This window comes from Euphorbia lathyris, chromosome 6 (genome assembly GCF_963576675.1).
Source record: "Euphorbia lathyris chromosome 6, ddEupLath1.1, whole genome shotgun sequence".
In the NCBI taxonomy this organism is placed as follows: Eukaryota; Viridiplantae; Streptophyta; class Magnoliopsida; order Malpighiales; family Euphorbiaceae; genus Euphorbia; species Euphorbia lathyris.
The window spans coordinates 38,053,591-38,125,679 of NC_088915.1; the positions used below are offsets into that span (position 1 = coordinate 38,053,591).

Consider the following 72,089-nt stretch of genomic DNA (forward strand, 5'->3'; position numbering starts at 1 on the left):
CAATCCTAGTACATAGGAAGAGTACAAGCTAATTAGCAAGTAAAAAGGGAGAATCCGCCCTTGGAACTAGCTAACCGGACTCAAAGCCGTCTCCTAGGTCGTGGAGGTGGAACTCTCGATCTTGGTGATGAATGGTGGAACGGAACGTTAATGGAGCGCCGGAACCACGAACAAGCTCTCGAGGGGGAGAGTTTAACTTACAAAATCTGAATCTAAATTACAAGGAAAGAAAAGAGTATAGTGTAGCTCTCTAGTATGTAATTGGTATCAAATGAAGTTCAAGAGCTTCTTATTTATAGACATCAAGCAAGGGCAAGTTTGTAATTTCACAAAGCACAAGTATGGAGCAACATTATTTGGTGCAGAAATCCCATGACACGCCCCGCGTATATTGGTCTACGCCCCACGTAAATGCCCATTCCGTCAGAAATCTCCTGCATGTGGACCAATTCGTTGTCTTGTTGTCTTAAGCACGCCCTGCGTAAAAGATTGTACGCCCCGCGTGTTTGAGTCTCTGGAGTTTTATTGCTTGAATTGGTGCTTTTACGCCGTGCGTAGCTGAAGTACGCCCCGCGTAAAAGAGTCTCTGATCTTTTTATATTGAGGAACTGCCTTTTACGCCCCGCGTATATGGTGGTACGCCCCGCGTAAGGAGAGTTGACTCTGGGAGACAATGCAGTCTCACTTTCAGGATTAGGCCAATTATTGTCGACATGTGTCATACGCCCCGCGTAGAGTGGCATACGACCCGCGTATGCTGAGTCAGTTCCACATGGCTTCTGCGGATAAGGCAATCATTACCGACACCATGTTTCATGCCCCGCGTAGGGGATTATACGCCCCGCGTATGGAGTGGATTTTTGCTCCTTTCTCGTACCTGAAATACAAATCTTGAGAGCCGAGTTAGCTTGACGTTTTTATTTCCTAAACTAATAAAAAACGATGAAAATAAACTGAAAGTACGAGATTTATTTTTATTTCTTTATTTTATCAAAAACACTTTATTTTTGTAATTAAACTTATTTATTTTATCCAAAATCAACCCGTAAATCACGCTAAAAGATAGGGGTAAAATACCCCTATCATGGGTGCGACTATATTACTTGCCCTAGGAATTTTGGGATAAAATAATTCTTGCTGCCATAGTAAGGGCAATTGGGATTCCTTGACGCTTGGATAGAAACACCACTGAGGGGGAGTTGGGACATTATGCTAGAATATTAGTTGACATTGATTTATCTCAGAAATTACAGACTTCTATCAGGGTTGATACTGATAAACTCATGATTTGGGTTAATCTTGAATATGAGAGCCTTCATGATTTGTGCTCAACTTGCAACTCTGTAGGTCACTCGGCGGCACACTGCAGACGGAATGAAAATCAATGAGCAAAAAAACTTTCTAATGATCATCAGAAAGAAAGGGGTCGTTCTAAAGTTCGATCAACTTGGCAGTGGAAAGTTATCCCTGAATCGAGTCTTCCTCTAAGCCATAATGTTGCTGCTTTAGAAAACAGGGACCTGCAGATGGTTTTACACGTTTCAGCAGCTGAAACTCAACCCGCTTCTCCAACCAGTCCCGGTATTAGGAATAATGGTAAGGCTCCAGTGGTTGATGTTACGCCTCCGGAAATTCGAAACTCCTGAGCTGATCAATGCGACTCTGAGGAGTCTGACGGGCTTATGGAACAATAGGTCGGCGAAGCTGACAACATTTCTCGCATAAAGGACCTTTTCCTGGATAATACAGGAAACTCATCTGGTCTATTGACGAATCCGCTTAATTGTGGTTCTCTTCAAGAAAAAACGGAGGATGGTTGGAAATCAGTGTATCGAAGAAGGAAACAAGCTTCATCATCGAAGAGGAATGATACTCGTGTTAAACGCGCGAGCAGACCCCTCTTCGGTATCAATGAATGTCCTATTTTGGAATTGTCGGGGTCTCGGAAATTCGAAGACCCAACGTGTTCTGCATAACTATTATAAAATGTTCTCTCCGGATATTGTTTGTATTGCTGAACCAATGGTTGATTTTTCCTCTATTTCAAATTCGTTTTGTATCTCTTTGGACTTTAGTTTGTTAGCTACTAACTCTAAAGATATTCCTTCTCTATGGATTCTTGTTCGCTCTTCTTTGGCTTGCTCAAAAGTTACTTCTCATGAGCAATGCGTTATGGGAGATTTTTCTTTCTTCGGAGAGATACATCGCCTTTGCTTTATGTATGCTAGTGTTTGGTCTAACCGTCGTCATTTGCTTTGGGCTGACATTTTATCTAGTCAGCATTTTGATGGTTGTCCGCGTAATTTCATGGTTATCGGTGACTTTAATACCATTCTTAGTGCTTATGAGAAAACAGGCATTCCGCTTGCTGCAGGTCCTTGTAGAGACTTCTGAGAATTTATTGAGAATGGGGATTTTAATGAAATCTCTACCACGGGCTTTTGTTATACCTGGACAAATGGTCGTGGTGGTTCTACTAGAGTTGATTCTAGGCTTGACCGAAGCATCGCTTCCCCTGATTTCTTTGATTTCCGGGACCAGATTAGTTGCACGACCTTTGCTCGTCACTGGTCGGATCATCGCCCCTTGCTTCTTAAATGTTCGAAAGGGGTGTCTATAGTCTCTCGGTTTCGTTTCCAAAGCATATGGTTAACTCATGAAGGCCTTAGAGACAGAGTGGTTAGCTCATGGACTGCACCGTGTCCCTCTCTTCCCCGATGCAATTTCTTATCGCTAAGCTTCGTCGATTAAAAGATGATCTTTGGGCCTGGAATCTGACAGATTTTGGTTACTTAAATGTAAACATTCAAAATGCTGAATTGAAGTTGGCTTCAGTTCAAGCAGATATCGAAGCTCATGGCATGAATGATGATTTGCACTTCCAGGAACTCACGGCTCATGCAAACTTGGAAAACCAGTTAATTCGGCAAGAAATTTATCTTCGAGACAAGAGCCGTATTAACTGGCTTTAAGCAGGAGACTGTAACACCGCCTTTTTTCATCGGTATGTTTCGGCTAAAAAATCAAAAATTGGTATTAATTCTCTTATGGTGAATGGGAAAGTCACAAATAATTCTGAAGACATAAGAAATCATATTGTTTCATTTTATTCTGATCTTTTTCACTCCCAAGGGAGACATGATGCTTCAGTTGAGGTTATCAAGGATTATATTCCATCTTTGGTCTCGGGTAATGAAAATTATTCCCTCACGGCTTGCCCCTCTAATGACGAAATTAAGCGCACTGTGTTCATTATGGATCCATCTAGCGTGCCTGGACCTGATGGGTTTGGTGGAATATTCTATAAATCCTTCTAGGATGTGGTTTCCTCTGATGTCTGTGCTGTGGTAAAACAATTTTTCCATACCGGTTTTATAAACCCTGGTCTGAACTCCAATTTACTAGTCCTCATTCCCAAAACTCCAGATGCGAGTGCTATTGATCATTACCGACCCATCATTTTGGGCAATTTTGTTTTCACGATAATTACTAAAATTCTTGCAGACAGACTTGCTTCATTGCCGCTAGAATCGCCTCAAAAAATCAGTTTGGTTTCATTCAAAACCGTAACATACATCATTGTATTACGGCTGCCTCGGAGGGGGTTAACGTCCTAAATAAGCCTTGCTTCGGGGGTAACATGGCTCTTAAAATCGATGTTAAAAAAGCTTTTAACACTATGGATTGGAGATTTATTCTAGGGGTGCTTGAAGCTTTCAGATTTTCTCTTCTTTTTCGTGACTGGATTTTGAATATTTTTTCCTCTGCAAGAATTTCAATCATGGTCAATGGGAAGGCTCGTGGTTATTTCCGTTGCTCTCGAGGGATTAGACAAGGAGATCCCCTATCCCCGATCATCTTCTATTTGGCGGAAGACTTCCTGAGTAGAAAAATTGAGCGGATGGTGGACTCTAGGATTTTAGAGCCTATACATTATGTCCGAAATGTTAATTTTCCTTTTCATTTGCTTTATGCGGATGACATTTTAATGTTCTGCAAAGCCACGAATCGGAACATGAGGGTTATTTCTGATATTTTTAAGTCATATGGGGACATTTCGGGACAATTAGTTAATTGGTCCAAGTCTGAAGTTAGTTTCAGCAACAAAATCGGTGTGCGTAGGAGTGGAATTCTTGTCGACATTCTCGGGGTTAAGGTCGGGTCATTACCTATCAATTTCCTTGGAGTCCCTCTTTTCATTGGTTCCCCAAGGAGTAGGTTTCTTAAGCCGATTGCTGATCGGCTTCTTTCTAAATTTACCACTTGGAAAGGAAAACTGCTCTCGGTGGGATGTCGAATTATGCTCGTCAATTCTGTGATTACCAGTTCATTTTTGCATTGTGTTGTTGTTTATAGATGGCCTGCCGATCTTCTCTCAAAATTAAACAGAGCTATGCACAACTTCATTTGGACGAGTAATCCTAATTCTAGGAAACTTATTACGATCCCTTGGAAAATTTGTTGTAGGGCTAAAATTGAAGGAGGTCTTGGGATAAAAAAATTGCAGCATTCTTAATCAAGCCATGCTTGGTAAAGTTGTGTGGGATCTCATTACAAAATTGGATTTCCCCATTAATATTTTAAAAAAGCATTTCCTTTTACCGTCTTCCACCCCTCGAATTTCACCGATTTGCTCTTCAATTTGGAGTTCTGTTCGACACATTTATTCTTTGGTGAAAGATTGCACTTCTTGGTGGCTCGGTTCACATTTGGCTTTGAGTTTTTGGTATGGGGACTGGATTCGTCCATCAATTGCGCATCATCTTCATCTTCCTGAAAATGATGTGGCTCTGGCTGACGTTGCTATTTCGCATTTTTTCATCAACTCGAATTGGACTCACCTTCCTTTCTCGGATTCTGCTCTACTGGATGACATCAAGGATATTAAAATCGAGTCTTATGAGGAAGATGTTCCTTATTGGACCGGCTGCTCAAGCGGGAAATTCACGGTAAAAGCTTTTTATCTCTCGCTCTCACTGCCTCATGCTATTGTGGATTGGCATAAATTTATTTGGAAGCATTTTCTTCCTCCTTCCCATTCACTGATATGTTGGCGAGCCCTTTTTGATCGCTTGCCCACACAGGATCATCTGCAGGCTCATGGCATCACGATGGTCTCTCGCTGCCCTATTTGCTTAAATGCTTCAGAAACTCTTTTTCATATCATGTTAGATTGTCAATTTGCAATCACCATTTGGAAGGCAATTTCAAACTTGGTTGTCGAGTTCATTATCAACATTCTTTGCTGCAATTGGTCTCCAAAGCAATGGAGCATAATTTCAGACCTTAGACCGATGCCTTATGGACATCAGCGATTGTTTCTGCTATTTGGCTTATTTGTTATACTAGGAATGATGCTATTTTCAATGGGGTGACTCCTAATGTCTCTTTAGTGCTCCGAAAACTCTGGAACTTTATTAGAGAAGTGGATTTAGTTTATATTGGAGCCTCTGGGACCTCTACGATAGATCGTCATATTTTGGATCAGTTATTGTTACCTTGGCGCCCGTCTCTTGCACCATTTGTTATCACGGTTTATTGGAGAGCACCTTCCTTTGACTGGATTAAAGTAAATACTGACGGGTCGACTTCTGGTGCTCCGGGCGCAGCAGGAAGTGGGGGTATTTTTCGAAACTATAGAGGTTTTCCTCTTGGTATGTTCTCTTTTCCGATCTCCTCCTCTTTTGCGTTTCTTGCTGAAATGCGAGCGACCATTTTTGCGGTTAATCAGGCCTGGGATAGAGGTTGGCACAAACTTTGGTTGGAATCCGATTCAACCTTTGTTGTGGAGCCGTTTAAGTCAAAATCTACTGTCGTCCCTCGGGAAATCCGTCATGACTGGTTGGCATGTCTTCACTTCTGTTCGAAGATGCTTGTCACGGTCTCACACATTTACAGGGAAGGTAACCGAGTCGCTGACGCTCTTGCTCGTCATGGTCTCACTGTTGATCATTTAGAATGGTAGGACACTGCCCCTAATTTTTGTGTAATCTTTGTGTCAGATGACATTTTAGGCCTCCCACAGTATATGTTTACTTAATCTCATGTTTTTAGGTTGCTTGTATAACTTTTTATTCTCTTGTTTTCTTTATTTTATGCCCGGTTTGGTTTTGGTTTTTTCTGTTCATGCCAACCTGTTGGCGTGTTCAGAGTTTCCTTCTCCTTTCCGGCCTCCATCTCTTAATAAAAAAACAAATAGGACTTCCAAGATAAATCGTAATCTAAACAAACATCAAAATAAATTGAAAAGTCATCATCTTTAACATCTATAGAATAAAAAGACCATCTAGCTAAAGCAACAATCTTAATTTGTCCTATGCTAAGACTTAAAAGACAATTTAAATCAACCAACTCAACATGAATCTTTATACTCATAATGAATTCCAGCAAATGCCAAAGTAATATTGGAATATCTTTGTGCAAACATAGGCAGCCTCACAGTTTAATGGTTCAATTCACCTTATTATTATTATAAGAAAACTCCGCTTGTCTATCATCGGTAGGATGTATAAAAAGCAGTCAAGCCCAATATATAAAATCAGCAAGAATGACAGACATAATATGGAGAAAACAGTATCATGGCATTTATAAATAACCAACATAATTAAGAGTCTTCTAAAAATAGTGGTGAAGCTTTTAGCCTAGTGGTTGAGAGTTTACCTATGCTTTGGGAGGTCATGGGTTCGAATCACATCCGGATTTGATGGAGATTTTTCTTTCTTCTTTAATGTAAGCGCATCGTGCGCAAATTTTTATAGATGTTAATTACTACTTTAGGATATCAAGAAAAATCTATCCCAAATTGTTTGAAGAATCAGAGAACTGTAAATTAGTTGCATATATCATATAATTTAAAATAAAACATTATAAAAAATCACAAAAATAAAACAGACCAAAAAGGAAAAAATATAAAAATAATTAAAAGATCGAGTTCTCCAATGTCTCGTTGTAAAAAAAAGCATATTATATATCATATATAAATACATTTTCCTTCATAGTGTTCCCACCTGATTGATTTCTGATTTTACTATTTACAATAAAATCTTTGTTGAGGCTTAAGAGCTTTGAGACCCATATAAACATAGATAAGCTTTTGCCTTTCATAGTCCACTTTCCATTCGGATAAAACAATGAACTCACAAAAATATTTACACATTTTCCGTCAATTAAAACCTCAACTCAAAAAATAAAATCAAAATTCATCAAAATAACGCAATCATTCACTAAGAGAAATATCAACATAGTGAAAAGAAGAAAAAGTATGGCCAAGAATAAATGTAAAGAAAAAGGAATTGCCAAAGGGAAGCCGGATGATAGATACAGAAAGGAAGTAAACGGAAAACATATGAGGAAAACTAAAACTTGTTGAAGAATGAAACATACATGAAAGAAAAAAAAAATCAATTGAATACCATTAGAGATATTTTAAAAGGGAATTAGAGAGAATTTAGAGAATTTAGTCAGGTAAAACTCTTAGATATAAATTATAATACAAATAATATATTCTTTTTATAGATAAATATAATCTATAAATTAAATATATCATATATTATATTGTATTTTTTATCAGTAAAAAAAGAAATAACACCTTAATTCCGTTATTATCATTTTATAATATATATATATAAATATGACAAAAACCACGTTAATTTTTTTAGTTTTGACTTTTGACCAAAAAATGAAAACTTAGTGTTATTGTCTCCATCATTAGGATTTTTTTTTTTATCATTAGTAGAGATAATTAAAAGAAAAAAAATATGGTTTAAGGTTTTGACACTTCTAAGATTGTGTGTGTTTTTGGTGATAAAATAGTACATATAGTTTTTAATGTTAGAATTTTTTTAAATATAGTTAGTAACTTTAAGTCGCAATTTTCGGTAAGCATTTCTTCTGATTGAGAGTGTACACTATTATTTTGAAATTTATATACTCGTATGTTTTTTTTTTCTAAATGATTATATGGTAAAAAATTAATTAGACATAAATGACTGTTTATTTAAAGATTGAGAATTTAATTTAGGGCAAAGTACGAAAAAGATGCTTGTGGTTTGCCTTATTTACAAATGGAAGTACGTGGTTTAAAAGTTTGTAAATAGAGGTATGTGGTATATTTTTTTTATAAAATAAAATATTTAAAATTAAACTTTTAAGCAAGAGCATTTTTTTATTTTTTTTCAATTATATCTATATATTAACAAAATACAGATCCCAAAATTAAATTGCAAATGCGTAAAATAAATTTAAATACCAATTTAGTCAAATTTGTAAAAAATATAAAATTCCACCATATTATTTATTATTTTGATTTAGGAAGTTTTTTTCGGGGGTTGTGTTTTGTTGATATGTAAGAATAATTTTTTTAAGATAAAAATGCATTTCGTTTTAATCAGAACTTAACTGTGTAATTGTAATACTTTGTTTTGTAAATAAAACATACTACCGACCTTTATTTGTAAGCTTTTAAACTACATGCATCTGTCTGCAAAATGGGCAAACCACATTTATTTTTTTCGTACTTTTCCCTTTAATTTATATATATATTATACTCCATCCGTTTCATATTACATGTCGTTTTAAAGAGTTGCATATAAATTAAGGGTATTAGAGAAAAGACATTATTGCCCCTTATTTATTGATTCCACTATTTATTTATTCTATAATAAGTACATTATGCTAATTAATTTTTATAAACCCACGTTTTATAGCAGGAAAAAAGATGACTTAACGCGTAGTGATCATATAAAATGATATGTAATATGAAACAAAAAAATAGTCTCTAAAAAGACATGTAATATGAAACGGAGGCAGTACATATTATTGATATACCTAAATAAAATTTTAGGTGAAAGATGTAACTTGTGAAAATTGAAGATTGTTGATATATTTGTTAAATGATTTAACGATATAAAATTTGAATATTTTAGAAAGCAATTGATGGGGTCCATTAACATATTTGACACACTTTGCTTCCATTTTTATCAAAGACACTTTCATCCATTTTAGATAAAAAAAATACTCTTAATTCTATATAACCGAACCTCCAACAACCTCCTTTTCTTTTTCGGTTATTTCAAATTCTTACAACAAAATTCATCAATCCAACCCAAGATCTAAGCATATTCATACATCATTCAAGTTCATGTAAGGATCATTTCTTCATTTTTCATACACATTACTTGAATACGAAGTTGGTTAGTTGAATGTTGTTGCGTTGAACCTGTCATTATCCGATTTCTTCATTTCGTTCGATATGTCGCATTTAGTTATTGTAAATGCGATACGTGTCTGTCGCATATGCGACAACATTGCTTCTGTCGCATCTGCGACAACAAATACTAGTCTATTTAGATGTCGCATCCAAGCGCATTTCTTACCCCATTTGAATTATCCTTGCGACAATATTTTTTGATTATGTATTCATTTCATAAATACAGAAGTATGTCAACCAAAAAGAAGTGTACGTGTTTTTTTTTATCTTGGAATGAATAGAACACAGTGAGAGATGTGATGACATATGTCGTTGGTAAATCGAAGTTGTTGTTTTGTCAACAGAAATTGATTTGCAAAAGTTAAAAGAAAAAGTTTATACTGCCATGCGTGTTGATTCAACCTCGTACGACCTCCAAATGTCCATGCAAGCAACATATAGTTCAAATAAAGTGCGTAGAAGAGTAGTACCTATTGATGACAGATGAAGATGTTATGGAATTCATAGACATGTGAGATTATGATTTTTTTTAATCTTATGTTAAAATTACTATATGCTTTTTTTTTAAAATAAAAATACAAATGAAATTTTATTTTTATGGGCTAACAATATCAAGCTCCTTCTCAACCCTTTCTTTAAACCCTTGGAACATGTTAAATGCTTTATTTTTCATAAAATATACTTATACTACTTTGAGAAGTCATCAATGAAACTTATCATATATTTATGACCACTAATTGATGACTCTTCACGCAACCAAATAAATCAGAATGCACCAACTCGAGCGGCTCTTTTGCTCGATAATTGGAATCTTCATACGACAGTTAGTGTGCTTTCCCGAACTGGCATCAGACACATATAATGTCTTCTCGAACATCAAGTTGTGTAAATCCCTTTAGCATTGACTTCTTCATCATGACCTTCAACTTATGGTAGCTCACGTGTCCTAGACACGAATGCCACATATCGGTTGTCTCGTTCTTTCTAGCTATGTCTACATAGGTTGTTTGTGTTGACATTACGTAGACAGACTCAAGTCCGTCCCTCCATAATCAGTGTGCTAGTTATACTTAAAATTCGATATAACTTCACGTTGTTCGAACCAAATACCATATAGCTTCCTGATGATGTCAGTTGCGACAAGTTCTTCGTAATCCCAGGTACATGAAATACATTCTCTAGTTGCACTTCTTTAAAGTTGTATCGAGGAACAACCACCGTATTTTCAACATGTGTGATTGGTAGTTTGAAATTGTTTGCAGTGGTGACAACTCGTTCCCCTTTATACCTTGTCATGCTCGATAATGTTTTCTTTTCTGCAGTCATATGGTTAGAGCATCTGGAGTCCACTATCCAATCATCATTATAATTGTTAAATTTATTACTTATAGTGCTAAGTGCTAACTCATCTTGCGCATTTGCTTTGGAGGGCATGACTCTATCACATACCATTTGGCACTATAATTGCATATAAAGCTTCGACGTCTCAATCTTCCTCTCTTTTATTTTGAGAGTATGGATGTTACAACGTTTTTTCTGATTTTTTGTATGACAATCTCGAGCATAGTGACATCTTTTGTCAAAATGATCTCATTAATTGTTCTTGTACCGATGTGATTTCTCGTCCACTTGTTTATGGTTGTGGTAAGTTTCCCCTTGTTATCAACTCTCTTTTTGTTGCATTTTGCCATCGTTGTTGTTTCAACCTTTCGCTATTTTTGGATGTGGCGATCATCAACTTCAATACATATATAAAAATCGTTTCTTTTTTCTAACATGTGAAAATCATAAAGTATAATTTTGTTGGAAGAGTAACACATTTTTCAAAGTATCAAAACATAAAGCCACATAGTGTTTTTTTTTTACTTATCCTTATTATTATAATATAGAAAAAGAATGGATGGAGTGGAGTGCAGTGCAGTGTATACTCAATTATGTGAATTTGGAAACATTGAGTATATACCCTATACCCTCCATGTCCACCTCTATAGTACAAATTTGTGAGGCAATATATGGGTTGTAACAAAAACCCTTTAACAGTATAAAAAAAATGTGGAAAATACATATATATATATATATATATATAAAGATGAACATTTCCAAGGGTAAGATGACAAGTTATAATCATATATGATAAGGAGAAAGGATTAAGGTATTAAGTTAAGAGTTTTCATGGAATCAATCCAAAATAACATTGAGTCTAATGTCTTATATCTGATTCTAAAACCCAACCTATCAGCTTTATCTCTTTTAGCTAGCAGTTTAACTGGACATCTAAACAAAGCATCCAAAAAATCCCAATTTGCCAAATCTTCAATTTCAGATTCAACTAATCCTTTTTTAGCAACTATCTCTTTCCACACTTTCTTCTTATCATTCATTGCTTTTGCATACCAAAAATCATTCATAAACATCTCTTTACCCACTTTTACTTGTAATTTCTTACCAATAATTGACCATACCTCCTTCCAACTAAAACTTGTTCCATTAGTTGAATTAAAAGCCTCACCATACATTAATTCATCGTTAGCTGCCCAAATGTGTTGTTCCGCTACTAATCGAGCATCCGAACAATCAATGCAAACCTCTTCCCAACATTCCCTTGATCCTCCAAAAGTAAATGGAAGATTTAAGTACTTACAAATCGATCCGTAAACGCATAAACAACCCATTACATTATATAAACTTCTATTAGAATTACCTATGATCAACCCAGGCCTTATAACAGACCATGCTACTTTACTCTCAAGCCTTTCTTTCACTAAATCCTCTAATGCATAATAGAAGTTGCATCCATCTTTTACTCTTGGGAAATCCTCGTCGAATATCGTGTTTTCGCCTTTTTTGAAGGAGGTATAATGCTTAATTCCGGTCTGAATAGAAACATGCTTCAATGTATTATTGTTTGGTAGGATGAGATTCAAGGCATTGGACATCATTGCCAAGTTCTGGTCCAAACATTGTTTGGTATCTAGAGGAAATTGAGCAGCCCAAGTAATCCAAAACATATGAGTAACATTTTGTATAATAGATGATAGCTTTTTTTCTGTTTCTTGAGCATCTAATAAGTTACATGATATGAAAATGTAATTAGAATTTTGGATAGGAATGCTATCAAACCTTCTAGCTATACCGTAAACCTTCCATTTAGATTTCGAGATTAGAATTCTGACCAGCTCTCTCCCTACGAGTCCGGTAGCCCCGAAAATTACAGCAGATTTTGGTTTGCCATTGCTGCATTCTCTTGCTGCCAATGCCAATGCCATTGGTTATATAATGCAAAATGATGATCAGTTATATATATATAGTGGAAGGGTCAATTATTTGATGCAATGCAATTCCATATATTAAATTAAAAAAAGGTTGCTTATCTTATGGTATCAAAAAGCACATCCACATGCTGTGCCTGTGCCTTGGTTGCCGGAAGATTGTGATAATGTGCTGGCATGCAATCAACACTTTTTTATTTTATTTTATTTTCCTCAATTTTATACACTTTACTTAAATCCTGCTTTCACTATATATGGGAAGAAACAAGAAAATCAATGTCACATTTGGATTCAAATTCATAATATTATGAAAAATAAAAGGTTAGAGTTTTGTGTTTCGTGAATGGAGATTTACCAACTTTTGTGAAACTTAGTGGAGAATGGAGTGTGAGCTTCTGTTTATTTGGCTTTTCAACTACATCTCCTTCAAATTCATAATTAGAAACTAGTCTGTTTTTATTTTTTAATTCATTATTCTTTCTATGTTTCATTTCTAGTATTCCTAAATAATTATCTTCAGCAATTATATTTTGATTTTTTTTTTCAATGTTTTCCAGAATTGGTTGACTAGATGACTCTGACCGATTTGATGAATTGTATGTTTTTTTTATAACGAAAATTACATTAAATACAAAAGAAAACCCTCAACCCATCCCATATGAATTGAATGATTTTAATAACAGTATATTCGATAAATGTGTTACAAATAGTTTCTAAATTAAGGTATACCTAAGATATAATTTGGAAAAAAAGTAACCCTACTATTATGTTAATAACTTAATAGTAGCTTGATTGGATTGGAATGATAACTTAAAATTGGTCATAGAATTTGAGGTACAGTACAGTCTCTACTCTGAAATACAATTTTCATATAATTAAAGAATTGAGTCAAAGTTGCATGAATCAGGCCACTATTGTTGACTTGTTCTGCACATGTAACTTCAATGATGTAATAATTATACGGGAAAAAAATAAATATCTCGTGCTTTAGTACATTCAAATATGATTTGTAAATACCGTTTTGAAGTTTCTTCCCATTTTCTTTTGTTTCTTAAACCCTTTATGGGATGTTTATTAGAGGAGATAAAAAAAACGAGATGAGTTATCTCATATTTGTTTTACAGATAGGTTAGGAAGATAAGAGAGGGATATAAGTCTTATCCCTCAAATCCTATACCTAAAAGGGGTGGTATAATTAAGGATGTGAGATAAGCTCCTGCGATTTTAATAGGATGGAAAAGTTCATGTTATCCCTCAAATTAATGTTATGTAGTTTAAAAAAGATTAAAATAGTAAAATGTATTATTCTATCTTTATCCATATCCCACATACCAAACATTGAATAATAATTCTCAACTATCATATTTTTATCCTTATCCCAACCATTTATTTCTATCCCTATTCCAACCTTTATCATTATCCTTATCCCAATAGAATACCAAACGTCCCGTTATAGTTAAACGAATTTAACAAGAACGAAAACATTTTATTTTCTCCGTAGTTTATTAGATCATTTCCTTTTCTGTATATAGATTTATGAAAAGTATGTGATTTATAGTTATTTATTTATTTATTTTAAGACTTCATTCTATAGCTTTTATTATCCTTTGTGAATCTTGTACTGACTTTAGTCTTATCACCAGCTCGCTAAACTTGTCCATAAAAGTAGATTAGCTCTCTGAACTTTATAAGTGTCTCATCAGCTCCCTAAACTTGCTTATTCTGTAACAACGGAATACATAAATTTATTAAACCTAAATTCTAAAATACATCTTCATCTATTCGAGGTGTAATTTTTTTTCTTCTCCTACCTTTGAACCTGATACAGTATTGTTTAATTGGACCGTAAGTTAAAAAGCTTTTACTTTATACCGAAATCAGCATACGCACCTGCCCAATCAAGGCCCATTGACGAACCTAGCTTCGTTCAAAACACTGACTTTCGGTTAGATAACATCTCTTTGGTAGCTGTCTGAAGGTGACACGTGGACCAATAGGAACGCTGGATTTCAAAGGCACGCTCCCCAAGTTCACATTTATTTTCGAACAGAAATATAGGGTCAAAAGACCAATCCAATGATGCCACGTGTCTAGGTACACAACATTTTGCCTATAAATAGCTTGGAACTCAGTTGTCATAGGTACATCATTTCTTAACTAAACTCTTTACTTCATTGCATAAAGTTAGTCTAGTACTTCTCCAAATATCTACTGACTTTAGCATCGAAGAGGATTTGCCGGACCTCCAGCCCATTTTCTGACAGTTGTTCATTGATTCAGGTCATCGGAAGCCATTAGGGAGCAAATTATCTGAAGAAGGATATTATTTGGTGTGGTGAGCATAGAATGCTTTTCGTTAAAATATGGTTCAAGATTAGAGTTCGGTCATTAATCATGTCATTCAGCCCTACAATGCAGTCAACCATTTATTCAACTCAATCAACGGGTTGAAGATATTCCTGGAACTTCTTCAACATTTCACGTGGCCTGGTTGATTCCTGGAATCATCCACTTTCGCCACTAATAGTTACGCCAAATTTGGACCAATGAATTGATGTTTGCTTAGGATCGTTAGATCCTGAGCAACGCAATTTCATGGATGGGCTAACTAGACAACTGATATATAACATGAGATCTATTCAAGAATCTATGAACATTTTCCGGGCGGAACACGCTACGTAAATGGAAGTTATGGGTGTGGAGCTGAAGGAAGCAAGAGATGCTGAAAGGTATGGTGATGGAAGTGGATCAATTACTTGTTCTATGGGACATCATGTTGTACCCACATGTCCTAGGAAGTGAGAGATTTCTGAGGAATCTCAGCCTGAGGTGTTTAGAGGAAGATCTAAAGAAAGACTGAAAAGCCCTTCACATAGAAGGCGTCATCACTCACCTTCACCTAACAAACATATTCCAAAGCAAGGAGAATCTCGACCCCTAAAACGGTGTATGGGTGCTTATCTAGATCTCCTGAATATCGCGATCGCAAACCACCGAAGCAAAAAGAAAGTGAATCTTCCTTAAAAGAGGGAGTTTATAATCTCATATAGAGTGAGCTTCAGCACGTGATGAAGGACGAGGGGTTATAGTCTAGGATGCTGGAAACCACTGACATTGATACACCTTCAAGTGCTGAAATAATGAGTCATCCGATACCAAGAGGTTTCAAGTACCCACTGCTCAAAGATTACAACGGCCTGACTGATCCAACTTTGCATGTAAAGAATTTCTTGAGAGCTCTACAAACCACAATAGCGAATGATGCACTCATGTGTCGATTATTTTCAACAACATTGAGGGATTCGACCGCTTAATGGTATGATCAACTCCTATCAGGATTTATTCGGTCTTTTAAGCAAATGTCTAAGGAATTTGCAGATCATTTTAGCACCTCTATTCTTGAAAGTAAAACAATACAAGATCTCAATCATTTGGTACAAGAGATTAGCGAGTCTTTGAAGGAGTGGGTTGAACGGTTCTTAAGAGTGGCCATCCAGATCAAACATCTGAATGTTAATAGGGTTGTAGAGGCTATGGCAAGTAATTACCGAATCAAGGATTTATCCAATGAGCTTACCACCCGCGGACCGAAGAATTTTTCCTGATTTAATATGGAGAGCTCGTGACTTCGTTAAGTGGGATGGCCATAAGTTAAATCCTTTGCTCAAGGACATGTTAAGTTCGGTTCATCAGCCGAAAGAATCTAAAAGTGACATGAGCAGGGAGGATAATAAGCAATTTAAAGATCATTCAGATCAAAGTTATACCCCATAAACACTCCTCGAAAATAAATCATCTACTGGGTGGAGTCAAACAGGAAACACATTCAATATCCCCTGAAGCTGAAATCTTCCGATCGAAGACATAACGACCAGTATTATGAATTTCACAAGTCTGAAGGTCATGATACCAAAGACTATAGACAGTTGGCTGTGGAGTCAAATAAAATGGCAGAAGCTGGAAAGTTAGACAAGTTTTTAAAGAATGCTATTAAGTCAAAAGATTCCAAAGGAAAGCAGCACAAAGAAAAGGCTCCTAGAGGAGTCATTAATGTGATTGCTGGGGGACCTAAGGAGGATCGTTCGGCAAAGAGAAGAAGAATCCATAATGACTAAAACAGAATTGCTAAATCAAAATCTGAATTCTCTTTTGGTAGTTTTACGCGACAGGCACATAACAATGCCTTAGTAATTGGAATTCTGTTGGAGGAATTAAAAGTCAGAAGAGTATTCATTGATACAGGAAGTTCTGTCAACATCGTTACGTGTAAAGCCTATAAAGCACTATGCCTTGATCATGACAGACTTGTTCCAACTTTATCACCACCGGTAGGAATATCAGGACATTCGGTGCCCCTCTTAGGCAGTGCACAGATGGTTGTCTCTATAGGGGATGGTCTAATTAATTTGAGACACGGTTTTATTTGTCCCAGTTGATAAATAAATGAAGCCAACATCTAGGACAAATGAATTTTGACCAATCGTTTTGGAGGAACAAGATTGGAATGGAGTGATCTAATTGCATGTTATGTGTGATTTCCCTAACTTGTTTGTTCATATTGACTTTCATTTTCTTTACATGCAAATCGAGTTATAATAAAGTCATTAAGTCATACCATTTAGAGTGTTGCATCCTAACCAATTTTGACAACCATTCTAGTGTTAATAGACTTAAGAAACGTCTTTATTTTCCAAAAGTGAGAAAAAGAGTCGACCCAATTTGGAGTCATACCCAATCAATATGCATATTATTTATATCGTGACATATATTTTACGTCTTTACCTAGTCGCAGAATTTGTGAGTCATATTTCTTGTTGTCAATCATTTATCCCGTGTACCTTCAACATGGTTGAGTCAGTAGACACACTAAGTATATTGTCTGTACATAACGTCTATGTATCTTAAAATACACCATTGTGTTGTCCGTATTTTGATTCAAAATTTACCATTTGGCACATACCACGTATGTCGTCTTTCCGTCTTATTTTGTGTCTAGAGTCGGTAAGACGTACCAAGTGTGTCGAATTTCCCCATAAAGTGTCAGTATTTGAAAAAGTATGTCGTTGTGTTGTTCGTGAGTCGAGTTTGAGTTAACAATGGCTAGATATGTACATGGACGCGGGTACCCGTCCAACCCACTGGTCTCTTATTTGTGGACACTAGCAAGTATACTAGGTCTATTGTAGTTGGGTAAAGCCAAGTTTCATTTCCACAGGGATTGAGTTAAGATCAAGAACAGTTACCTTAATCACTAGACAGAATAAAGTTGATTGTAGTGTAGTGAACATGCAGTAAAATAAGGAAACAATGATAGTGTAAGCTAAATATCGATTGGGAAATAGCTGCTGGTCTAGCTCTACGCCGACATCAATTTCTCATATAACTAATCCAATAAAATAGGCATCTTTAAGGTTCCTGGCTTGAGTCTCTCCTTCTAAGATCACTACGGTCAGGTGTCCCTTTTTCCATAGGTTCTAAGAACAATGCTTAACTAGGTATCCTCGTGTTAAGTTGTTCCAGGGTTAAGAACAAGGAGCATTCGTAAAGAAACCTCAACATGTGGTGATATTCGTGTCCGTCCAACACAACATGCAGCAAATGGTTATTTCCATAAATCAGAAGCAAGGTCATGTCATCCCTTTTTACTAGCATTTAGACATGATCAATATTTAAAACATTCCATACACCATTTGAAAGCCATTCATTGATTAAAGATGCTTCATTGATAGATTAGAAATACTTACAATCACCATTTATGGCTGGTTAGACCGGCAACAAGTATACTACTCACTCATTTCCATGAGTGAACAGGATGTTCGTGCCCAGAAATACTTAAAAACAGAAACTTGAAAAGAAAGTTAAAAGAGTGGCTACTGGTAATGATAAACTTCACCTACTATAAAGTTAACTATTTATAGGGTGAATATTTTAACCCTAAATAGTAAGGGTAGAATAGTACTTAAACCAAAAACACAAAAAGAACATTACATCACAACCATCTATTTCATCTTGGTACAAAAAGGTAGTCTCCCACGTTTCATTCTCCCATTGGTCCATGCTCAACCTGTGTGTTTATCTGAAACCAGCCAGTCCGACCCGTTTCGTTGCTGAATGTGTATTTTCGCACTACTCTACAACTATTCAAGAGGAATCCTTGTGAACTGTTATTTCTAGTTGTTTCCGTCCATTCTTGATGGAAACTTGGGTCTTGTTAGCCCTTTTCCATGACTGATCTGCCTCACAATCTTGTCTATCTTGCTCGCATCACCCACCCAGGCTCATATCCCTTCGGCCGGGCTTAGGCATTGAAAATTGATCATAGGCCCAAGCCGGCCTAGTCCGCTAAAGCCTGCCTATTTTTTAGGCTGGGTTGGGATGGACAAAAATAGCACGGGCCGATCTAGCCCACCCCGTCTATTAATATTAATTATTAATTTTTATATTTATATATTAAATATTTAATTTTAAGTATAAATTTTATTTTTTATAATTAAAAATTATGTATATATTTTTTAGGTGGACTTATATGAGTTGGGCTTGAGATTTGATTTTTAAGCCCAAGCCCGCCTAAATTAATAGTGGGCAAGACTGGGCTTGGACTACGTATTTTTACATGAAATCATGGTTGGCCCAAGCCGAGCCCAGTCTAGTCCGACCCATAGACAGGTTTAACTATGGCACATACTACGTATGTCATCCATCATGTCTTGCTTCTACCTCAGTAGACATACCACATATGTCGTGATGTCTCATAATGCGTTGTATTCTTTTCAAGTTACAATACCATCAAAAAGTTTCATGTTGTGGGTATTCACACGCTTCGCCCGGATAGTAAGGTGTGCTCAAAATGTTTATCAAAATAAAGGTCGTAGGTTTCATCTAACGTGTGTTATATTCCGAAAGAACTTCTACTACTTCACTTATGTCGATCCCTGAACAAAAAATAGATGTTTTTTCATTGTGTAAAAAGATTTCAGAGATATTCCCATGCGATTTTCTGTTGGTCCCTAATATGGCAGATTAGTTCTAAAAGGGGAGTGAATAGAACTAATGGGTAATTTAAAACCTTTAGAAAATTTTCTCTTTTAAGTCACTTGCAACACAGAGGAAACTCTCGAAATTAGAGGCAACTTCAGTCTATTGAGGTTTCAATCTACTAATTAAGATTGATTCTACTTCTGAAACTTACAATCAGAGGACAACTCTTCTATCGGAGCTTCTGAAGATCTCTTAGATAGATGATTTATATGTTATGCACTTAGTAATCAGAGTGATATATATATATATGAGAGCATGTAATATCATAAGAAGTAAAAGGGGGTATAAGGGAAAGAAGTTACTCGGCAAATTTATACTGGTTCGACCTTCTGCCTACGTTCAATCCTCAGAATACCTTTTTCCGAGTTTTAATCCACTAGAGAACTCTTTCAAAGATAGAGCACAAAACCTTTTACACAATAGACTAAGCTTGAGTAAAGTACCATCCTTTACTACAACACTCAACTATCACACTCATTGATACCTATAACTGAAGCTACAACAGAGCTTCTGATTTTACAATAGAAAGGTTCCAATAAAAATATTGATATGAACTAATCTTTCTCTATGTGATTACATGAATATGAAATTTCTTGTGTATTTTTTCTTTGCTCTTGTTTTTCACTTTTGCAATATATCTATTTTTTGCTTGATGATCAGTTGTGAAAATAAAGCTTGGACTTGGCTTTTATAGGTGGAGCATTCAAACTTGTCGTTTAAATTAGAAGGTAGTCGTTGCGAAGGAACAACTTATGTTCTTCTCTAGATGGTCTGACTTGTTGCGCCCATGTTGCCATTTAAGGAAATATTCGTTTCAATATTCAGAGGACTATTGGACGTTGAGAAGCGCGTGTGTGGCCGATCGACCACCACATGCAAAATTCCCGAATTTTTCTTTAAACACAACGATGGCAGCAACACAAAATAGTAAATAAAACAAATTGCAATTAATAAAGGTAGGCTTTTAAACCCTTCAGAAGTTACCTTCTGGGATGTTATTTATCCAAATTTGTTGAGATGTGGAGTCATGAGTGCAATCGAACAGACCCTCAAACTGAACCAGAATCCAAGCACAGTGAATGGAACTTTTGTTAAATAGAAAATGTATTTAAACCAACCCAAATAGCTTTAAATATGATTTGAAACCTTCAATTGCAATGAGCAATGTGAAACTCTCAAACTTGTGTCTTATTCAAGTGACTAGAAATAGGAATAATGAATTCCTTTCTCAAAAAATCATCTCCTTTTTTCTGTATCTTTCAAACTTTCCTTCTTTTCTGCTTTCCATTCTCTGTATTTTTTTACTAGAAAAAGTAACTCCCCCTTTAGAAAACCGTTTCTGACTCTATTTACGTTCTTTTTCCCACTATTCTCTTCAACTACTCCTGTAGTGGGGACATAGTGGATAATTTTCTGGAAAACCATCGTGGTAGCCAATTGGCTACCACGTGTGGCCGATCGGCCATAGACATGTACATGGGACAGATTTAACCTTATATAAAACGATAAAATTTTTGGAAGAAGATCAATGGATGATCGACCATTGGTTGTAGCCGGTCGGCCACAACCTGTAGCCGAACGACTACACCTTTGAAGGAAAAATCATTTTCTATTACAAAGTGGATCGGGTTCTAGCTCGTGATTCCGTATGACGTGATGTGAGGTCCACCTGTAATATCATGTGCATAAACAACATAATCACATCATTAGGATCAGAAAAATTCGTGCTCACAGTCGTGTGGGAATATCCACACGGCGTGTGGATTAAAAAAAGAGGAAGAGACTTTTTTATCCACATGGCGTGTGAGCTCTATTTCCACACATTTTAGCCATCTCTTACCCTCGTTGTGTCATCCTTTTGCTTGGCTTCTCCCACTACCCGTTTTCCTCACGAACTGATTTAGGTATAGAAGCATGTTCTTTAACCTTGCTTCTATAGGATAATTACATGGTGGCACGTGGACATTCAGGATTGAACCACGTGAACTATACATTTGCTTTTGTAAATTATTTTAGGGAAAATTATAAAATTACGTCAAATGGGAGACTCATTTACATATTTAATCCATTTACTCAACCTACTACATATCTAGACTATTTTTGTGTGACTTTCCTAAAATACCCTTAATATATATAACACTTAGAAATTTTTTAGCGTTTCTTCTTTCTCTCTTCCGTCTGACTTCGCAGATTTCACAATATGCGAAGATAATGTTTGGTTCAGTAAATGCTTTTAATTCACAGATTTCGCAATATGCGTAGTCTGCGAAGATAAAAGACGTGTTTTTAAGCATTTTTATCTTCGTAGACTTCTCATATATATAGCGAAATTTGCGAAGTGGTATATAACAAAAAAGGCATAACAACAAGGAAATTTAACATTAAAATCATAAGGTTATCAAAATTTACAACAAGATTGCAACAACAACATTAAAATCATAACATTATCAAAATTTACAACAAGATTGTCACAATAACAACATTAAAATCATTTCAAAGTCAATATGACCAATCTTGATGGGAATTTCTTCCTGTATCAGAAGAGAAACCAAGAAAAATTTCTCCTCTGCATCCCAGTACACCGCCTTTGATGCGAGTAAAAGGAGAAAATAAAAGAGGATGAACATTCATGGAAAAGAGCTTCAAAGTCTTAGTTTTCAACCAGAATTGGAAGAAACAGGTAGAAATAGTTCGAAGCAGGAATCCTCACAAGCAGCCTTTCAGTAGAACAGAACAGCTTAAACAACGGTATTGATGGGTCATTTGGAAGGAAACAGATAAACGTGCGGGTCGAGCAAGCTATAGGAGAGAGAAAGAGAGATAAACGTGGAAAGCAAGACAACTTCCATCTTGCGCCAAGTGTAGGAGGATTGTTTACTTGTCCTTGTATTTACTTTTTGTGACTTTTTACCCTTGTAATTAGGGTTGATGTTAGGAAGGGGGGTATATATAGGAAAGGAATCTTATTGTAAGCAGACCTCGTTTTCCGCCACCATCGGTTTTTATTCTCTGTTTTTATATTTTCTGTCGGAAGAATGTTTTTGGGAAGAACAAGCTGTTCACTCATGATAATGAGTGAGTAATCCTTTTTACAGGCCTAGCCAGCCATTTAAACGGTGACTGTAAGTATCTTTTATTAATTAATGAAGTATTCCTATCCATGATTGAGTGTTATTAGTATGCTTAAAGAATAGATTAAGATCAAGTCTATTTTATGGTTACCGAAGATGGAACGACGGTGCTCCGACGTAATGGAAACAGCTAATCGGCATATGTTGTAGTGGACGGACACGAAAACTACCATATATTGGGGTTTCTTTATGAATGCTTCATGTTGCTTAGCGCTTGTTTGTATGTTAGCACAAGGACACTTGGTTAATATTACTCACTTAGAATCTTTGGAAATGGGACACCGGACCTTAGTGACCGATGAGGGAGAGACCCAACTCAGGAAAATAGATCTACTTCACTAAATGATAAAAGTTAGGCACAATTGTTCGTAGGCGTATGGCTAGGTCTGTGCCTGTACATCTTGATTTCATTCCATTTATTACTTTTTAGTTATTGTTTATGTTAAGTTTGATATTATTCACCCTCTCAAGATCTATATCTAACACTTAAGGCAACTTATTCCTCTCACTAAAGTTCAATCCCTGTGGAATACGACACTTGGTTTTACTAAATACTGCATATGACCTAGTACACCTGCTAGCGTCCATATTTAACATACCAAGTTTTTGGCGCCGTTGCCGGGGATTGTTTAAACTGAAGTTTGGAAGAATTTGTATGCTTATTTCGTTACCTGATAACCACCTGTTTACCCAGTTTTTGTATTTCGATTGCTAGTTTTGTATGCGAAGAGCAGGTATTCCTATCCTTCCTGTAGACATTGAGATAGAGAGAACATACAGAAGAAGGAGAAGACTACTCAGACAAGCTAGACGAAATCAGAATGGATCGCGAAATCGAAATACCAAATCAGAGACAGGGTGAGAACCATGAGGAAGGTCATGGTGAAAACAACAATAACAATAATGGTAACCAGAGGTTGCGGATGAAGGATTACTCCAGACCATCCCCTGAAGGCCATTGGTCATGCATCGTCATACCAAACGAAGGCAATCACATGTTTGAAGTGAAAGCTTCAATGATTCAGATGTTACAGACAGCTGTGCAGTTTGGGGGATACCCAAACGAAGATCCAAATGCTCACATCCAAGATTTCATCACAATGTGCAACACATTCCGCACTCATAGAAATGATAGTGATGAGGTTATCCAGCTCAAACTGTTTCCCTTTTCTTTGAAGGATAAAGCGAGGAATTGGTTGAAGAATCTCCAACCAGGATCTATCACGAACTGGGAGGAAATGGCTACCCTGTTCCTGATGAAATATTTTCCTCCCAGACAAGAAATCAAGTTGAGGAATGAAGTCTCACATTTTTTTTCAAGAAGAGGACGAATCCTTATCTGAAGCATGGGAGAGGTATAAAGAACTGTTGAGAAGAGTACCGAATCATGGCATACCTATGTGGATGCAAGTTCAGAACTTCTATAATGGAGTGACCAACGCATACAAGATACAAATTGAATCTGTTGCCAATGGAAATCCGGAGGAACTAGAACCTCAAGCATTGTACGAGCTAATTGAAAGAGTGATCAAATTGGTAACCGAACCGAAAACCAAAAATCCGAACCGGAAAAAGCGGTTAACCGAACCGGTGGTTTTTAATGGTTTAAAAAATAGACTGGTATCGGTTTCGGTTTCGGGTTAGAGTGTTCAAAAACAACGGTTAACGGTTAACCAAACCATTTAATAAATATATATTTTTAAAAAATTAATATATTATATACATATATTATAACTATTAATATACTGTACTTTAAAAAAAAAATACAGAATATATATTATTATGATATCATAATATTGTTAAACAACAATCAAACCCTTTTTTTTTAAATAAAACCAAACAAACCCTATTGTGACTTCTTTCAAAAAAAAACCTATTTTGTCTATTCTTCAAAAATTAAAATCGAAGAACCAAAGAAAGGAAGCCGCCGTCCGTCCGTCTCTCCTCACACCATCATTCCTCCTTATCCTAATCTCCACACACGTCGTCCGTCTCTCCTCCTCACACGATCGTTCGTCATCCCTTCCGATCTCCTCACACGGTCGTTCCTCATCCCTTCCTATCTCCTCACACTGTCGTTCCTCATTTTGTCTCGCACCGCCGTCGTTCCGATCTCACACCATCTTCATTCAATCTCACACCACCGTCCTTCCATCTCACACCACCATCATCTCGCACCTCCCTCGTTCTGATCTCTCACCGCCGTCCTTGGTTAAGGTAACTAGCAATATCTGGGTTTGCTAATGTCCGGGTTTGCTATCATTAGTTATCTTTTTGTTCAATGTCTAGTTTGAAGAGTTTGCAGACAGAGAAGGAAGTAGCAATGTTGTTGGTTTTGTAAGAATATTTTCAGTAATGATGAAATTGTATAGCTTGTTGGTAGTTGAAATTGTTTATCTTTGAAAGAATTTGAGGAATCTCTTTAATTTAAGAGTTTGATTATAGAGTTTAACTTTGAAATTATTTAACTTTGGAATTGTATAGCAATGATGAAAGAGTTTGATGACTACATCATATATTTCTTGATTAATTATGTTATGTATAAACATTTTATACATCTGTTAGCTCACATATCATGGCTACTGATCCTAAAGGTTTTCTATTTAATTTAGGTTCGGCTAAAAATTGTGGTTAACCGCTGATTTTTAGTTAACCATTGAGAACTAGTTAAAAACCGTTAACCGAAAAACCAAACCGAAATTAATGGTTAACCGTTCGTATGGTTAACCGATATATATGGACCGCTTTTGGTTCCACTGGTTAAAAAACCGATGGTTTAGGTTCGGTTAATTTTATTACCTCATGGACCGGTTAACCGAACCATGCCCACCCCTAATGGAAAGAGAGTCACGAATAACGCAAACAGTGAGGCAATAACCAAACTGTCCTCACAAATGGAACAGCTGGTCAAAACAATGGGAAAGATGAACGTCTCAACAGTAAACACGCAGCTCTCTGCCCCTATGGAGATACTATCACCCGATGGTTGTGCTTTTGTAGTGGACCCCATCGACCCATAGATTGTCCAGGAACCAAACCAGGTGCATCAATGCTAGAACAGTCTGATTTCATCGCTCGCCAACCACAGAATCCTTATTCGAATACATATAACCCAGGGTGGTGAAGTCATCCGAATTTTTCTTGGTAGGATAATCAGGCAACCAGCCATGCAGCAGCCTTACAGACAAGAAAACCCACGAACATCATATCCACCGCAACAAGGCAGCTCATCTAACCAACAATATCAGTGCCAATCAAATGCTCAACAAGAAGGAAAGCCTGATTTAGAGTCCATGATGATACAGTTCATGAAGCAGACATAATCATCCATAAAGAATCTTGAGACTCAAATGCAACAATTTGCCACAGCCATATCCTTAAAGGAAAAAGGCGCCCTTCCAAGCAACACTGTGACCAATCCGAAAGAATAAGTTAATGCTATCATACTAAGGGGAGGCAATGAGGTATCTGACATTGGTGTGAAATCTGTTGCAGGTAAAGTAGATGGAGCAAAGTCTAGTGATCAAACACCTGCGCCCCAACAAAGGAAGGATAAACAGGTGATTGAAGATGAACCAGTCGCACTTCATTATGAACCAAGAGTTCCATACCCAAAACGACTGAAGGAGCAGAATTATGAGAAGAGACACGAGAGCTTTCTGGAACAATTGACGAAATTGCACATCAATATACCGTTCATCGAAGCCCTATCTAAAATGCCTATGTATGTCAAATTTTTGAAGGATCTGCTCACCAACAAGAAGAAATTGGAAAGTGTAGCTATGGTGCAACTAAACAGGGATAGCTCATCGATCTTACAGGCCAAACATCAACTTCCAAAGAAGCTCAAGGATCCAAGGAGTTTTTCTATACCTTGTTCAATAGGAACACTTACTATTCAAAATGCTTTATGTGATCTAGGAGCCAGTATTAACCTTATGCCATATTCAATATATGCAATTAGGTCTAGGAGAACCAAGACCAACTAAGGTCACGGTCCAACTAGCGGATCGATCAATTCGATACCCCAAGGGTATAATCGAGGATGTTTTGGTTAAGGTTGGAAATTTCATATTGCCTGTTGATTTTGTTATAATGGATATTGCAGAAGATTTGGAAGTTCCAATAATCTTGGGACGACCTTTTCTAGCAACAGGAAGAGCTGTCATTGACGTACATAAGGCACATCTTGTTCTAAAAATCAATAACGAAGAAATAGTGTTTAAGATGCATGAAGCTATTCGCTATGCATCAATCTCTGATGATTCATGTTATTTCCTTGATACGGATGATGACAATCTTTTCTTGCAGGAACAATTCGATACGGAGAAACATAAAGAAGAGGAACAAGCGTTTGATTCCGAACAAGAAGGAGGTAATACTGAAGGAACCATCGATGAAGAAGAACAGGATATTCTTCCTGAAATAGATCTCGAAAGGGGAGACGAAGAAAGATGCTCTAAACTAAAACAGTTGCTCGATCATCTAGAATACGCATTTCTGGATCCACCAAACAGTAGACCAGTGATTATTTCGGAAACATTGACAAAGGATTGGAAGGAGCAATTGCTCACCATCCTAAGAAAGCACAAGGAGGCTCTAGCATGGAAAATAGAAGATATAAAGGGGATCAGCCTGATGCGTGTCCGGTAGAGCGGTAAAATATATGATGATAAGTGTGCTATGGTGTTGAGCGATTTCCGTAAGTGCACGGTATACGCTTGTAGTAATAAAAGATATTGAATCCACAGGGAACGCTTTTTAACTAAAACTTATTTTAATTCAGTTTTATTCACGTCTTTAGGTTTAACTTAAAGAAAATCGTTTAATTAATTGTATTGGTTCGGATTAATTAAGATTAGATGAGAATATTATATTGAACTTAGAGAACAATTCTGTCTTGAGATTTTGATTACAAGACAGACGCTTTCGTATTTGGAATAAATCAAAGGTATAAAACTTATTCTCATTAAGCAAAGAAAGCAACTATAACTTTGGTAACATTATGAACATGGAATAACATCAGAATTTATGCAATTATATGGCTTTGAACCGTAGAAATCTCTCTGGATCGGAGCAGATTTCTACCTTAATCAAATCAGTATTTTATATCCGATAAGCCGCGATCACGATCATATCATCCGTAAAAACCAATTCTTTCAAGTGTTCAACAAAGTTTCTTTGTAAATATGATTGTATAAAACGTTTTAATAAAAACACCAATTTATCATTTTGAAAATCATTTTGTCAGAACAATATCAAAATAACAACAGGAAGAATATATTGAATAAAATAAATGTATTATTAGTGAATTATTAATCTTCACAAGTTAACAGAGAGGAAGAAACATGGATAGCATTTTGACGAAATCTTTGAGATCCGGGTTGTCAATCTTTCCCTCAAACTCCGTAGGTTTGTCAGACCCTTTTGCGCTTCAGCCGTTAGTTCTTCTCGCTGAATCTTCGGAATAGAGACCACTAGGTCCACTACCAGAATGAAAACTTGTCTCTGATCAACCTTTGAAACTAAACTAATACTACTGTATTTATAACTAATCTAGTAACAACTTGTGTACATCAAGTTTGTTTGTACAGAAATGAAATCTAACTTTCTAACTCTTTCTGAATCAGAGTTTCTTCAACATAATAACAACTCTCTAATTTCTCTAACTTTTTTCCAACTCTGATTTCTGAAATGAATCACTTATTTATAGTTGGTGAAGGGTTGTAATTGAAGGGTCGTGTCCGCTGGTGAATGGTCGCTTTTATCCAAACGAACAGACGCGTTTTTTTGGATTTATACATGTGAAAGCTGTGCAGAATTCTTCGCTGTCTCAACTGAGATTCTGAAAATCTCAATCGCAACAGGGGGCACGGCGGAAGGCTGAAAACTTCGGATTTTCGGTGACTGACATCAGTGTGTCGTGACTGAGATTCTAAAAATCTCAGTCGCGACAGGGGTATTCTTCCCCGTCTCTCGGCTGCTTCTCGTCTCCTTGAGTTGGTCTTCTGATTAATACGTATTTTTGGCACATAACTTAGGTTTTTCCCTCGTTTTAGCTCCGTTTTAGCTCCTATTTGGATTTAACCAAATAATTAAGTACCTTGCATCAAAGAAGTATATAAAGATGTAAAAGTACTCTAAATAAATATAATTAGCATGATTTCAATGTAAATTTAACGTATTTATATATGATATTTTAGGTATATTTTGGGCTTAACAAACTCCCACACTTAAGCTTTTGCTAGTCCCAAGCAAAATTTCACTGAATTTATTCTTTAATCAATCTCTTTATAAATAGAACATATATCCATATATTCCTCTTTAAATTAGTTAAACCGAAAGAAAAACTTCCATGGTAAATTTATACGCAAAGTATCAAACTAGCTAGTGTAAAAGAGATATATCATTCGTCTTGTATCTCAATTTTTATATTGAAGCATTTGAGACGGTGTAAGCACGCATGTTTTTGAATCTTTCGTCTCAAGGCATTTCAAATCACAAAGTTTCATTTCCCAAACCTAAACTATTACAAATATAGATTTATTAAGGACTTAGATTTAATATATTTACTTAGTCACGCCCGTGATAAGGGTGGTCTCGTCCGTGACTTTATATGAATTAATTTGCTTTTGTGTTCGTTTAAGAGGTACCGACCATGCCATGGGTGGACGCAATCGTTACTTAAAACTTTAAACACGTTTAATTTTGCTTTAATTTTTAATGTTCCTTTCATACCTCGACTGTGATAAGGGTGGTCGCAATCGTGGCCAAAAGTAAACGGTACTTAATGTTCTTCCCTTTCATACCTCGATTGTGATACGGGTTCGCAATCGTGGCCAAAAGTTAAGAATACGGCTACTTAATTTAATTAACACGAGTTATAAAAATGAAAATTATAAATTGGGAAAAGAAAATAGCACATTCATCCTATATTGACTTGAAATTCAACATGTATTATGGCTAAAGTTTCCTTAAAAACTTCAATTGATTTTTAATGTAAGACGAATAATCATACCGAGCTAAAAAGCTAAAGTTGTTAGTTTGATTTATGCCTATAAACCTAATTGAAAATTGAAAATAAGATTTATATTTATCATGAACTTATGATATAAAATAGATATTTGAAACTAAAGAAATTTTACTTATACACATTTACTCAAGACGTTTTGATAAAAAGCGTTTCGAAGATTTGTAAAAATATTTGTAAAAATATTGCACCGTATAGAAATATTATTTCTAACAATGATGATAACCTTAAAATATGTTAAACATTATTTTGAAAGTTAAATTGTTTGAACCTTATGAAAAAATTTCATTATTTTTGAAAAATGTTGCACTTTATAAAAAATGTTGCATTTCTTTTTTAAAAATATTGCATTATATACTTTACTTAAACATTAATAACAACATGCATTTATACTTAAATAAATAGCATTCATTCTCATTCGTTGCATTCATTCGTACTTAAAATTAAAATGAATATGAAATATCTCCTCCCACACTTAATTTGGACCATGTCCTCATTGGTGCAAAAAGCGATAAAACACAAAAAATAGTACGAAATTAAATCATACGAATGTGAATTAAAAAGATGGTACGATAATATTCAAACATAATAATAAAGATAATTGTACCAAACATAACTAGAAATATTGTACCAATAATAATAATAATAACGAAAATGAGTGAAAGATGGAAAGGATAAAACCTATCAAGGTGAACTCGGTGGTGAAGGCGTAGTCTCAACTCCTTGGCGTCAGAAGAAAGATAACAACTGGCGACAAGTAGATTTGTGCTCACGTCTCAAAGTAGTGATATTGGCATCCACCGTGTTTATCCTCGAACTCATTTCGGTATTGTTGGCAACGACTTCATCTAACCGCAAATTCATGTGACGGTTATGCTTGTTCATTTGTGTCAAAACACGTTGCCATCCAACTTGTTCTTCAACATTTGGTTCCTCATTTGCTTGCTCTTGGGCATTAACATCAACATTCTTCTCCTCTTCCTCTTCCTCTTCATATTCCTCATCATGCTCCTCATCATCATCTTGGACATCTAATCCTTGAGAACTTGAAGCTTCACCACCCAAAGTAGTAAAAACACGTCTTGTACGATCCTCGTATGATATAAATGCGGGTGGTCCCAATTTTTTCAACAAATTGGCTCTTTGAAGTGCCGTAATATCCAAGGAAGGCAAACCAACATGAGGCATATGTTGATAATCCGCTAATTCACCCCGAGCACCCAAAACAATGCCGGTAATTAAATTACCCATTGGCACTTGCTTATTGAGTGAAGCGGAAGCTCGGACCAAATTAGTAAATATCATTCCAATACTATCGATGGTCAAATTCTTAAAAATACAATCTAGCACAAACAAGTCACGGATTTGCACTTTTGAACTCTCAACCCGACCAAATAAAGAGAAGGATAAAAATTTGTGAAAGAAAAAGATACAATTATCCTTAATTAATTTGCTATATGTGTTCTTCGGATGAAAAACATCTAGGTCGCTTAAAGATTTCCAAACCGTGTGTGCATCAAACTTTTTTGGTTTAGAATAAAAATCTTGAGTAGGAAAACCAAACCAACGGCCCATCGCCGCATAACCGATTTCAAAACGAACACCATTATTTCGAAAAGAAATAATACCTCTCTTCTTATCATAAGCTAGAGTGACCAAAAATTCCCTAGTATGCGATTTATTACTAGGAAAATGCATACTAGCAAATCTTGTCCAACCAAGAACGGATAAAAATTCATCAATACGTTCGTAAAAGAAAAGACATTTACCGTGTCAGTATCGAGAAAATGCATGTCGACGAACTCAATTTGGGTATGTGAAAAGTGGCGAAATTTATGTCCTTCGGCCTCCGTCGCAATATCGAACGGTGCTCCATATTGAACCCGTAATCTATTGACTTCAGTGGCTTTGGTTTTGTTAGCAACTGTCTTTTGTCTAGGCTTTTTTTTTTTGTGAAATTTGGTGAAAGAGATGAAGAAATTTGAAAGAGATGAATGTAGAGTAAAGATAATGGTGGTGATTTAGGGAAGAAGAATATGAATAGGGTAAAGATATATTGGGAAGGTGAGTGAATCTTGGTATTGGGAAGAGTAAAAGATGATTGATTGGTGTAAATAGAGGTGATTTATATAGGTGTAAGGTATAGGTATTGATTAGGATAGATTAATAGGTATGTAATTAGAGTATGAATAGGAATAAATGCAAAAATCAGCCCCATTCCCGTCATAGTAGTCGCGTGTCGCGATTGAGATTTTCAAAATCTCAGTTGCGACAGCAAGCATGCCAGGGGGCTGATTGCTCCTGAAAATTGCTCCTTGTGCTATTTCAACTGAGATTTTAGAATCTCAACCGAGATTCCGGAACTGCTGGCTAAAAACTGGACATTTTTTGACAATATCAACATGATTAATTCAACTCCTCTTGTAATTAAGTGACATTAATGCTAAGTATTAATTCCTGAAACTGAAATAAACAAAACTGAAACATTAAATTGAAGGAAAACCAAAGGTTGTTCCTTAAATAAAAGAAATTAAGGAAGGAATTAATGCACTTTATTAATCATAAGGAAAAGAAATACAATAAAATACCTTATTACATATATACATAAAAACATCAATGCATTAAAAATCAATCATATGTACACTATTTACAAACAAACAACATAAACTCAAATAGTATCCCTATGAATTGGAATACAACGTACAGTGGCCCTGTCAATCTTCGCTTGAATGAAGATTTCCCTTTCTGTAGTAGAAAGAAATTTTGGACCAGAACGAAACTCTCTCTTTACAAGTCCCTCATTTTCCAGAAACTCATAATTCATTATGGGGAATGGTTCCTTATCAGTCCAAGGAACAGAAACTGATCCCTTGGAACCCAGAATGATTCCACATATAATATTCCCAAACCCTATTGTCTGATTCTTCGAACGGAAAGCGGCAACTAATCCCTCCATCAAAATCTTTGAGGAATTAACTGTGCTACCTTGGAAAATATCACCTAGCACATATAAATCGATATCCTAGACGACACTGCTTCTGACTCGACCAAACAGGCTATGATAGAGAAATTTGTGCAAAAACAGCATGGAATTAGAAGTTATTGATTTGTTGTAGGCAAGACGTGGATTGAATCTCCAAAATCCCGTCAACATTCTCCAGATATCTGTAGAAGTCATATCTCTGCGAGGATGATGCGGAGTGGTGTCCCGTGGCGGAAAACCAAACCAAGAATGAAGTTCAGGGTATCCAAAAGTGAACATCTTACCCTTACATCGAAAACTGAGACGAACACACCTCTTATTGACGAAACGAACGGTAGACAGAAACTCTAGTACCCAGTTTCCAATAATAGGAAACTTCATGGAAGCAAACTTGGTCCATCCCAAATTTGGCAGATAGCGATTTATGTCATCGCTTATCCCGAGTTCTTCGTTCAGGAACTCGTCCAGATACAGCATGCCACAAAATTGTGCATATGTAAACTGCAAATATCGTTTCCCCTCATCATGATTGTAGATTGGAAACCATGCTCCATAGCGTGAAGAGATATCAACTCTCTTGCTTCGAGCAGAAGTGTTCTTCCTAGCATTTTTTAGAGATTTGGTCATGTTTGTGAAATAAGATTGTGTCTGTAGGATTTAGAATTGAAGAAAGAAATTCAGAAATCTGAAAGAGATTAAATGAAATGAAAGAATTCTGAACCTACAGGAATATATAGGTTTCATAAGTGAAAGGTTGTGTCTGTTAAGAATGAAAGATGTCAAACTGATACCTTTTGGATTTAACTGACTGAATTTTTGAAATGAGATGTCTGTAATCTCTTACAGTTATATCAAAATGTTTAAAATACTGAAAATCTCAACTGAGATTTCCGGAATCTCAACTGAGAATTCCCAAATCCTGAAACATAGAGGATCTCAACTGAGATTTCTGGATATATATTTTCAAAAAACACTTAACACTTTATGAAAATTTTGCAAAACATGACTAGATTAGAATTTAATTTTACAAAACCTTATTTGTACACAAATTCAAAAATAAAAATAAATAAAAATAAAAACAAAAATAAATTAACCTAAAAATAAAAATAAAAATAGATTAAATAAAAAAAAAGAAAAATAAAAATTATGAACATATAATAAGAAAAACTAAAAATTAAAAATATGAAAACTAAATAAATTAATTTTCATAGAATTCGTCCACGAATTCAATTGCTTGAATTGGAGCTCCTTCATAATAAATTTTGCATCGATTACTGTTGACCTTAAATCGATCGTCTTTGGAATTTTCTAGCTCTAAAGCTCCATAATCAAATGTTTTAACAACCAAAAACGGTCCATTCCATCTAGACTTGAGCTTACCCGAAAATAACTTTAATCTGGAATTAAAAAGTAAAATTTTATCCCCAACATTAAAGCTTTTAACTTTAATTATGGCATCATGCCATTTTTTAACTTTTTCCTTATAAACCCTTGCATTTTCGTAGGATAAATAGCGTAATTCATCCAACTCGTTTAAGCCGAACAAACGCTTTTTTCCTGCGCTTTGCAAATCATAATTAAGGGTTTTTATAGCCCAATATGCTTTATGTTCTAACTCTACTGGTAAATGACAAGCTTTACCATAGACTAGTCTATAAGGTGTCATACCTATAGGTGTTTTAAATGCAGTACGGTATGCCCATAACGCATCGTTAAGTTTATGTGCCCAGTCTCTTCTAGAAGACGAAACTGTTTTCTCAAGTATCCATTTGAGTTCTCTATTTGATATTTCCGCTTGACCATTCGTTTGAGGATGGTATGCCGTAGATACACGGTGGTGTACTCCGTATTTTCTCATAAGCGACTCAAAGCTTCTATTTATGAAATGAGTACCTCCATCGCTTACCATAACTCTAGGGACACCAAATCGGCAAAATATTTCATTCTAAAACTTAACAACTACCTTAGAATCATTTGTCGGGGTTGCAATTGCTTCAACCCACTTTGAAACATAGTCTACGGCTACTAATATATAATTTTTGCCAAAAGAAGAAGAAAAAGGACCCATGAAATCGATTCCCCACACGTCGAAGATTTCAACTTCCAACATGTTTGTGAGAGGCATCTCATCCTTCCTTCCTAAATTCCCGGTTCTTTGACATTTATCACAAAGGATAATAAATGAACAGACGTCTTTAAACAGAGTAGGCCAAAAGAATCCACATTCTAATATTCTAGCTACTGTTTTGCTTACGCTGTTATGACCTCCATAAGCGCTTGCATGACATTCCAACATTATAGAGTCATATTCAAACTCACTAACACATCTCCTAAGCATTCCATCGCCGCATGTTTTGAACAAAAATGGATCTTCCCAAAAATATCTCTTAACTTCTGAAAAGAATTTCTTCTGTTGCTGAGAATTTAGTCCATCTGGTACAACATGAGCAGCTAAGTAATTGGCTATATCCGCATACCATGGTGCTATGACACTTTTTACTTGCATGAGATATTCATCGGGGAAATCATCTCGAATGCCTAATGTTTCACCGATGGGACCGTTTTCATCTTCAAGTCTTGATAGATGATCGGCAACAAGGTTCTCAACTCCCTTTTTTATCTTTAATCTCTATGTCAAATTCTTGTAATAATAAGACCCATCTAATAAGACGCGGTTTCTCATATTTCTTAGCAAATAAATATCTTAAAGCTGCATGATCGGTATAAATGATGACTTTAGATCCTAGTAGGTACGACCTAAACTTATCACATGCAAATACTACCGCTAGCATTTCTTTTTCAGCTGTGGTGTAATTTAACTATACACCGGATAATGTGTGACTTGCATAATATATAACATGAAGTTTCTTATCCTTCCTTTGACCTAATACACATCCTACAGCTAAATCACTTGCATCGCACATAATTTCGAAAGGTAAATTCCAATCGGGTTTCGATATTATAGGTGTACTGACTAAAGCTGTTTTCAATGTATTGAAAGCTTGTAAACAATCCTCATTAAAATCAAAAGTTGAATCTTTCATAAGTAAATTAGTAAGTGGTTTGGAAATTACAGAGAAGTTCTTTATAAATCTTCTGTAAAAACCTGCATGACCTAAAAATGACCTTACCCCCTTAACAGTAGTTGGTGGGGGTAATTTTTCTATAACTGAAGTCTTTGCTCTATCCACTTCTAACCCTTTTTCAGATATCTTATGGCCTAAAACAATTCCTTCGTCTACCATGAAATGACATTTTTCAAAATTTAATACTAAATTCGTTTCTTCACATCTAGACAATACTTTATCTAAGTTCTGTAAACATGCATCGAAAGAATCTCCATAAACTGAAAAATCATCCATGAAAACTTCCATTATATCTTCAATGAAATCATTAAATATTGCTGTCATACAACGTTGAAATGTTGCTGGTGCATTATATAGACCAAAGGGCATTCTCCTATATGCAAATGTTCCATAAGGACATATGAAGGTTGTTTTGTCTTGGTCATCCGGGTAAATGTAAATTTGAAAGAATCCGGAATAACCGTCTAGGAAACAATAAAATGCATGACCGGCTATCCTTTCGATCATTTAATCAATGAAAGGTAGAGGAAAATGATCTTTCCTAGTTGCTTTGTTTAGGTTCCTATAGTCTATACAAACCCTCCAACCGGTGGTGGTTCGCGTAGGTATTAATTCACCTTCGTCATTCCTTACAACAGTTATGCCTCCCTTTTTAGATACACAATGGATTGGACTAACCCATTCACTATCCGAGATCGGATAAATGATTCTATTGTCTAAAAGTTTAGTAATCTCATTTTTTACTACTTCTTTCATGTTCGGATTTAAGCGTCTCTGCCTATCCGCTTTAGGTGGCTTATCTTCTTCTAAGTGAATTCTGTGCATTACGATACTAGGATTAATTCCTTTTAAGTCTGAAATTTCCCATCCCATACTTCCTATCCTATTTCTAACAACATCTTTCAATTTTTCTTCTTGATCATTTGTTAACTTGTTAGAGATAATTATAGGTAGAGAATCGTCTTCGCCTAAGAATACCTCAAATGACTGGGTAATTCTTTAAGTTCTAATTTAGGGGGTATTAAAATCGAAGGCGGAACTGGTCCATCTTCTCGAATCAAAGGCTCTGGGTCCTTATCTTCTAATTCTTCACCCATTATAGGTTCTATTATTTCGTCATTCTGAATAACGTCATTGACACATTCTTCAACTAAGTCAGGTTTCATACAAGCGAATTCCTCCATAGGATATTTCATCGCTTTGTTCATATTAAACTCGATCTTATCTTCTCCTATCCTTAAAACTACTTTCCCTTCCGACACATCAACTAGAGCACGTCCTGTGTTCATAAATGGTCTACCAAAAATTAGTGGACAATTAACGTCATATGCAAAATCTAATATAACAAAATTGGTAGGAAAAATAAATTTGTCGACTTTAACTAAAACATCCTCAATTATACCATATGGTCTCTTAGTGGTTTGATCCGCTAATTGCAAAACCATATTGGTACGTTTGATATCTTCTTCTAAACCTAACTTGTTAAAAATAGACAACGACATTAAGTTTATACTTGCTCCTAAATCACAAAGACAACTTGGAAATTCAATATCTCCCAACTTACACGGAATGGTAAAACATCCGGGATCTTTGAGTTTAGTGGGCAAAGTACTTGACACTATTATACTACATTCCTCAGCTAGCGAAATAGATGAAATTCCTTCCCAACTAAATTTCTTCGAAATTAAGTCCTTTAAGAATTTACCATAGTTAGGAATTTGCGTAATTGCATCCATGAACGTCAAGTTAATGTGCAAATTTTTAAGTTTATCCAAAAATGTTAAAAGTTGTTTGTCATAGTCCTTATTTCGGACTTTGTGCGGAAAAAGTGGTTTGGGTACAAAAGTTTTTGTACTTGAGTCAATTGGTGAACTTTTTGTGTTTGATATATCTTCTTTGGACTATGGTAAATCAATTCCTGGTAATGTTGCATCTCCGGGCATTTCCGGACCTAGATAATTTTTCCCTGAATGAAGAGTGATAGCCTTTACCTGCTCTTTCGGATTTTCTTCCGTATGGCTGGGAAGACTTCCCTCTTTTCGGGATGGAATTGATTTAGCAAGTTGACCAATTTGGACCTCCAAATTATGGATGCTAGATGAGTGGTTTTTAATAAGCTGATCGAATTTATTTTCGATCCGTTTAAAACCATCGTCGTGATTACTTATTTTTCCACTAATAGCATCTATAAATTTTTCGATTTTAGAAGATAAAGTGCTAATCGTATCTCTTGACTGATTTTGATAATTACTGGTACGATTTTGATTAGCATTATTATTATTGTCTTTCCAGTTAAAGTTAGGATGATTCCTCCATCCAGAATTATAAGTAGTAGAATAAGGATTATTAGTTTAGTTTTGCCATTGGACAAAATTTACCTGTTCGATCTCACTCATATTTTCATAATCCAAATCCGTTTGGATTGGATTACCATTGGTATCGCACGGTGCATAAACCTATCAATTTTGTGTGATAAAGCAGAAAATTGGGCTTGTAACATCGCGACTGGATCAAGGTTCACTATACCTTTAACCGATGATGTGGTTGAGGATGATGGTTTTGCCACCGGTATATGTCCACGTTCTGCGGGCCACATACTGCTGTTGATTGCCATTTCCTCCAAAAGTTCTCTTGCTTGGGTTGATGTTTTCTTCATAAATAGCCCTCCCGACATAGCATCTAATGAACCTCTAGTCGTAGGATTTAGTCCATTATAAAATGTTTGCATTAGAAGTTCAGCGGGCAATTGGTGGCGTGGGCATAAACGTTGAAGTTCTTTAAAACGTTCCCAAGTCTCATAAAGAGTCTCATTATCATTTTGAGAAAAAGATGTTAACTCTTTTATGACTCTTGCGGTTTTTGCTAAAGGAAAATATTTTGATAAAAAAGCTTGGGCTAATTGTTCCCAAGTTGCAAACGTTGCGTCTGGCATCGAAGTTAACCACTCTTTGGCTCTATCCTTCAAAGTGAAAGGAAAAAGGCGAAGTTTGATTGCTTCGGCAGTCACATATGGGATTTTAAAAGTGTCACAAATTTCAAAGAAATTTGTCAAATGGGTGTTAGGATTTTCGTTAGGTAACCCGTAAAATGTTACATTATTTTGCAACATATTAAGCAAAGCTGGCTTAATTTCAAATTGGTTTGCGGTGATTCTGGGTCTAACGATACTATTAGTTACATCGGCCACACCTGGCCTAGCGTAATCCATAAGTGTTGGTGGGTCTGCCATAATATCTGGCTCGGTGTTTGTCTTTGATGGAGTTTTGTTTTTGTTTTTCTTATTTTTCTTGTTCTTTCTAATGGTTTTTTCAATTTCTGGCTCTAATGGGTTTGGTGCAATGCCTGAACTTCGAGAACTGCGCATGAACCTGAAATAGTGCACGAACCGAAACTACCTTCAAAACAGAATTTGAAAAATAAATATGTTAGTAAATGAAAATTAATAAATTACAAAAATTAAAATAAGTATGTATAAACCTAGATTCGAAATAAAACACGAAAAATCTAAATTTTTGTTAAAAATTTTGGCGTTCCCCGGCAACGGCGCCAAAAACTTGTTGAGCGATTTCCGCAAGTGCACGGTATACGCTTGTAGTAATAAAAGATATCGAACCCACAAGGAACGCTTTTTAACTAAAACTTATTTTAATTCAGTTTTATTCACGCCTTTAGGTTTAACTTAAAGAAAATCGTTTAATTAATTGTATTGGTTCGGATTAATCAGGATTGGATGAGAATATTATATTGAACTTAGAGAACAATTCTGTCTTGAGATTTTGATTACAAGACAGACGCTTTCGTATTTGGAATAAATCAAAGGTATAAAACTTATTCTCATTAAGCAAAGAAAGCAACTATAACTTTGGTAAGATTATGAACATGGAATAATACCAGAATTTATGCAATTAGATGGCTTTGAACCAGAATGAAAACTTGTCTCTGATCAACCTTTGAAACTAAACTAATACTACTGTGTTTATAACTAATCTAGTAACAACTTGTGTACATCAAGTTTGTTTGTACAGAAATGAAATCTAACTTTCTAACTCTTTCTGAATCAGAGTTTCTTCAACATAATAACAACTCTCTAATTTCTCTAACTTTTTTCCAACTCTGATTTCTGAAATGAATCACTTATTTATAGTTGGTGAAGGGTTGTAATTGAAGGGTCGTGTCCGCTGGTGAAGGGTCGCTTTTATCCAAACGAACAGACGCGTTTTTTTGGATTTAAACATGTGAAAGCTGTGCAGAATTCTTCGCTGTCTCAACTGAGATTCTGAAAATCTCAGTCGCGACAGGGGGCACGGAGGAAGGCTGAAAACTTCGGATTTCCGGTGACTGGCATCAGCGTGTCGCGATTGAGATTCTGAAAATCTCAGTCGCGACAGGGGTATTCTTCCCCGTCTTTCGGCTGCTTCTCGTCTCCTTGAGTCGGTCTTCTGATTAATACGTATTTTTGGCACATAACTTAGGTTTTTCCCTCGTTTTACCTCCATTTTAGCTCCTATTTGGATTTAATCAAATAATTAAGTACCTTGCATCAAAGAAGTATATAAAGACGTAAAAGTACTCTAAATGAATATAATTAGCACGATTTCAATGTAAATTTAACGTATTTATATATGATATTTTAGGTATATTTTGGACTTAACATATGGTTATGGATGTGATCTTTCTAATTACTCGAACTCTACTATACGCTACTACGTAGGGGCAAGTGTACCCCGTCGTATCAAGTAATAATCTGGTTAAGACCGGGTATCAAATCCACGGGATTTATAACCACAAGTATTAAACTACTCGGTTTTATACGTTATCTAAGCGGTGAATACTTTGGTTTGGTTGGGGTGACAACTACAAACTACTCCTAAGCTATGGGTGAGACAATTTTCATGTATTTCAAGCCCTTTTAGAGTGATACAGGTAATGATAAGTTATAACCTATGACAAACAACACGAAATATATACGATTAATAATTTACTCTTGCAAAGACGACTATTTATAGACCGAACAACTCCGTGAGGTTCTAGAGTCATGATTTCCCCTTAAGGCGACTCTAATTCTTAGGATCAGAAACTAGGGCCCGTAAGTTCCGTGGCTTATCAACTCTACGATTTCCAGATTGTCAACTCCGGTAAGGCAACACCTATGTGATTCCTAATAGATTTCGAAGACGTAAACGACCTACACAACAATCAATTATAAGTATCAAAGCAAGCAATAAATAATAACACGTATAGTGAAAACGGAATTGTAAATCATATATTATAAATATGAAATGCGATAATACGGAATACAACCAAGCCTAGTACATAGAAAGAGTACAAGCTAATTAACACGTAGAAAGGGAAGAAGAATCGGCCCTTAGGACTAGCTAACCGGACTCAAAGTTGTCTCTTAGGACTTGGAGGTGGAACTTTTGAGCTTGGTGAATGCGGATGGAATGGAACTTCGGCGGAGTAACGGGAGGATTACACAAGCTCTCAAGGTGTGAGGAACTTTAGTATATAGAAAATTGAATGAGGAAATGAGTGCTAATCACCCTTATTTATACATCAAGCTCGAGGGTAGAATCATAAATACACAAGCTACATTATTTCTGCAGTTTCCCCATGACACGCCCCGCGTGGACAGGAAGACGCCCCGCGTGTTTGCCCATTCCGTTGATAATTTCCTACATGTGGATCAGATTCAGACCTGTTGTCTCAACCACGCCCCGCGTGGACATGAAGATGCCTCGTTGTGTTTGCCCATTCCGTTGATAATTGTCTGCGTGTGGATCAGATTCAGACTTGTTGTCTCAACCACGCCCCACGTAGGTTGGAGTACGCCCCGCGTGGTTGAGCCTCTGAAGTTTATGTCACACCCGACCCTAAACGGCATCGGGTATGAACGGTCAATAGGATAACCGACTTCTAACAGTCTAGAAGGCGAACCAATTTTCTACAGATAAAATTTTATTTGGACTACCTAAAGTTTTATTAATTATTTGGCTTGGACTCGATAATTCTATCGAGCTTCCTACGTATCCCGAAAATATTTTAATCTTTTAAATCGGGAATCAAAGCCACGTAGTTCTACCTATTTTAGGTAGTTCTCTTAAATTTGGTAATTCTCTTAACTTATGAACTCATTTTAACTTATTGACACGTTGATTGATTCGCTAATAACTTAATTGTATATTTCACTTTATTACTATATAATTTAATATATATAAATCATTTTATCAAACGAATCAAATCGAATAACGTTTTATCAAAACGAATCAAATCGAACAACGTTTTATCAAAACGAATCAAATCGAATAAACCGCTTTAACAAACCAACTCATAATCAAATAAATCGCTTACAAACCAACTCGTAATCAAATAAATCACTTTAATAAATCAACTCGTAATCAAACAAACGTAAAACATTATAATTTAAATCATCAAACATTATCAAAACGTAATATAAAATTTGCGTGTGTGTCCATCCTCGAATTCCACTCGTGTAGCTTATCATAACATCAATCATATCAATAATCGAGATATCTCATTCATATCTCGCCTTGCCTAACGTTAGGACTACCAGCCGTGCACTCTGGCCATACCGCCCTTAGGTATGGTCTTACAACTTACAACTCCTACCCCGAGCAATCCTAGATGGACAAAACCATTTTATCTTTCTTTCAAAATATCACAACATAAAAATCATATTGGACTTCAATCCAAATCTCATAAATAATAACAATAGCCGCAACAGCTTACTCAATCCAAAAACAATTCCAATAAACTTGTTAAATTCATTTCTTTAGACCAAATTCTCGAAATACCACGATAATAAATAATTATTCTTTAAATAATCAAATCAAAAGTATATGAATATTTTAAACAATATATATTTTAAACAATTTAATAAAACGTATTCGAAACCACTTACGTCATTTAAAACCGAAACTTATTTTTATCTGCCACCGGAATAGCTATTTTAGACCGAATATACTGTTAGACTCGTTATATTGTCATACGTCTATTCGTACTAATTGTATATTCAAATTTTTGTACCAATTTTCTACTATACTTTATACCGACTCTAAGTGGCAAATATCAATATTAGTCCTTCTACTTTGTAACTTATTTTAATTCGACAAATGAAACTCACTTAATTATTATATAAAACTAAATTTTAAACCAACCACTTTTATCAGACTATTTATGTTTGTCACTAAAATTGTAACGCGTAACACTAAACGGGTATCGTTAATTCTGACTTAAGGTTCAGTTAGACTCATAATACTACTAAAAGTCTATCCGTATAAATTTTTATTTTCAAATTCTTTATAGTATTATTACTTTTCAATCTTTTCCATGACCGAAACCAATAATTAATCGTCTATTAAATTCTTTCCGTGACTGTGACCGAAATCGCTAATTGATTATCTATTTTAATATGTGACTATTAAATTAGAACTCTATTAAAGAAAAAATAATATTAAATATTACCTCTTACAGACTACGTAAAGCTTGAAACATTACACGTCTAATCCGGTTAGACGAAATCCTTGTCTCTATTCAAAAACTCGACGTTGCTTTTACTCAGATTATATTTAAGAATACAAATTAAAGACCACCAAGTCTTTCTTAAAAGAATCTCATGTGAATTCATTTCTCATTTCAAGCAAAATTGGTTTTCCTTTATTCCTCCTAAACCTTTTATTATATATAGTATATATGTAATGTTTTTTTGTGTGCAAATTAATACACGTTGCACTTACCATTCATGCAAATTGACATCTAATTCTATCTAATAACACGTTGCATCATGAGTCATTTTCTTCTTTTTATTTTTTTTTTATTTTTTTTTAACATTGAATTAGATGTATGAATAGTTATCATTTCATTATTTATGTAGATTTATGTCAATTGAGATTTTATATTACTCATTCATTCTTTCTGTATCACTAATTCTAATAAAATAATAATAATAAAGTTTTAGACCTAATTTTAAAAAATGATGATGTTTGTTTATTATTAAATTAATTATTAATTTAACATAATATCCTTCTAATTTATAACTCTTGTAAAACTTACTTCAAACTTTTTAATTTACACTTAGAGACAATAAATTAAATCCAATAATATATTTAAAATCGTAACTAATTAACGTTATTTATTTTGAAGAAAATAAATATTAAAAATTTTAGACACAGACGTTACAGTTCAATAGCTTGAATCATGCCTTTGACGCCCCGCGTGGTTTGAAAAACGCCCCGCGTACCTGAGCTCCTGAAACTTTAGATTGAAGAATTGCTCATGTACGCCCCGCGTATAAGTGGAGACGCCCCGCGTATCTGAGCTCCTGAAACTTTAGATTGAAGAATTGCTCATGTACGCCCCGCGTATAAATAGAGACGCCCCGCGTGGTGTATGTTGACTTCGTGGGACCATGCAGTCTGACTGTTGTGATTGAGAGGGCATTGTTTTACGCCCCGCGTGGTTGCTTCTGTGCCCCGCGTGCGTCGGTGAATTTTACTCCTTTACTCGTACCTGCGAAGTACAATTCTCGAGAGCCGAGTTAGCTTGACGTTTATTTTTCTGAAATTAATTGAAAAAAAAAAGAAATTAACCAAAAGCATAAAATTTATTTAAAAACACATTATTTTTGTAATTAAACTCACTTATTTAGTCCACAATTAAACCGTAATTCACGCTAAAAGATAGGGGCAAAATGCCCCTATCACAGCCCAACAATTTGTATGCACAAGATTTTAATGGGAGAAGATCATCGACCAACTGTGCAACCGCAAAGAAGGCTAAAACCATACATGAAAGAAGTGGTGAAGGCAGGGGTGATCAAGCTCATCGAGGAAAGAATCATTTACTCCATTTCAGATAGTATGTGGACCAGTCTTGTCCAAGTTGTTCCTAAGAAAGGGGGAACCACTATGGTAAAAAATGAAAAGAATGAGTTCATCCCTACAAGGACAATCACAGGGTGGCGGATGTGTATTGACTACAGAAAGCTCAACGAAGCAACAAGAAAGGATCACTTCCCATTACCTTTTATTGATCAGATGTTGGAGAGACTCGCTGGTTATCAATTCTATTGTTTCTTAGATGGATATTCGGGGTACAACCAGATTCATATCTGCACCAAAGACCAAGAAAAGGCCACTTTCACTTGTCCATATGGGACCTTTGCGTACAAACTCATGCCATTTGGGTTGTGCAATGCTCCAGTAACATTTCAGAGATGTATGATGGCCATATTTCATGATATGATTGAGAAGACAGTTGAGATATTCATGGATGATTTTTCTGTCTATGGCACATCATTTGAGCATGTTTAGAAAATCTAGAAGTTGTTCTGGAGAGATGCACGGAAACACTGCTGGTCCTAAATTGCGAAGGACTGGAAGTTGACAAAGCTAAAGTGGAAGTAATCGAGAAACTACTCGCGCCCAAAACAGTCAAGGATATTCGAAGTTTCTTAGGGCACGCTGGATTCTACAGACGGTTCATCAAAGATTTTTCGAAAATCGCACAACCACTCTCCGCACTGCTATACAAGGAGACTGACTTCATATTCACCGACGAATGCAACCAAGCATTCGAACATATCAAGGAGCTTTTGACCCATGCACCTATACTCACCTCACCAGATTGGGATGCACCATTCGAGCTCATGTGCGATGCCAGTGATCTCAGTATAGGGGTTGTTCTTGGACAACGAATTAACAAGCAGTTTAAGCCCATACACTATGCAAGCAAAACTCTGGACAAAGCTCAACAGAATTACACAACCACAGAAAAAGAGTTGCTCGCAGTGGTCTACGCATTCGACAAATTTTGCTCCTACCTTGTACTTTCCAGGGTGACTGTTTATACCGACCACTTGGCATTAAAATACATGTTCGCCAAGAAGGATGCTAAACCACGATTAATACGATGGTTGTTGCTTCTATAAGAGTTCGATTTAGAGATCAAGGATAAAAAGGGATCCGAAAATCTAGCAGCTAATCACTTATCCAAAATAGAAGCAACCACGGAGATCGAACAACCCGAGATCCTTGACCACTTTCCTGATGAAAAATTGTTTGCAATTTCCACACTTCCCTGGTTTGCTGATATTGCGAATTTCTTGGCTTGCAAAATAAAACCTTTTTGATATTCCACAAATCGAAAACGAAAGTTTAATTCTGAACTTAAATATTACATTTGGGAGGAACCTTACCTATTTAAATTGTGTGCAGACTAGCTCCTGCGAAAATGTGTGACCAAGGAAGAAGGCATGGAGATTTTGCACAAATGCCACGCAGTAGAATCAGGTGGACATTTTGGGGCCAACCGAACAGCTGCTAAGGTGTTTCAAGCAGGTTTTTTCTGGCCCACTATATACAAAGATGCCCAGCAATTTTTTCAACAATGCAATGAATGTCAACGCACAGGCAACATCTCTGCCCGAAACGCCATGCCTCTAAACAACATTGTTGTTTGTGAGATTTTTGACGTTTGGGGCATCGATTTCATGGGACCATTCCCCATCTCCTTTGGGAATCAGTATATCCTGGTCGCAGTGGATTACGTGAGTAAATGGGTTGAAGCATGCGCATACCTTTCAAATGATGCAAAGATTGTGATTAAATATTTAAAACAGTTGTTCACCAGATTCGGAGTGCCAAGGGCCATAATAAGTGATCAAGGTACTCATTTCTGCAACCAACTATTTGAAAAACTTCTTCAGAAATATGGTGTCACACATCGTATAGCCACACCATACCACCCCCAAACAAGCGGACATGTTGAACTATCCAACAGGGAGCTGAAGCGAATTTTACAAAAAACAGTCAATTCTTCACGAAAGGATTGGTCTCTAAAACTAGATAATGCACTGTGGGCTTACCGAATAGCATATAAAACACCCATAGGGATGTCCCCTTTTCGGTTCCTGCTCGGAAAATCATGCCACCTCCCTATTGAGTTAGAACATAGGGCATACTGGGCACTAACATTTCTAAATTTTGATGATCAGGACATTAAGAAGAACATGTGTGCTCAATTGAATGAGATGGAGGAATTCAGACTGTTCGCCTATGAAAATGCACTCAAATATAAGGAACAAACAAAAAAGTGGCATGATCAGCGTATTCAAGCAAAGCACTTTCAAGAAGGCGAACAAGTCCTCCTTTACAATTCACACTTGCGCCTGTTCCCTGGTAAACTCCGCTCGAGATGGTCCGGACCATTCACTATACACAGCATATTCTCTCACGGGGCGAAAGAAATCCAGAACATCGATGGAGAGATATTTAAGGTTAATGGGCAGCGTCTGAAGCCCTACTTGGCTCATGAACCTCTCGGAACAGTGGGCATCACCCATTGTTTGAGCAAACCATGACAAATCAAAACGTTGGGGGTAAATAAAATTTAAATTTATTTCTTAATATAGGTTAATTTTAAATTCTGCAACGTAGTTAATTTTTTTATGCTAACCTTTTCTATTCCAGTCCACTTTTTGAATAAAAATGCTTCTAAGTACATAGGGAAGTACGAACAATCATTCCTCTCACCAACCCTCACCACACGCGAGACAGCCACCACCCGAGTCGTCTTGTCCTTTAATGAAGATTTGTCAGACGACAGGCCCTCAGTCACAACGGTCATATGCATTGATGTGGCTACCCTTCTTCCCAAACATGGCAAATTGATTCCCTATTCTCACGGTGGAATAAGAAAAGTAATTGGTCCAAACGGTTGCAACCATCCCTGATGGTTCATTCTCCTTCTCAATCGTGTATAAAGGTCTCACCTTTCTACTGAAACTCCACTTTTCCTAACCTAGAAAACCACCAACCGCCTGTTGATACTCCACCATGGCACAAAACAACACAAGGTCCGCCACTGCCACCAAGGGCAAGGAGAAGAAACCTGATGTGATCTCTAGTACCCAAAACTCTCTTGTCTTGTCCAAGCAACTCTTAACCTTCTCCGATGAGATTGAGCAAACCAATTACGAAACTTTCCAAAACACAAAGCTGTGTGCCACCAGACAAATATGCTGGGAAAGCTTGCGCGAGGTTGGTCTAGACACCAAAGTCAAGCAAATGATTGAAGGTGCTAATTTGGCTAAATTTCTGGCCATCGAAGAGTTCACATATCACGAAGTCATGATGGAGTTCATTTCCACTTTCCAACGCGATGTCAAGTACACTAACCCTAATCATCACAAACGCTACCAATTTCGGCTGATAGGGAACCACATGAACTGCTCCATCAACAAAATGAATGTATTCCTTGGCTTGGTCGACCAGACCAAGCTTGAAGAAGAACCCTACCTATCGGCGCACAGAGAGATCCCCCATGACTTCGACGCTAACTTCTTTTGGCATGCAATCACTAGTCACATCGATTATAACCCCAGTTCATCCAAGGACTCAGGTATCGAGAACTATTCCCTGAAATATTTACACCGTATACTCGCTGGCTCACTTTTTGGTAGGGCCCATCAAGCCACGGTGCAATCCGCGGACCTATTCGCTCTAGCCTGTTTACGAGACCGAAAGCCGCTGAATGTTGAGTATTACTTTGCTGAGTACATTGCGTCGCTGCAATAGAAGAAGAATGTCGCTGGCCTGTTCTGTGGACCATTCATCACCACCATCGCTCAGAATCTGGGATTTTTTGATCCCAAGTACACTATACTAACCCTTGGTCCAGTTATGGAACCATTAAACTTGCAGGTGATGAAGAGGATTGAAATCTGTTGCGATATCAAAGGAGTCTGGTACCTATGGCGAGAAGCGGAGCTGCTCAAGAAAATGGACAAAGACGCACCTGGTCTATCCAAAAGATGAAGGTCCGAGGATTCCATGCCAGAACCTGTTCATATCACCCTAATACGCACCGTCCCAGAACAACCACCAACCGGTGATGATGATAAGATCTACCGCATTGCTGCTGGGATGCGCATGGAGACCATCCTCATCAACATGCGTGTAATGGAACAGAGAATCAAGTCATATGAGCAAGAAGTGGAGATCTTACGAGCCAGAATAGCCATTCTAGAAGGGAACAGCCATTCCGCACCAAAGCCCCATGTATCCGATGAATCACATAGGAGCCCCATCAAAAACACTGAACCAATTGAAGAAGGACCCACACCAACTGCTGCAAAACCCACTACTGATAAGGAGGCCGAGTCCTTCCAGTCCCCAATAGTGTAAATGTCTCACTCTCTTTCTCTCTATCCTTTGTTTGGCTTGCTGTAGCTGTTGTTTTCGCGCGATATGTTGGCGTCTGTCTCCTACCCAATTGTCTTACATTGAGGACAATGTTTTGGTTAAGTTGGGGGGGGGGGGGGGGTAGGGGAATAGAGTCTTAGCAACTGTTTGACTGTTCGATCATGCTGTGCTATTTTACCTTGCTCTGTTATTTTATTCCCACTTATAATTTTTGTTTGCTTTTCGCTTCACATCAGAACCACCTCACAAAAACAAAAACAAAGCACAAACACCATAATCACCCTGTGCGCTTCACCCGCCACTCACCCATCCATCTTCATATTGGGTTAAGTTGATCAAACTTTGAGTAGTTAAGTTGCTATGCGATTTTTGTTTTTTTGATGATGTGATAATCGATGATGAGTAGTTGAGATTGATCAATTTAGTATGTGAAGTTTCTTGATCATGTTAATTGTTGACCAAGTGCAAACAACCAGTGAGGCTTGTACCTAAATCTTGCACACTGTTGCAATAATGTTATTGAGGAGTGGGCTTTGCATATTTTAGGTAAGTTAGATTTTGCCTTGTTTGCCTTTCAGTAGAAAGAAATGAATCCTGGCACAAGAGGATGAACATCCAACCACTCACCACCAGACACCCATACAAACATCCATAGCTGGAAGCTGGATATTAAAAGAAAAGGGCCCTGTTTCCAAAAACCTATCAAAGGGGACACATTCACATAGAAAATTCCTTGTCAAAATAAAAGAAGGAAAACTTTCCCCTCTCAAGTGTTCAAAAGAAAAATGAAACAGGAAAGCCTAGAAACAATGACAAACCAGCTCTCAAAGCTAAACCGATACACCTTCACCACAAAACACCTGCTCTAATCATAAATTTCAATCAATCGACCATCCAAACCACCCCCTCACCCTTGTGATGATTCCAAAGGTGCCAAGAAAAGTTTCGAGTATCTGTTAGACAAGAAGGCAAGTCAAAACTTATTCTTTGTATGCATAGCTGTCGAGTGACTTAAACACCCCACAATTTGAGAGCAAACACTGTGAGAAATGAGTGAAATCCCAGAAGTACTAGGAGAATGATTAACTTCTGATCAGGGGACTCATTAGCTAGTTGAATCAGCTTAAATTACTCATCATAAGAATATTACAATCGTTAGAGAAGTCTTAACTGCATCTGCTTAACTATTTCTTTGTTTGTGATATTTTCACCTGTTCCTTCATTTTCATTTTGATGTGTTGCTTGAGGACAAGCAAAAGCTTAAGTTGGGGGTAATTTGATGCGAGTAAAAGGAGCAAATAAAAGAGGATGAACATTCATGGAAAAGAGCTTCAAAGTCTTAGTTTTCAACCAGAATTGGAAGAAACAGGTAGAAATAACAGTTCGAAGCAGGAATCCTCATGAACAGCCTTTCAGTAGAACAGAACAGCTTAAACAACGACATTAACGGGTCATTTGGAAGGAAACGGATAAACGCACGGTTCGAGCAAGCTATAAGAGAGAGAAAGAGAGATAAATGTCGAAAGCAAGACAGCTTCCATCTTGCGCGAAGTGTAGGAGGATTGTTTACTTGTCCTTGTATTTACTTTTTGTGACTTTTTACCCTTGTAATTAGGGTTGATGTTAGGAAGGGGGGTATAAATAGGAAAGGAATCTTATTGTAAGCAGACCTCGTTTTCCGCCACCATCAGTTTTTATTCTCAGTTTTTATATTTTCTGTCGGAAGAATGTTTTTGGGAAGAACAAGTTGTTCACTCATGATAATAAGTGAGTAATCCTTTTTGCAGGCCTAGTCAGCCATTTAAACGGCGACTGTAAATATCCTTTATTAATTAATGAAGTATTCCTATCCATTATTGAGTGTTATTAGTATGGTTAAAGAATAGATTAAGATCAAGTCTATTTTATGGTTACCGAAGATGGCACGACGGTGCTCCGACGTAACGGAAACATCTAATCGGCATATGTTGTAGTGGACGGACACGAAAACTACCACATATTGAGGTTTCTTTATGAATGCTTCCTGTTGCTTAACGCTTGTTTGTATGTTAGCACAAGGACACTTGGTTAATATTACTCACTTAGAATCTTTGGAAATGGGACACCGGACCTTAGTGACCGATGAGGGAGAGACCCAACTTAGGAATATAGATCTACTTCACTAAACGATAAAAGTTAGGCACAGTTGTTCGTAGGCGTATGGCTAGGTCTGTGCCTGTTCATCTTGAATTCATTCCATTTATTATTGTTTAGTTATTGTTTATGTTAAGTTTGATATTATTCACCCTCTCAAGATCTATATCTAACACTTAAGGTAACTTATTCCTCTCACTAAAGTCCAATCCATGTGGAATACGACACTTGGTCTTACCAAATACTGCACATGACCTAGTACACTTGCTAGCATCCATATTTAACATACCAACCTTCTTGAAAGGGATGTTATGTATTCAACTACCTTCAGAAAAATATAACCGTGTTAGGAAGAAAAAGGACGATTTAACTTCACGAAAAGAGAATTTCGCGAAGTCTGCATAGAGAAATGTGCAAGATAGATGGCGCTTTTACTTCGCGAAAAGAAGATTCCGCGAAGTCTGCAAGGAGAAATCATGAACATTTCTCTTCGCAGACTTCGCGTAATCCGTTTTCGCGAAGTAAAATTGTCCGTTTCAGGCTCTTTCTCCTCGCAGACCTTCGCAAAACCAGATTACGAAAAGTGATTTTCTGGAAAAAAAAAACAAAGAGAAAACAGTAGATACTTATATTTTCCGCCTTTTACCGTTAAAATCTTCAATAACCATATGATAAACGTAGAAAAACGATGATAATAACGATTTCTTCGATCCACACAAGAAGAAAGAAACCAAGACACGAGCAAAAATAGGAAGATGAAGAACCATGGCTTAATTTTCTAGCTATAGGAAGATGAAGAGAGAAAGAAGAGAAAGACGTGAAGATGAAGAGAAATGATGCAGATTTCGTAATATAAAAGAAAAGAGGAAGATCAAAGTTCTGAGAATCTCATGGGGAAGAGAAAATCGTGCGCTAAGGAAGAGAAGGGGAAGGGGGCTTGGAATGAACTTTTATCCTGAATCAATTGATTTCTGCCGCTGGTCTTCTTTGGTGCCGATTGTCCAAAAACGAAGAAATTGCGACGGAAGAAGAGAGAGTTACGATTTGACCGAAACTTGGACATTGATAACCTGTACAATAAGTAGCCCATCCTAATTAATTACTTTTACAATATGAAGGGATGTGATTCAATTTAGCTTCAGTTCAACTATAGCTAGCACCTTTCACAAATAAGCAAAATCCGCGCGAAGAAAGTGTAGAGGAAAACAACAATGGCTGAGAAATTGGCTCCAGAGAAGCGCCACAGCTTCGTCCACAACGGTCTCTATCTGGCTTTCCTTTTCCCTTCTGGGTGCGTCTCTTCTCTCTGGTCGATTTGATCTTAACTTCGTTTTCTTTTTCTGCTGTTTTTAGGCCAGACTGTATTTGAATGGGATCAAACCCTAGAAGAGGTAAATATGTACATTAATTTACCCCCAAATGTTCATCCAAAGCAGTTCTATTGCAAAATTCAATCCAAACATGTTGAAGTTGGCATCAAAGGAAACCCTCCTTATCTCGATGTCAGTTTTCTCTTAACATTTCCTTGTATATTTTCACTCCTTTTTTTTTTATTGATAATATAATATGGGTGCAAATTTCTTTTCCCGGATTTCAGCATGACCTCTCCAGCCCAGTGAAGACTGATTCTTCTTTTTGGACGTTAGGTATTTTATTTAACTGTTTGATTTTCATATATCCTTTTGAAGAAGTTAGTCTTTTTAAGCTTGCTGATTGTATTCTTGTGTTTAAGCTATTCCTAGTGTAAAAATATTATGTTTTTGTACTATAATGTGGAAATTAGAAATGGCCAATCAAATTAAGCTCTTCGGATTCCATTGTGGTCGCAGAGGATGATATATTGCACATAACTCTGCAGAAAAGGGACAAGGGTCAGACATGGGCTTCTCCAATTTTGGGGCAGGGTCAATTGGACCCTTACTCCACTGATCTTGAACAGAAGCGTCTCATGCTTCAGAGATTTCAGGAAGAGGTGATTAACAATTACTTCCCCCACTGTGCAACAAAGTAGATCATTAGATGTTTTAACTTTAAATTGTGTATGCTTGCTGTGAATGCTGCATTTGACTTGTGGATGAGAGTTTACAGTAATCCGTAGCCATGTTATCCTTAAGTAGCATGGTTTATTTATGACCAATTGCCTTAAGTAGCTTCAAAGTTTGTTTTTATCTTTTTTCTGCAAGCAGTTCCTTATCATGTATTTTAAATGAAGTGCTTTTATGCTTATCGCTTATGGATTAAAACTTTAGAGTGTTACATTTTGGACCAGCCTGGAGGACCATTGTTATCATGATGATTATGTGTACAGTGGCAAGGAAGACGTTCTGTATATTATGAAATTTGAAATTAGTCAAAGTAAATTCAAATCAGTGAAATGGAGGAATTGGTCCGTATGGCATATGGTAAACTCCAACTAGTTTGGTGTTAAGGCCTAGCTTAGTTTAGTATTTCAAATAGTGTAAAATTAGGGATTCGTCTTTTCTATTTTTTTGTGAGAACTTCAATTGCTAGGGACTAAACTACTATAAACAAAGTAATACACCTCAAAATGATCCCTTTATGTGCAATACGTAATGCTATGCAAAATGATTAGCATTACTAAACTCCTGGGACTTGAACTAGCGGTTTCAATGAAGGATGTCCAAGTAGCTCGTTAAATGAGTGCAATACTGCAATGTTTAGGAGTTAGTTTGTTATCCAATAAAATTGGATTGCAGTCTGTTTAAGTGAAGTGCTGCTTACCCAGTTGCAGCATTTACAGAATGAAAATATTCTAAAATAGTTGTAACGACCCAGTTCCTAGTGTTTGGATGCTATGCTTTCTACAGGGACAGGGTAATGAGGAGGAGTTCATGTTGTTACATAAACACTAATCAGTTTGGTTTTGGTATCTAAAAGATCTTTCAATTTTGTATTGCTGCCTTGCATTTTGAGTTCTGCTATATCCAACTATCAGTTAGGACGACGTTTGTTTCGTGGGCACCTAGATTTCGTTAGCTTCAACTTACTCATGTTACTGTCATTATATCATGTGTTACTTGATATTATTGGTTTGGGAAAATAAGATTAGGATTTTTCATTCTGAGATGCTTCTTGTGAATATATTGGGATTCAATATGTTGATTTTGAGTACAACATACCATAATTCATGTTGAAGTGTGGTGTACTGTATTATAATTGCAAGAACATGGTTGAATAAAAATGGTTGCTGAAGCAGAAGAAGAAATCTGATGGTTTTGGATAATGGTTTGGTTTGTGCAGAATCCTGGGTTTGACTTCTCACAGGCTCAGTTTACGGGGAACTGTCCGGACCCTAGAACATTTATGGGTGGAATCCGCACAGATTGACAACCTTGATCTAGATTGAATGTTGAGAAATTGTTATGGTGTGCTGCCTTGATGGTTCAACGGACAGTCTTGTTGTGAGATCTGATGTTTATTCTAGTAGTTGATTTCTGGCATTTGAGTTTCTGTTGTTTATTCTATGAGAAGTCATACACCTCTTTACAGATTTTCTAATAAATTTGACATTTTGAAGGAGGGTTGTATTGTATAGTATTACTGGCACGGTTTTCAACAATACTAATGAATATGATTCAAGTGGGCAATCAGATAGATTAGATTACAACTTTTGGCTGATATTGTCACGGAAACTTTAACCTTGTTAGAGCATGTGCAATGGTTGTCTCACTTTGGGAAAAGTGAGACAAAACATTGCCTCTTTGGACTGCAGGGAGGTGTCTCTCTTGAAGAGAGAAGTAAGTTGTATCACAATTGTGATACAATCGGGTGAGAGTGGAGTGAATTGATTGTTTGGGATCCACCTCCACAATTGCGGCTGAGATTGCTGCGTGTATCACACGCGCGCATGAGGCGCATTTCAGCCGCAATTGTGGACTGATCCCACTTTTTTTTTTTTTTTTAAACCGGAAATGCAAGCGGCGGCAGTTGTTTGTATGTGATAATTTGATTTAAAAATTGTATCTACCTTTTGTTTTGGGTCCTCATCTGGACTAAATAAATATTAAAAAATATTATCAATATTACCGTTTAAACAACTTCTATAATTTAGGAAAAATATTATCAATATTATCAATATATCTTCAGGTCTATTTATTTTTAAAATTTCATATAAATACCCAATCTTGAAATTTTTTTATCAGTTGCAATTTTTTTTGAAAATTTCAATATAAATACCCAATCCATTATATTTTGCATACCATCCCAAATATTTCCACAATCAAAAAAACACCTAAATACTATATCTTACATTTTTAGAAGTATGGAAAAACGTCAAGGCAAGAAAAAATCCTCGGAGAAAAATCGTTAACTGTATTTTTTTAATTGTATTTTTTTAATGGTAGCATCTCTTTTAATTATATTATTGTTAATTGTATTTGAGTATAACAACATATAAACTAAAAAACCACATTATTTAATACAACAAAATATAAACTAAAACTACATTATTTAATACAACAACACATAAACTAAAAAACATATTATTTAATACAACAACTCCTAAACTAAAAAACATATTATTTAATACGACAACACGTAAACTAAAAAACACATTATTTAGTACGACAACACCATAAACTAAAAAACATATTATTTAATACGACAACACCATAAACTAAAAAACACATTATTTAATACGACAACACCATAAATTAAAAAACACATTAATCCCTCATATCAATCCCAACGGACTGCTCGGTCTCAAAAATCTCTACAGCTTCATCAATTGTGTCGATATAATCAGATGGAAGACTTGCCCAAGGTGTTTCACCACGTCCCCATACTTACTGCAATTGTTTTTCTGCGCACTTGCTCGTTGGAGAGAAATAGATGCATTACGGAAAGATAGCCAATTTGCACATAAAGAAGTTGGATAAGCATCATGAAGCTCATAAAATGCAGTAGACGGTGTCACTTTTAGAAAAAATATTACAGAAATATTTTTTCTTTGTGTATAGTTTGCTCTAAAACCCCTCGAGTTTTCAAACAACAATCGTGAAAAATACGCATTCCATGCATCAAGTGGCATAAACCATTATATATGCGTAGGCCAAATGCTGATGACGTAAAACGCTTATTCTCTATGCACGAGGATATCCATGGGTTTCCAGGTATGCTTGGGAGTCTTGATTGCATGCACTGGCCTTGGAAGAATTGTCCTATTGGGTGGCAAGGACAATACACCCGAGGGGATCTAGGCGTGCCTACAATTATGCTTGAAGTTGTTGCTTCACAAGATCTTTGGATATGGCATGCATTCTTTGGTGTTGCTGGGTCGAACAACGACCTTACTGTCCTTAATAGATCACCTTTGTTTCAGGACAAGATAGAAGGTAAATCTCCACCAGAGGATTACATGGTTAATGGTAAGATGTACAACATGGGGTACTACCTCGTTGATGGCATATATCCAGAATGGGCTACATTTGTGAAAAACTTTCCACATGCTATCAATCCAAAACAAATTCTATTCACGACAATGCATAACTCTGCTAGGAAAGATGTGGAACGGGCTTTCGGTGTACTTCAGGCCCGTTTTAACATTGTTCGTGGACCTGCCAGGCTGTGGGAAGAAAGAAAACTTCATGATATAATGGAAGCTTGCATTATACTACATAATATGATTGTTGAAGATGAGCGAAACACGTATTGTAGGGATTATCCTCTTGAAATTTTTGAAGCGGAAGACATTGAGGGCGTTGCACGAGGAAACCCTCCGATTGTTTTCGAAAACTTAGTTAGACAGGAGTTGGCAATTTGCAATAGAGCGACACATACCGTGCTAAGTGATGATCTAGTTAAGCATATATGGCGACGTCATGGAACGAGAGATCTCAACCAAAGACCTAGCGGTTCAGTTGTTTAATATGTTGCTTGTTCTTATGTAATTGTTTTTTTTATCGTCCCTTTTTTATCGTTTTTAAATCTTGTATTTTATTTCGTTTCGTATTCTCGTGTTTTATTTGAATAAAATATTATCTTTTGTGATATTTTTTATTTTTGCAATTAATTATATTTTTTAATTAACTATTTCGGTTCAAAATAATTATAAATATAATTAATATTTATTTTTTTAACCAATATATATATATATATATATATATATATATATATATATTAATGGAATTATTTAGATTGAGTGATGAAATAATTAGATTAATTGTTTGGTGGAAAGAAATAATAATTTATTTGGAATGTGTAAGAGTTTTATGACAAGTGGGTCCTATGTAAAAAGTGATACAAATTGGTTTAATGGAGAGGTAGTTGAGTGTATTAGATTTTTTTAAAAAAAGTGGGTTTTTTTAGATATGATACAAAATAATTGTATCACCCATTGTGGGTGGTCTTAGGTGTTTTTGTTCCCACCACAACATACTACCGAGAAGATAAAGTTTTTAGGCTTAATACATCACCAGCTTCCTGAACTTGTCCATAATAGTAGGTTGGTTCCTTAAACTTTGTAAGTATTTTACCAGCTCCCTGAACTTGTTTATTTCATATTATCAGTCCTCTAAATTTGTCCATAAAAATTTATTAGTTTCCTAAACTTTGCAAGTGTTTCACCAGCTCCTTAAACTTGTTTATTCTGTCATGAATCTTGTCATCTACACTTCACATGTACATTATTTTATCAATAAAAAATCACAAACATATGTTGGGATGTGAAAAAAATACACTGTCTTTTGTATGAATTGGACAAAAAAATTCACCAAATTTATAAATATCAATCTTCAATTCTATTATTAAATTATAAAAAACATGAAATCTTTTTTTTAGAACGAATCGATATGTAATTGGTGCAAAATAAGGAACAAAAATATTTGTGTTTTATAATAGTTTCTGAAATTAACCCAAATTATCAGAACTGGGCAATTGAGTGAAGTAATCTTATCGATATTCTTTCATGAAAAAGAGAAAATTAAACAATTGGATATTGTAAGCTTGAAATGAAAAATAAATAGTGAAGTTATTGTATACAGTAGTATGGAAATTCAATTGATTTTAGAGAGATAAATTAGCAAAGAGGAGAGAGAAGATAGAAAAATAAGAAATTAAAAAGAGATGAAGAAGATGGTGTATTTGATTTTAATTTTTTATTTTAGGGTTTGTTTGTGATAATTAGATAATAATAGGGGTTAATTTATAAAATAAATAAATATAATGACTAAATTAACTTTTTTTCTTTTGACTTTTAACACCATTAGTCAATTTGGTATGTGTTTGCTAACAGAATGAACCTCAAGATACCATTTTGTAAGCTTTTAAACCACATGAATGTTGTTCGAAAATAGGTGTAACGACAAGGTTTATTTTGTACTTTTCTCTTTATTTTTTATTCAAATTTCTTCCTATTACGAAAGTCTTTATCATTAAATTTCTTACTCGAATAAGCTAAACAGAATTATAATTAATACAAGGAAAAAGTAACATGGCTTTTTTTTTACAAAAACTTCATTAATGAGTCATGACACGAAAAAAGTTTAATACAGATAACGAAAGAAAAATAACATAAAAAATTGTCAGGCTAGCATGATGTGGAGCCGCTCTTGTTAAATCATGAGCTAAACTATTTGCTTGCCTTTTAATAAAACGAACAGAGTAGCTGTTATTAACTGGCAAAAAAGATTGGCATTGATTAATTAAATCACCAAATTCAGACTGATCTGGTTGTGTTGAATAGATGGCATCAGCCGTGGGCTTTGAGTCTGTTTTGAATATGATATTTATCTCTCCCATCCTCATTACCTAGAGAATGGCTTGCAACAATGCCCAAGATTCTCCTTCCCGAACCTCCATTAATCCATTCGTCGTTGTTGTTCGTGCCACAATAAAGTTGCCTTCAGAGTTCTGTAATGCAGCACTACATCCCGTCTGCCCGAGCACCGTGAATAGAATTATGTCAGTACAACATGAGAGGAAATTTAATGGGGGGTCGATGCCACTGCCGCGTACAGGGAGCCAATGTCGGAATAGTGTTTGGTAGTCGTTGCCTTAACTGCGCATGCTGCCAGCTCGAGGGACAACAGAACCCGTTGGAGATAATAGTCGGTGCTGAAGCAGCCGTCTGTCGCCATAGCAGGTCATTCCGCACCTGCCACCAGCTCCAAAGCAAGATCATAAATTTCTCAAGTCTTTTGATGCCACCCGACCTGCACAAAATAAAGAATAAATCTACAAAGTTATCCACAACAACAGCCGCCTGGCAGATGAGACCGAACATTCTCGTCAATTGCCATACCTCTTGCACCATGGGGCACAACATAAAGAGGTGACAAACGTCTTCTATATCTATCGAACACATCACACAATCATTATTGATGTCCACTCCTCTTCTCCGCAATCGAACCCGCATGGGGACATAGTGTCATGCGAGACGCCGACAGAAATAACAGACCTTATAACGTACCGTCGAAGTCTAGGTAGAGTGTCAGAACTTGTCAACCCGAAGTGACTAATCATTTGCCAACACTCCCATAGCCAGTTTGTAAGCACTTTTTACTGAATAACATCCAATTTGTGTCCCGTGCCAAATAATTTTATCCCGCCTGCCTGTCAGTCTCACTAATGTTCTACAAATAGCTGCAATATCTTGCTCTGAGAAGAGCTCTTGCAATAATTCAATATCCCTATCAAGTGAATGTTGTACAAATAGATCACTGACTTTTAGATTTTCCATGCCTGATACCACGAGTGAAGTAATTTTCTGAAATTGCTCATTCCGAAGCCACGAGCCTTCCAAAAATTTACCGACTGACCATTCCCAATCTTCCACCGAACACCCTTCTGCAGAAATAGCTGAGAACTCTGTTGAAACACCTTTTCACACGATTTTGATTTGACAAAATCATTTAAGTTAATCCATGATTAAGGGACAATTAAATTTAAGTGCTTTGATTTAATTGTAGTAATATGTTTGTTCAATGTTGAGTATAAATATAAATATAAATAGAAATAAAAAAGTAAGACAGGACAAAGCCGGCATAAGATCATAGTGCAAGCTGAGTAGAGTGGAACTCAGCATAACAGAAGATAAGTCATTTTCGGAACAGAAGCTTAGAGATCAAGAAGCTGAGTGGAGCGAAACTCAGTATCAAGAATAGAAGAGTCCTCGAACTAAGTTCTTGCAGAACGAAGCTGACCATGGAAGCTGAGTAAAAGAGAACTCAGTATCTGGATTAACAACAATCAGAAGCCAACGAAGAACAAAGTCATGCCGAGTGATCTTTAGGACAGCACCAAACATCCGTTAGCTAAAAGACAAGTCCGACAACTGTCTGAACCAATAATAGGAACCTCGGAATTATGCACAAAAATGATTTCGAGATGCATGGGTCAAACGTCTGTTAGCTAAAAGACGAAATCTGTACAAGAAGACAAAACTGCAAGAAAAGGACAAGCCTGACACCTGAGGAAATCAGACGACAGGATTGGCCTGCAAACCTGAAGCTGACCAGAGCCTTGTCTCCCAAAAGAGCCATTTTGGATTCAACGGGAAAATCAAATTCAAATGATTTGATCTTCAGATTGCAACTATAAAGACACAAGTAAACCTCTTGGAATATCGCCGATTCACAAAAAATACAAGTGAGAGAAATACAAGCAAAAAGCACATCAAAACAAAGAGAGATCTTACACCAACTTTTCTATTCTGTGTAAAAGCTAGAGTGATCTTGTAATCATCTAAAGTGTTCTTCATTCGAAAAGAACAATTTGTATCAATTGTAAATTGAGAGTGTTATGCTGAGTGTTTGGTTGTAAATACTCAGTGGTAGAGAAACCTAAGTGTTCGGTTATAACACTTAGTAGGAGTTGAGTAGAGGAATAGAGGAATGTACTCTTGCATATTCAAATGCCTTGTAAACAGTTTGTGCTCTACCTTTAAAGAGCTCAGTATTGGATTTAAAAAGCCCGGAGGGACTCTAGGGACTGGACGTAGGCGGAGAGGCCGAACCAGGATAAGTCGTGCTGAGTAATCTCTGAACTCTCTCAACATATATATATCTATATGTGTTGTTTGTTATCTTTACTCAGTATATAAATTGTTCACGCTGACTCTGAGTAAATAAGTGTGCTGAGTTGGAAGCTGACCACATAAGTGTCAATTCCCAACTTACAAGTAAAACAGTTCTAGTCAACATCTGACTAAAGTTGTCTTACGACAAAATCGGTCGTGCTGACCAAAAGCTGAGTATTCAACTCAAAGAATTATATTAAGTCAGCTTAATTAAATAAATCAAAAAAATTGTATTAGTTCCTAACCCCCCCCCCCTTGGAACTAATTACACGGGACCAACAAGTGGTATTAGAGCTAAATAGCTCACTATTCAAAGATTTAACAATCTTGAGCTGATCCCGATAAATGGCCGAGAACAGCACTCGTTTCCTTCCCGGGAACCAAACAACACAGATACTCCCAGAGGGATTATCAATTAGTCGGCCTCCCTTATTCTTTGGATCCAATTATACATTCTGGAAGAATAGGATGAAGAACTTTATTCAAGCCACAAACATAAGTGCATGGCTTGCAATAGTTCAAGACCCATATGTGCCATATAAAACTGTTAACAATGAAAAAGTTGTTAAGAGTGAAACTGAGTAGTCAGAAGATGACCTTAAAAAATTACAAAACAATGCTTCGGCTATCAATATGCTTCACTGTGCGTTAGATGCTGCAGAATACAATAAGATTTCAGGTTGCGAGTCAGCACAAGAGATTTGGAAGAAGCTTGAAGTAACCTACGAAGGTACAAGCAAGGTCAAGGAATCAAAGGTGAACCAACATATGAGGTTATACGAGCTGTTTGAGATGAACGACGATGAGGACATCTCAAGAATGAACGCCAGATTCACCAACATCATAAATGAGCTAAAGAGACTCGGCAAGAACTTCACCGAAGAAGAGCAGGTGAAGAAAATCCTGAGAAGCTTACCAAAGAGTTGGCAAGCTAAGAAAACTGCCGTGGAGGAAGCTCAAGACTTGACCACATATAAATATGACGAGCTGATCGGATCTCTGCTGACTTATGAGATCTCTATGAAAAATTTTGAAGCCAAAGAAAAGTCAGAAGACAAGAAACAAAAATCACTTGTCATGAAAGCTGACTCAACTGAAGCTGACTCATCAGATGATGAGGAAATGGCCATGTTCACGAGAAAGATGAAGAAGTTGTTCAGAAAGAATGAAAAGAACAGCAAGAGACCATTCAGAAGAGGTGATAGGTACAAAGCTGAGTCCAGTGACAAATACAAAAAGGACAACTCCAAGCCTGTCACGTGCTTTGAGTGCCATCAAACTGGGCATATTAAATCAAGCTGCCCTAATCTAAAGAAAGACAAGAAGGGAAGCAAAAAGGCGATGGTGGCCACATGGAGTGACAGTGACGACTCAACATCGTCAGAAGTTGAAGCCACTGAATCGGCAAACATATGCTTCATGGCCGATGACGCTGCTGACCACACTCAATCTGAGCATGCTGGCCTCTCTGAAGAATCTGAACAGGAGGAATATTCAAATGAGGTAACATCCTTACACTTGCTTAGAAAAGAAATGATTAACGCCATGAGTGATTTATATACACTAACTAAAAAGTGTAATAAGAAAATAAAGGCACTTAGCAGGCGGTGTGACGAGATTGAAGAGGTCAAACCTAGTGACCTCCGATATCTTCTCAAAGACAACTCAACTTTGCATAGCAACATTGAAATTATGCACAAGTTTGTCTCGGAGGTCCAATCAGATTCAAAGAGACTGAGAAAGGATGTCACAAACCTTCAGAACCAAATGAAATGTTCAAATAAATCCTATGCTGAGTACCCAGGTACTAGTCAGCATAGACAGTTCACACAATGTGACTGTTGTGGGAAAAAGGGTCATACAAGAGATGTGTGTTGGTATAACAAGCAAACTATCCAATGTGACTTCTGCGGAAAGAAAGGACATACCACTAAGGTATGTTGGCATGCTCAGTACAATGGTGCTGACCAAAAACAAAGTCACCCCAAGAGGGTAACATTCTGTGACTTCTGTGGTAAAGCTGGCCACACAATAAAAGTTTGCCGTCACAAGTTAAAACATGACTTTGCACCTGTTTATGCTAACAAACGAGGACCCAAAAAGAATTGGGTACCTAAAGATGAATGATTCAAAATGCAGGTGAGCCTGAGGTGCATGGAGAAGTCAAAACTGTGGTATATTGACAGCGCATGCTCGAGGCATATGACTGGTGATGAAACTCAGTTCATCACACTTGAGCTTAAACGAGGTGGAAACGTAAGCTTTGGAGATAATAAGAAGGGTAAGATAGTAGGATCAGGTACTATCAGAGGTAACCCCACTATTGAGTCAGTCTCCTTAGTTAAGGGTCTCAAATATAACCTATTGAGCGTAGCTCAGCTTTGTGATAGCGGTAGAGAGGTTATATTTGATGCTACTCAGTGTCGGATACTCGAGGGAAAAACAAACAAATTGATTTTAACTGCCCCTCGGGTTGACAATGTCTATATGTTGAGTTTAGAAAAACAGTTTTCCGAAAATATATGCTTAATGTCTAAAGAGGATAACTCCTGGCTATGGCATAGGAGACTTGGTCATGTAAGCATGGATCTCCTAGCCAAATTAGCTAGAAAGCAACTAGTTGAGGGATTGCCCAAATTGAAATTTGAAAAAGATCAATTATGTAATGCTTGTCAGCAAGGTAAACAAACGAAAAAGTCTTTTCAAAGTAAAAATATTGTCTCAACCAATAGACCATTGGAATTACTACACTTGGACCTTTTCGGACCTCTCCAGCCACTCAGCTTGGGCGGTAAGAAATTCTCCTTAGTCATTGTAGATGATTTCTCTCGGTATACTTGGATCATCTTGCTGAGTAGCAAGGATGAAACATTTGAGATGTTCACCACATTGATTAAAAAGCTTGAAAATGACAAAGACCTAAAAGTAGCTCATATTAGAAGCGACAATGGTGGAGAATTCAAAAACCAACAGTTTGACGAATTTTGTGATGCTGGTGGTATTGACCACAATTTCTCTGCTCCTAGAATGCCTCAACAAAATGGGGTCATTGAAAGGAAGAACAGAACAATTGTCGAAATTGCTAGGACTATGTTGAGTGAAAATAGGCTTCCAAAGTATTTCTGGGGTGAAGCTGTCCACACAGCATGCTACATACTCAATAGGGCTTTAGTAAGACCTATTCTTAAGAAAACCTCATACGAACTTTGGAAAGGACGAAAGCCCAACATTGGCTACTTTCGTGCCTTTGGGTGTAAATGTTTTATACTCAATACAAAAGATAACCTTGCAAAATTTGATGTTAAAGCTGACGAAGCGATCTTTTTAGGGTACTCAACTAACAGCAAAGCATATAGAGTATATAATAAACGAACTCAAATTGTTGAAGAGTCTGTCCATATATAGTTCGATAAAACTGACCCTGCAGGAAAGACAACTCAGTCTGCCGAAGATGAACCAAGCTCAGCTTCCGCTGACCAAACAGGAGCTACTGAGTCATCTGTACAAGGACTGACCAAAGGTAAACACGAACCCGAAATTACCTTTGCTGACCAATCTGTTCCTGCAGATATTGTAGAAACACCTACTCCAGACAACTCAACATTACCCAAAGAAATAAAAATTCCAAGAGGACATTCGGAGAAGTCCATTCTTGATGCTGCTGACAACAAGCTGATGACAAGAGATCAGCTTAGAAAATACCTCAGCAACGTCGCATTCGTCTCAGTACATGAGCCAAAGAACTTTGCCGATGCTGAGCACGATGAATATTGGATCAATTCCATGCAAGAAGAGCTTGATCAATTCACAAGAAATGAGGTATGGGATTTAGTACCAAAACCTAGGAATCAAAAGACCATAGGAACTAAGTGGGTCTTTAGAAATAAACTAGACGAGCAAGGCAACATAGTTAGAAATAAATCCCGACTTGTAGCCCAAGGCTATAGTCAGCAGGAGGGCATAGACTACGGAGAAACTTTTGCACCTGTTGCTAGGTTAGAGGCTATACATATACTGTGTGCATATGCTAGCTATATGAATTTTAAGTTATATCAAATGGATGTTAAAAGTGCTTTTCTTAATGGCTTTATAAACGAAGAGGTATATGTTAGTCAGCCTCCAGGGTTTGAAGATCCAAAATTTGCAAACCACATTTATAAACTCAAGAAGGCCTTATATGGCCTAAAGCAAGCACCACGTGCTTGGTATGAGAGGTTGACCAACTTCCTGCTGACCAGGAATTATGTCAGAGGCAAAGCTGACACAACATTGTTCATTAAGAAAAGGGGTAAACATACCCTGCTGGCACAAATTTATGTAGACGATATAATCTTTGGTGCTACTGACGAATCTTTGTGCAAAGAGTTTAGTAAACAGATGCAAACTGAGTTCGAGATGTCCATGATGGGTGAACTCAACTTCTTCCTTGGACTTCAAATCAAGCAAGGTAAGAACGGCATTTTCATTAGTCAGTCCAAGTACGCCAAAGAAATGCTAAAGAAATTCGATATGGAAGATTGTAAACCCATATCAACCCCAATGGGTACTGATAATGTCTTATGCAAAGATGAGAAATGTAAATCTGTAGATAGCAAGCTATATCGAGGTATGATTGGCTCTCTACTTTACCTTACCGCTAGTAGACCTGATATTCAGTACTCAGTATGTTATTATGCAAGATATCAAGCTGACCCCAGGGAATCTCACCTTATAGCTGTAAAAAGAATCTTTAGATATTTGCAGAGCTCAGTTAATGCAGGTTTATGGTATCCAACCTCAAATAACTTCACACTCATTGGATACACTGATGCTGACTATGGACGAGATAATCTTGAACGTTAAAGTACTTCGGGAGGATGTCACTTCCTTAGAAGCTGTGTGGTATCTTGGTTCAGCAAGAAGCAGTCATCAGTTGCCCTGTCTATAACTGAAGCTGAGTACGTAGCTGCTGGAAGCTGTGTTGCACAAGTCCTATGGATTAAGCAACAGCTTGAGGATTATGGAGTCAAAACGGAAACAATTAAAGTCAAATGCGACAACAAAAGTGCCATTGACCTTTCTAAAAATCCAATCCAACACAGCAGGATGAAGCATGTCAGCATAAGGCATCACTTCATTAGAGATCATGTACTCAAGGGTGAGATCAAGCTGACCTACGTTCCAACAGATGAACAGCTTACGGATATCTTTACCAAGCCTTTGGCTCGTGAGCAATTCAACATACTAAGGGAAGCTATCGGTATGTCTAATCCTCTTCAATAGAACTATGTGCTTAATTGAATGTTGAGTGATTACCATGCTGAGTGATATGTGCTAAATTAGTAACTTCTACATGATGAGCTTGATATACATTATAGAAAATCACCATATTCTGAGTAAGACATACATGCTGAGTGATTAATTTAGGTTGAGTTACTAAAGCAATATGAAAACTCTTTACGTAAACAAATTGTGCACTCAGTATCACAAACGTTTAGTATTCTGACAAACTGAGTAAAGCCCACTTGCAACATTAAATGCTAGCACGCGAATTAAATAGCCACCTAGGATAACGTAAGAAATAATGAGAAAACACACGCGCCGAATGTGTCATAAATGCCAGGATCTTTGTCGATTGATCATCTCGAGGTAAAACGGCTAGTTCAACGAATAGGATCAATTCGAACTTCTATAAATAGTGGAAGAATTCCCACTTATCTCTCTTTACGCTTGAAATTTCTGAAAATCAATCTCCTTCTCTCAAAATCCCAAACCTCTCAAAGATTTCTAAGAACTCACAAAACCTCTCCGGTGCTGGTTCCGATAAAAACCACCCCGATGAAAATCCTAACTCTCAAGAACCTGGTCAGCATGACCAAACTCCGAACAAAAGCTCACATGCTGACTTAGCTGCTTCATGAAGGGATTTGTAGAATTGAAGCATCTAAGTCAGCATGGGAGCTTTTGTTCGGAGTTTGGTCATGGGAGCTAACTCTCATTGAAGCAGCTAAATCAGCATGGGATTTGTTTCCCATAACTATGTTATCAAACTAATCATGTATCAAAACTGAGTTAAAACATATTTCTGAAAAGCTGATCTAGGCTCATCTGAATTAGATCTTGGAAGGTCTAGAATTGAACTAAGTCAGTATAAGCATGCCTTAATTTTACTCAATTGAATGTTAGAAGGTTTAGAGTTAAGTTAAGTCAATAGATGCAACCCTTATGGGGGAGTAATTTCAGAAGTAATAAAAAGAATTTCAATCATGGGGTACCTCAATTCTGAGTTCCATCAATTAAATATTTTACCAACATCAAAATGGGGGAGTTTGTTGAAACACCTTTCCACACGATTTTGATTTGACAAAATCATTTAAGCTAATCCATGATTAAGGGACAATTAAATTTAAGTGCTTTGATTTAATTGTAGTAATATGTTTGTTCAATGTTGAGTATAAATATAAATATAAATAGAAATAAAAAGTAAGACAGGACAAAGCCGGCATAAGATCATAGCGCAAGCTGAGTAGAGTGGAACTCAGCATAACAGAAGATAAGTCATTTTCGGAACAGAAGCTTAGAGATCAAGAAGCTGAGTGGAGCGAAACTCAATATCAAGAATAGAAGAGTCCTCGAACTAAGTTCTTGCAGAACGAAGCTGACCATGGAAGCTGAGTAAAAAAGAACTCAGTATCTGGATTAACAACAATCAGAAGCCAACGAAGAACAAAGTCATGCCGAGTGATCTTCAGGACAGCACCAAACATCCGTTAGCTAAAAGACAAGTCCGACAACTATCTTAACCAATAATAGGAACCCCGAAATTACGCACAGAAATGATTTCGAGATGCATGGGTCAAACGTCCATTAGCTAAAAGATGAAATTTGTACAAGAAGACAAAACTGCAAGAAAAGGACAAGTCTGGCACTTGAGGAAATCAGACGACAGGATTGGCCTGCAAACCTGAAGCTGGCCAGAGCCTTGTCTCCCAAAAGAGCCGTTTTGGATTCAATGGGCAAATCAAATTCAAATGATTTGATCTTCAGATTGCAACTATAAAGAGACAAGTAAACCTCTTGGAATATCGCCGATTCACAGAAAATACAAGTGAGAGAAATACAAGCAAAAAGCACATCAAAACAAAGAGAGATCTTACACCAACTTTTCTATTCTGTGTAAAAGCTAGAGTGATCTTGTAATCATTTAAAGTGTTCTTCATTCGAAAAGAATAATTTGTATCAATTGTAAATTGAGAGTGTTATGCTGAGTGTTTGGTTGTAAATACTCAGTGGTAGAGAAACCTAAGTGTTTGGTTATAACACTTAGTAGGAGTTGAGTAGACGAATAGAGGAAGGTACTCTTGCATATTCAACTGCCTTGTAAACGGTTTGTGCTCTACCTTTAAAGAGCTCGGTATTGGATTTAAAAAGCTCGGAGGGACTCTGGGGACTGGACGTAGGCGGAGAGGCCGAACCAGGATAAGTCGTGCTGAGTAATCTCTGAACTCTCTCAACATATATATATCTATATGTGTTGCTTGTTATCTTTACTCAGTATATAAATTGTTCACGCTGACTCTGAGTAAATAAGTGTGCTGAGTTGGAAGCTGACCACATAAGTGTCAATTCCCAACTTACAAGTAAAACAGTTCTAGTCAACATCTGACTAAAGTTGTCTTACGACAAAATCGGTCGTGCTGACCAAAAGCTGAGTATTCAACTCAAAGAATTATATTAAGTCAGCTTAATTAAATAAATCAAAAAAATTGTATTAGTTCCTAACCCCCCCCCCCCTTGGAACTAATCACACGGGACCAACAAACTCCAAATACTCCACCAAATATAGATGGGTGAATGTCATAGACGCGCCCTCAAAAAAATCCCCATCTGGATAGTATTTTGCTTTGAACACTTTACTGACTAGAGAATTATGAGATGATTGAAACCGCTATCATTGTTTTCCCGTCATTGCTAAATTAAAGGTCGTGAAGTCACAGAACCCCAAACCACCACCCTCTTCAGGAACACCCAATTTATCCCAAAACATCCAATTGATTCCCTGAGCACCATCCCTCTTATTGCCCTACCAGAACGAATTTAGCATTTTTTGTAGCTCATCAACGGTTGAAATTGGAAGAAAAAATAGACTCATATAGAAAATAGGGATAGCCTGACCTGCTGCCCGAATCAGAGTCGCTCTACCCACCTTAGATAACGGCTTGTCTCTCCAAGGCTGTAATTTCTTCCATAACCCATCCTTCAAATGGGCAAAATTTTCTTTTTTCTTCCTATCCACCATAAATGGTAGACCTAAGTAATGACCCGTATTAATCGGCTGGCAAATACCCAAAATGTAAGAAATACCTTCTGCTAACATTGCATCCACGTTACTACTACACAAAATACCTGATTTGGAAAAATTGACAGCCTAACCCGAAGCAGATTCATAGATAGTCAATAACTAACTTCATCGCCTGACATTCCTCAATCTTAGCCTGAAAACCCAAAAAAGCATCATCTGCGAAGAGCAAGTGAGAAATTGGTGGGGGGCTCCTACACACCCTAGTGCCATGAAGATGGCCCTTACTCTGAACATTTGATATTAAAGCAGAAAGCCCTTCAACACACACTAAAAATAGGTATAGGGACAAGGGGTCTCCCTATTGAAGACCTTTATGTGGAGAAAAAGGGCCAACCAATCTATCATTTACCTTAACCGAATATTTAACTGTTGCAACATAGAGCATAAAATATTTAATCCAAGTAGCAGAGAAGCCCAATTTGCTCATAATACAAGATACTCCCAATTGACCCTATTATGGCCATTGCTAATATCAATCTTTAGGGCCACCTTGATAGGGGTCAAAAAACCCTATCTTTACGTACGGTTTTAGGACGGTTTTAATTTACGTTTTTACCAATAAGTGAGCAATTCTCGCATTTATATGCATTTATGTGTGTTAGTTAGATTTTGTATATGTTTTATTTACTTTTGTGGTTTAAGTTCATTTTCTGATCGTTTTTGGGCAAATAAGGCCAAACTAGCATGTATGTTAACTTTCAACTATCTATTATGGCTAATTGATCCACCAAAAGTCACACCAAACGGAGTGTTTACTCAAAACAAGCGACTGGTGGGTCAATTTAGCCTCGAAACTAATGTCGTTTGGAGTTTACGTGCGTGTGAAGGTCAAAACATGAACAAGTTCAGGTGAAAATCGCATCTCGGGGACATCCGACAGTCGCGTGGGGCATTTGGGCATGTTTTGCTCATCGAAACTGGCCTTTTTAGGCCAGCTCGCCGAGCTGGCTTGCCCAGCTCGGTGAGTTGACCTTGACTAATTCCCGGTCCCACGATGCCACGATCAGTCCCCACTCTTCCCACCTGCAAAAGGAAACGAATTAGGTTAGATTTGGGGCCCGAACTACAACTATAAATAGGACTTTTTATCTTGTAAATTAGATATCATTATTGCAAAAAACCCTAGCTTCCCCCTTGGAGAATCCTCTCCACCTCCTCCATCTCCTTCAACCTCCATTGTAGAACCTCCGAAGCTCCGCTCACCGAGGATTGTTCAAGGTTCCTCCTTAAGTTCTAGGAAGACGCCTGCAGTGGTAGACAGATTCCCTGAAAGGGATTTTCTTACCCTTTTCATAATTTGTTTAACTCTTGATACAGTCTATGAATCCTAGGCTAATTGTATCTCCGTGAAAATATTTCTCCATCTTTAATGATAATATAGTTTTGTTTTGTTCAATTGGTTTATTTATTTAATCTTTGTCTTACGCTTTGTCTGATTGGTTTAACTCATTCATAAATCCAAAAATTAAGTTGGCACATATTGCGAGCTGAATCTGACCAAGCCAGTGCCTATAGGATTGACGACCCTATAAATGATTAAGCCCAAATTGCTGAGCCTTAGAGCTAGTTTCGTCCTTAAAAAGGAATCATGAACTAGGAACCTCATAAGGATAATTAGGGCTAATCGCCTCAAACACAAGTGACTTAGATTAGGTTTTTAATCAGTTGTCTAAACAACCTATATTCATCATTATCGCACCATTACATATCCCTTCGAGCTATTACTTTAGTGAAAGATCACTTCGGAGTAGGTTATCTTAAACAAAACTCAATCTCAAACCCCCCAAAGCCTAGATAACACTAGAGACCGAGTAGCTCGATACTTGCAGGAATAAATCCTGTGGATTCGATACCTGGACTTGTCTAGATTTTATTACTTGATAACGACGGGAACACTTATCCCTTAATGAGTCTCACTTGAGGCGCATCAAGTTTTTGGCGCCGTTGCCGGGGATTTATTTTCTCTGCAATATCGAACCAAAGGTCGAATTTGTTAGTTTAGGCATTCTTTCTGTTAATATCTTTTACTTTATACCTTTTATACTTGTTCATATGTTGAATAAATTAGGTTATACCTTTTCTGTTTCTGTTTATATGATAAAGCTATATGATTGTATCATGTTATTTTGTAAAAATTTGTATCACTTATTTCTGTTTTGCTAAAAACAATTTTAAGTATCTCTGCGTAATCATGTAAACTGTATGATGAAATTGTATACTAGGTAGTTATGCTTTCCTTTTCTTGGAAATCATGTTTATTTCATTTATCTTTTCTTTTCAGCTTATGCATACTCGATCCGCGGAAATACCTTGTGTCCCTCTTAATCTTGAACTTGAACATACTCTTCGTAGGATCTGGCAAATCGAGAATAGCAAGCCAGCTGAGACAATCGAACCTATCAAAATGACAGAAGAGAATAACACTGAAACAGGCACTGATACCCACTCAATGAGCGAGATCATAGCACCACATAGACACCAACATCTATCTGGGATTGTGGCTCCAAACATTCCAGCCAATTCTTACGAGATCAAGTCGGGAATAATTCACTTGATTCAGCAAGCAGGACTGTTCGGAGGGGAGGTGCAGGAGAGCCTGAATGATCATCTG

General features: G+C 36.7%; 2 protein-coding genes and 2 non-coding genes across 4 annotated transcripts; 2 read left to right on the forward strand and 2 right to left on the reverse strand.

The window, feature by feature from the left end:
• Positions 1–11,355: 11,355 nt before the first annotated feature.
• LOC136233656 ((S)-8-oxocitronellyl enol synthase ISY1) lies at positions 11,356–20,940 on the reverse strand. The gene is made up of 4 exons (XM_066023381.1): positions 20,869–20,940; positions 20,500–20,569; positions 15,680–15,716; positions 11,356–12,442 (listed from the first exon to the last, which is right to left on the reverse strand). Exons 1-4 carry the CDS (start codon positions 20,938–20,940, stop codon positions 11,356–11,358), a joined length of 1,266 nt encoding a protein of 421 aa, XP_065879453.1.
• Positions 20,941–23,932: 2,992 nt separating this feature from the next.
• On the reverse strand, positions 23,933–24,040 carry LOC136234454 (small nucleolar RNA R71). Its single transcript, XR_010691337.1, has one exon. It is a non-coding gene; the product is annotated as a small nucleolar RNA R71 (small nucleolar RNA).
• Positions 24,041–38,489: 14,449 nt separating this feature from the next.
• On the forward strand, positions 38,490–38,596 carry LOC136234430 (small nucleolar RNA R71). Its single transcript, XR_010691314.1, has one exon. It is a non-coding gene; the product is annotated as a small nucleolar RNA R71 (small nucleolar RNA).
• A 13,386-nt stretch (positions 38,597–51,982) lies between these two features.
• LOC136234210 (uncharacterized) lies at positions 51,983–54,709 on the forward strand. Its single transcript, XM_066024002.1, has 5 exons — positions 51,983–52,361; positions 52,455–52,603; positions 52,699–52,747; positions 52,931–53,073; positions 54,363–54,709. The coding sequence occupies exons 1-5, from the start codon at positions 52,313–52,315 to the stop codon at positions 54,447–54,449; spliced, it is 477 nt and encodes a 158-aa protein (XP_065880074.1). The 5' UTR covers positions 51,983–52,312; the 3' UTR covers positions 54,450–54,709.
• The last annotated feature ends 17,380 nt before the right edge of the window (positions 54,710–72,089 follow it).

Coding starts and splice junctions, on each gene's coding strand:
- LOC136233656 (XM_066023381.1), bottom strand. CDS start 20,940: ATGGTTTTCCAGAAAATTATCCACTATGTCCCCACTACAGGAGTAGTT. Junction 20,570..20,868: donor AGAATAGTGGGAAAAAGAAC/GTAAATAGAGTC, acceptor ATTCTGGTTCAG/TTTGAGGGTCTGTTCGATTG. Junction 15,717..20,499: donor GATAAATAACATCCCAGAAG/GTAACTTCTGAA, acceptor TGTGGTTTGTAG/AGCTCTCAAGAAATTCTTTA.
- LOC136234210 (XM_066024002.1), top strand. CDS start 52,313: ATGGCTGAGAAATTGGCTCCAGAGAAGCGCCACAGCTTCGTCCACAAC. Junction 52,362..52,454: donor CCACAGCTTCGTCCACAACG/GTCTCTATCTGG, acceptor TGCTGTTTTTAG/GCCAGACTGTATTTGAATGG. Junction 53,074..54,362: donor TTCAGAGATTTCAGGAAGAG/GTGATTAACAAT, acceptor TGGTTTGTGCAG/AATCCTGGGTTTGACTTCTC.